General features: G+C 36.5%; 1 protein-coding gene across 4 annotated transcripts; it reads left to right on the top strand.

Annotated features, from left to right (window-relative positions):
- Window positions 1-15,183: 15,183 nt before the first annotated feature.
- Window positions 15,184-64,300, top strand: LOC111142194 (neural precursor cell expressed, developmentally down-regulated 1). 4 transcript variants are annotated; one of them, XM_022495210.1, is made up of 17 exons: window positions 15,184-15,220; window positions 15,708-15,838; window positions 16,303-16,453; window positions 17,474-17,617; window positions 20,408-20,502; window positions 25,071-25,187; window positions 28,196-28,336; window positions 42,551-42,780; window positions 44,228-44,429; window positions 44,845-45,010; window positions 49,498-49,626; window positions 51,976-52,020; window positions 53,139-53,341; window positions 54,227-54,380; window positions 55,286-55,442; window positions 62,048-62,114; window positions 62,545-64,300. In XM_022495210.1, the coding sequence occupies exons 4-17, from the start codon at window positions 17,482-17,484 to the stop codon at window positions 62,647-62,649; spliced, it is 1,947 nt and encodes a 648-aa protein (XP_022350918.1). In that variant the 5' UTR covers window positions 15,184-15,220; window positions 15,708-15,838; window positions 16,303-16,453; window positions 17,474-17,481; the 3' UTR covers window positions 62,650-64,300. The 4 variants fall into 4 exon arrangements, with proteins under 4 accessions (XP_022350918.1, XP_022350915.1, XP_022350917.1 ...); XM_022495207.1 differs by having other exon boundaries at window positions 44,815-45,010; XM_022495208.1 differs by lacking the exon at window positions 15,184-15,220 and adding an exon at window positions 15,582-15,610 and having other exon boundaries at window positions 44,815-45,010.
- Window positions 64,301-72,089: the final 7,789 nt, after the last annotated feature.

The following is a 72,089-nucleotide window of genomic DNA, read 5'->3' as shown; positions in this document are numbered from 1 at the left end:
CATTTTCAAAGCCAACAATGCTGAGTTAGGTCTTTCTCACATGGCATATCTCTGATCTCTTCCTCTGTCTTCTTCTTCCACTTCTAAAGACTCTTGTAATGACATTGGAACTACTCAGATAACTCGGGATACTCTAGTTATTATAAAGTCAGTTCATTCACAGACTTAATTCCCTTTTGCCAAGAATGGTAACATTCACAGGTTCCTGGCATTAGGATGTGGATATTTTTTAGAGAGCCAATTTTCTACTGACCGCATGATGTTTTGAAGATCTCAGCTTCATGCAAGGATCTTAGTTCTAACATGCCACTCTGCGCAGGCCCAGACATCACAGCTGTTAAACCTACACCCTATGTTAGCAAAACCCAAACCTTCATGCAATGAGTCTACAGTATCAATTCATATTCTTTCTACCTTGATCTTTCTATTTGTTATTTCACAGTCTAAGCACGAAGTTTTTCAAGATGAAGGCTAAAGAAAACAAGGACAAAATAAAACTGTACATGTTAAGTCAGGTCCCTATAATAACAATGACTATTCTTGTGACATGAATGAAGATTTTATCACATGGGGGATGGAGACAGTGCTGTGTCCCCTGCTCCAGCACTAAGCCCATCTCACCCTGCAGTACCGTAGTTGCAACACTCTTTAAAGACAATCACTAATTCGCAGAGACCTTACTCTTCCTGACTCTTACCTAGTAATACTGAGGATAAGGCTGGTTTAATTGGTCAAACATTATATTTAATATTTACCACAATTATGAGATTCGAGCTGCCTGGAGAACCTGGCCAATGTCCAAGATCATCATGGACATAATTGTCTTTTGTGATGTAGAGAATACTAATTTTCTGTATTCCTATTCTTAGTTATTAAAACCTGTTTCTAAAATCTTTACTTTGGTCATTTATTCATTCCTTTGTTCAGCATTTATCTAAGTATCTCCTATGTACTAGCTCCAAGAGGGAGTGTAAACTATGCAAGACATATACCCTACTCACAAGGAATTTAAACTCTAATAAAGAAGAATGAGAATTTATAGTCTAACAGAAAAGAGAAGGATATTTTAGGAAGATAATCCCTTTGTATGAAGAGGGAAGATATGTGTGTGTGTGTGTGTGTATGTGTGTGTGTGTGTGTGTGTGTGTGTGTTTATCCTTCAATCCTTCAGGTAGGGAAGGAATTTGCAAGGTTTTTTTTCTTTTCTTTTCTTTCTTTTTTGGTTGAAGTATAACATAAATACAGAAAGTTGCATGAATCCAAAGAATATAGCTCAATGAATTTATTAAAATTGAGCATACCCAGTAACCATGGGAGATAAAGAAATAGAATTTCACTAGCACCCAGGAAGCCCTTTTCTGGTCAATACTTCAGCAGGAGGAAGGAAATATATCAAACAACATTTCTTTTTTTTCCTATTCAACAATCTGCTTAATGCTTACCTTCCTGCGTCACAAGTCACCCTTGGACCATTGTTAGTCAGCTTTCAAAAATAGTTTCTCTGAGACAACTTCCCCATCTCCTACAAGCTGAAATCAGTGATGAAAGTCCAGGTGAAAAAGAGCAAAAAATTTCCAGCTGTCAAATTAACAGCCAGAGAGCATTTTTTCCTCACAAAAGATGCATGTAGACTCATGGAAATTAGAAGAGAGAAAAAACCCATTAGGTCATCAGGCGAAGGATTGTTCCCTCTGATATAATTCCTAGTTTTTTCACTAGTTTAAAATGAGAGCAGCTGTTTTATGCAAAGTCAAGCCATACACACAAAGCCTACCTAATGTACCCTTTATTATAGGAGTAGACAGGAAGCAAGCACCAAACCAATTAAATACTGTAACCCCATAATGTTGCATTAAAGTCTATGACATGCTATTAGAAACCAAGTGATATAGAGCATCCTTTATTTTGTGTTTAGAAGGCACAGAATAGCTATCTGACCCAAAGGTGAATCTATGTGGCCATAGGCAGACAAAACTTTCTCCATCAAGGTAGAGGAGTGCAGGGCTGTAATGTTCAAATCTCCTTGAGTGCTAATATCTATCAGTAGCTAAAAGAAATTCAGAAAGTCACTCTTTGGGATGAATCCTTCTTTAATCTTTTCTAGAAAAGCCTCATCTCAGTTCAAACAAAATGCTAAAAGTAAGAGTGTGTCTCTAATAGGCAAACAACTCGGGTTGAGGTCTCTTGGATTATGTATTTGATATTGCTTTTTCATGGCATTAGAAATGGCATGAATCACAGCATTCGTGTTACACATTTCAACCAAGTTGCTGCTGTTTAGTGACTTTTCTCCAAAACCAGCAGCTCTTTTAAGCAGAAGCCGTGTTTTTGTTTTATTTCCTGCAACTACAACAACTACTACAGATCTTGGGACATGGTGAGTGTTTAATACATGTTTGGTGACTCAAGAATGGCTATATGTACTAAGCTAAGGAGCTAGAACTTTATCCTAAAAGTGATATGGAGCCATCTCCTGAAGCATATTCAGGAGAGGAGTGAAATTGTCATATTTATTTTGTAGGAAGAACCTTCTGGTAATAAGATAGAACATATACTATAAAGGGACTGACCTAGAGGTAGGATGAGTCACTAGGGGGTTACAGTGGTATTCCAGACTAGGTAGTTTGAATTAGGGTAGGGCATGTTAAGATAAAAAGTAAGTGCTGATTTGAAGGATACTTAGAAAATAACATGTGTATGATCTAATGATTGATAAGATAGAGGGAAAGAGAAGATAGGGAGGAGACTCTAACAATGATTCTTGGGATTCTGGATTGAGCTTATGGTTGGGTGATGGGTCAATCAGTTAAGATTCAGACTAGAGTAGGTAGAAGGAGAAGGTTTGGTGTCAAAGACAGTAAGTTTACTATATAGCCCCTTGGGCTGGGTGGGTCTGTGAGGTGTCAGGTTTAAAATCAACAGAATAGAAGTGGGTTTTAGAACTATAGGTTTTGATACTGTTTCACAGGAAGGAAGACACAGCATGGAAATCCAAGGGGGAAAGTTCCAGAAGGAGACCAAGATGGAGTGGCTAGAGAGATGGGATAAAAACTAAGAAAATAGAGTAATAAAGAGAACATAGCTAATAGAGATGTGGACATCAAAAAGTTTGGATGAGCTAAAAGCTCGTAACGCAATATGACATCGTATTGGGTATATTGGAACTTATTTGTAAGTGAAGTAATTAGGTCTCTTTTTGTTGCAATTACTGAAAGCTCAAGTCAAATCAGCTGAAGGAATTTATCAGTTCCGTTGATGAGAATGAGAAGGGTGGAAGCAGATTTTAAAGGATATTACTGTTTTCTCTCCATTTCTTGCCGTAACCCCTCGTCCACACATCCCTGTCCTTCTACATTTTGGTCTCGTTCTCTTTTACTGCAGAGAGGGTCCCTGTCCATGCAGGGACATAAGACAGCTCCAGGCTTACATTTCTTTAGTCTTGTAACTCCAGAGAAAAGAGGGAACAACTCTTTCCCCACCTTGGGATATACAACTTGCTCAGAAGGACTGATTAATCAGGCCAGGGTCAAGGGTCCATTCCTAAGCCAGGGAGTAGGTACAGTGAATGGCCACACAATCAGAATCACATGGTTTGAGAGGGGAGGAATAAATCCAAAGGAAAGAAGAAGAAGAGTTGCTGTTTCCAGAATATGTGGGAGATATGGAGGGCAACCAAAAACAGCAGATGTCTACAATCTGTTGAATGATGATGGTGGAAGCCAGTTTGCAGTTGAAACCCAGTCAGCCTTTTAGACTCAGCTCTGACAGATAGATTTTTTTTTAAAGATTTTATTTATTTATTTGACAGAAAGAGAGAGAGAGATCACAAGTAGGTAGAGAGGCAGGCAGAGAGAGAGGGGGAAGCAGGCTCCCTGCCGAGCAGAGAGCCTGACGTGGGGCTCGATCCCAGGACCCTGAGATCATGACCTGAGCTGAAGGCAGAGGCTTAACCCACTGAGCCACCCAGGCACCCCTCTGACAGATAGATTTAAAAACGAAGGCAAACCCCCATAGACTAGTCCTCATTTTGAGGAAGCTTGCCTATTAACTAAACATATGAATAAGATACAAAGGAAACAGTCAACAAAACAAAGATGTATGTATTCTCAGAAAATCACATATAAGAAAGGCAGATTTTCTTCTTCTTTATGGTGGTTGAAATTTGTTTTTAGCATGAGGTAAGACTATAATGTGATTTTTTTTAAACATTAGGTAAAATCATTGGATTTTCCAAGGTTTTCACTTCGAGAAGGTGTACATTTATCCAGCAGTGAAATCACTGCACAAGATATTTCTGATACTTCTCTTCTGAATTTGTCTCAAAGCTTGAAGGGGTAAAAATCTATTTCTTTAAAGGACAGATTTGAGTTTTTAAAACAATGTAAGTTGTCATTTGGAGCAAAATTTAGTGGGAAAGGTGAGTAATAGGAATACAACATAATCATGTAGTACAGTAATGATGGATTAATCTTCCTCTCCAGGACACTAAATGACCTGCTCCTTTCCCGCCTTTCTCTCCCTCACACCTCTCACTCCCTCTCTCTCTCTCCTACACTCTTCTCTCCTCAGTAACTCTTACACACGCCAGCCAGATTAATCTTCTGAAGCAGAATTCCAATCATGTCACTCCCTTCTTCAAAACGTATCAGTGACTCCTGGCTACTCACATAAATATGTCCAAACCCTTCGTTCTCAAAGTCAAAGCTCTTTGCAGTCTCACTGAAACCTGTTATTTGTTCTCCGTTCACTCAATGAACTGAACTCTTGAACATTTTACGTTTGTTCTCTAGAACTTTTTGTCCCTCTGTTCTTTATGTCTAATCTCTGCATCTCCTTTATGACACCAATCAAATGTCATCATTCCCATGTGTTAGCCTTCCCTGATGGTTGCATTCCAGTTGATCACCCTTGGTTTCCTCCACCTGGGGAACACCTGTCATCCTTACGCCATGGGATTGTCCAGTGTTCTTATTTCTATTTATCTGAAATTTTGTGGGAATATGGTGTTAGCATTGATGTAATGTTTTAGCTATCAATAATAATGATATATTTAATACAGCACTAGGATTTAAAATAAGTGGACAGCAAGGAGACACCTAACACAGGTTACATTGATCATTACAGTGTAGTCCAAAAAGCAGCATAGTCTTTAATGTTATTAGACAAACTGGGTTTGAATCCTAGCACTTCCACTTATCAGCTGGGTGTTTTTAAGCAATGTATTTAATATTTCTCTAAGCATCTATTCTCTAATTTGTAAAATGGAAATGATGACATCAGTTTCTTAACTTTATTGTGAGGATTAGAAGAGTCATGGAAAAGATTTTTTAAATGATCTTAGAGAGACAAAAACCTCTATAAGTATAATAAAATCAAGATGCCGTAAATGACTGATATTCTGATTGCTTAAAATGTAAACATTTTTGCATGGCAAAATAATGCTATAACCAAAGCCAAAAGAGGGTAAACTAAAAAAAAAGTTTGCAACATTTATGACAGATAAAGGGAGTAGTTTCATTCTCTGATCTACCAGTGAGGAAGAAAACAAATCTAGTAAAAGAAAAAGAGGAAGAAAGAAAAAAGAAAGAAAAAAAGAATCAATCCACAGAAAAGGAAATACAAATAACTTTTCAACATATAAGATGTTCAAACTCACTTGTAATGTAGTAACTGCAAATCAAAACTCAGTGATATGCTATTTTTAACTGAACTGAGGTAACTTAAATAGGTACAGCTTCTTTGAAAGGCATTTTACCTCATACTCTTGGCAATTCCCTTCTAGGAATGTATGTATATACCTATGCCTTCCAGTATGGTAGTCATGACCGTACCTACTTGCTAAGCACTGAAAATGTGGCTTGTCTGAGTTAGGTGGTACTCCCTAAAATATACACTGGATTTCAGAGACTCAGTCCAAATAAAATGTAAAATATCTAATTGATGGTTTTTAAAAAGATTTTATTTATTTACTGTAGATAATTAGATATCATGTGCAAGAGTGGGGAGGAATAGAGGGAGAGGGACAAGCAGACTCCATGCTGAGTACAGAACCTGATGCAAGGCTCATCCCATGACCCTGAGATCATGACCTGAGCCAAAATCAAGAGTCAGATGTGGGTGCCTGGGTGGCTCAGTGGTTTAAGCCGCTGCATTCGGCTCAGGTCATGATCTCAGGGTCCTGGGATCGAGTCCCACATCAGGCTCTCTGCTCAGCAGGGAGCCTGCTTCTCTCCCTCTCTCTGCCTGCCTCTCTGTCTACTTGTGATCTCTCTCTGTCAAATAAATAAATAAAATCTTTAAAAAAAAAAAAGAGTCAGACGCTTAGCCAACTAAGCCACCCAGAAACCCCTCTTGCTGATTTTTTACTTTGATTTACAAGTTGAATATTTGGGATATAATGGGTTAAATATAATATATTTTAAAAGTTAATTTTACTTATTTTACTTTCGATTTTTTATTTATTTAAGATTTTATTTATTTACTTAGAGAGCATACAAGTTGGGGGAAAGGGCAGAGGGAGAGGGAGAAGCAGACGCACTGCTGAAGAGAAGCCTGATGTGGAGTTTGATCTTAGGACCCCAAGATCACAACCTGATCTGAAGGCAGATGCTTAACTGACTGAGCCACCCAGGCACCCCTCTTTTACTTTTTTAAATGTGACTACTAAACATTTAATTTTGCATAAGTTGTTCACATCATATCACTATTGAACAGTGCCAGCAAATACAGTTCTAATCCCATGTATGAGAAATTATGCATGAATAAATAGTATCTGGAAACATCTTTAATATTCACTAACAGAGACTTTGGTACATCCACAGAATGGAATATTATATGATGAGAGAAAAGAATGACACTAATATGTACTAAGGTGGGGAACTCTCTAAGCTAGACTGTTAAGTGAAAAAGAAGACCACAGAACGGATGTATATTAAGCTAATATTTGTGTTCAGTGACTATTGAAGGATTTTTGAGTGATGTATGTAAAAGTGTACATGTGTGTAAAATGTTATTGGAAAGGGGCATAAAAAATTATTTTTATCTATTGTCTCAGGAAGAAAAATATGGCTCAGTATCTGGAGTGGGAGAAGATTTATTTTTAAATCTTTTTGTACTGATTAAATGTGTTATAATATATATTCTTTATTCAGGAAAAAAAAGTATTTGTAGGTCTTCATTGTTTCTGAAGAATTTCCCAAAGAGAATCTCCCAAAATCAGTTATGACAGATAATGGCTCGTTAACATTTTTAATAAGTAAAGATGGGTGACAGACACATGTAAACCCTAGTGTCCTCCACATAGTAGGCTCCTAGGAAATACCCATTCCTTTCCCTTCCCCACATTTGGGCTAATAGCACAGATGTCACAATAAAATCTTTCCATGTTTTGGGGATACCTTACGCGTCACATCACGTTATGATTCCGGAGATGTCAATTATTTGTAAATGAGATAAGGCTACACGGATCTTATGGCACGCCCTGGAAGTTAGTTATTTCCCCCCACTAAATCGCAGAAGCTTGCGTGCTTACTTTTTTTATACCTCTCTGATCAAAATGGAAGGCAGCTTGTATAATGTATAACTTTGTAGTCAGTATAGCATTATTGGCTGTCTGCAAATTTTATTACCATATTTAGGACTGAAGCAAACTTTTCCAGTTATTACATCCTCTGCACTCAAATCTTCACTCTCCTTGTCAGCCTCTAGATTCTTCGGCAGTTAAAACACTCTCTTTCATTTCTGTATCAAAAACTCTTATGTGCCTTGCTAACCTCTTTGTCTACTTCAATCACCTCCTCTCACTTTCATGAAGTTTGTTGATTGATTGCTTCTCATGGGGTACGTCTGGCTTTCCAGCCCTTTGTCTAAATTTAAAACACTAGACCCATCCTTCAGAACACACACAGTGCTCAATTGCATTTGCTCATAAAATACCTTTTGTTTTTTGGAACAAAAGTCTCTTATTCTGACTCCTTATTTCCATTTCTGTTGCCTCTGCTTGAGTCCAGGCTCTCTTCATCTTGTCCGGAATATGTCAATTAGCTCTTAACTACTCTGCATGCTTTGAGACTCCCTACCAGCGATCCGCTTTCCACTTTACTGCTAGATTCTAAGAAAAGAGATTCTGAAAAACAGATTCACTCATTCATTCATTCATTCATTCTCCAAACATTTACTAGGTATCTCCTTTGTGTCAGGCATCATGCTAGGTACTGGGGACGTAAAGACCTATTTTTCATAGGCAGGCACTATGCTCCTCTGTGCTCCTGAGCTTTGGGCCAATGAATAGAAGCATGATTTACAGTCCAGTGGAGCGGGCAAAGGTTGCTGAGGCCAACGCAGCAGGGGGTCAGTTTCTCAGTCTCTGCCATCTGATCAAATTGGAGAGGGGCAGGACATGTTCTAAACAGAGGAAGCAGCAAGGACAAAGGCGAGACAAGCCGGTATGGGGTATAGCTGGCCGGTAAGGCTGAACAGGTGGCCAGAGAAAACCTGGGGATGTCAGCAGGAGGCAGTGGTGAACGGGGTCAAGCAAAGGAGTTAAATTTTATTCTAAGAACCTAGGTTTTAAGCACAGCAGTCCTGTGATCCGATTGCATTTAATGAGAAGCGGTGTGGTAGGAGTTTGGAGGGTAGTTGGAGGGATTAGAGCCGGGTACGGGGAAAACAAAAGAGGAGGAGACGCTTTCAACAATTCGGCCAAGAGTCAAGGATACTTTAAATCAAGATAATAGCAGTGGGGATGGGGAGAACTGGACAGATTTGAGAGTTATTCATGAACAGAATAAAGGGGGTTTAGTGAGGTCCTATTTGGATGTTTGTGGGAAGGAGGGAAGGAAGGGGGTAAGTCAGTATTGACTTGGCAATGTCTGGTTTGAGCCATTGGGATGCTCTGAGGAGCTACGGAAGCGGGGACGGTTTGGCAGAGAGGCAGTAGGATGATTCGGTGGAGAGAGCAGCCGTTGAGTATATACGGGTCTGCACTCAGGTGAGGGATTTAGACTGGAGATATTCAGTCTTCATCCATTAACATAATTGACAAATGAATGCTGAGCGCCTACTAGATCCCGGGCACTGGTCGAAGCACTGGGAGTACAGTAGCAAGGAAAAAGGGGCCAATATTTGTGTGGCACTTTCAATTCCAATAAAGAAACCAAACAAACCAAACAAAAGTAAATAAATGTATAGTATTGTAAAATGTTAAGTGGTTACGTGCTTTGAAGACAAATTCAGGTAAGAAGAAAGAGCATGATGAGGTGTGGGGATATTTTAGACAATGTAGTCTGGAGAAAAGAAGAGGTAAGAATTGAACACAAACCTGATTAAAGTGCCAGAAGGAGCTCCAGGAAAGTCCTAGGGAACAGTGTGCAAGGAAGTACCATGTAGGGCAGCAGGTTCCCAAAGCAATGGGTGGTGGCAGTTGTGGGGAAGGGATACAGAGGGAAGGGATGCACATTTCCATGTCATAGGACCGCATTACTCCTGGAAACTGTAAGTTGTTAAATAAATGTGTATTTATCTTGCTTCCTTTTGAAACCAATCCTGGCTCCTTAGGTGGTACTAATTCTTTCTTCCACTAAGACTCCCCAGCACTTGATAAATATAGCATTTATCAATTTAAATCCCTAGTATGTGTTACCTTGGTATAACTGGAGCTTCTCCAAGGTAGGGATATTGTTCGTCTCGGTGACTGAAATCATGTAACCTGCACAGCTTCCTGGGAAGCTGGAGGACTCACAAATGTTCATTGACATTGCAATAATAACAAACAATGTGGCTTTTTGGCATATCCCTGAAAACCACTATAAAATATATTATGTAGTTGCTCCAACCTTTCTAAATCTTGACACCTTAAACTAGGAATGGGTCAATATATAGTACTTACTTTTTTCTCTTTTTAAATTTACTTTATTTAGAAGAATCAGACATATTGGAATAACTTAAAAAGAGGAACATAAAACCATAAGGCCAAAAAAATTTTTTAAAAAGTCCCTTGTCTTTTTTTTTTTTTAAGATTTTCTTTATTTATTTGACAGATCACAAGTAGGCAGAGAGGCAGGCAGAGAGAGGAAGGGAAGCAGGCTCCCTGCTGAGCAGAGAGCCAGATGTGGGGCTTGATCCCAGGATCCTGGAATCATGACCCAAGCTGAAGGCAGAGGCTTTAACCCACTGAGCCACCCAGGCACCCTGAGTCCCTTGTCTTTATCCATCATTACCCACTTACGACTCTCCCTGAAGCAACTTTTTTGTGGAGTCTTGGATTTCATCTCCAACTCTCTGAATAATAAGCTTATTCATGATAAGATTTTTTCAATTTTAGGATTTACTATTAACTTTCCACCATAGAAGGCAGGGAATCAGTTCTCACAGAACCTAACTACATGCAAATGCATACTTCCCATCTATCAATTCAAGATAGCTGTATCATAATTTTGGTTAAATTAAAATTCCATGTTCATTTTCTATGATTATGCTAATATTACTCATCACAGAATTATATGGTATATTGTGGTTGCTATTTCCATTTTTCCTTTCTTGCCCAACTTTTTGTTTCCCTAGTGTTAGTTTCCTCTTATAGTTTGGCTGGTTGGTTGGTTTTCCAGTTTTTTATGTCTTCAATCACAAAATAAACCCTTTACATTCCCTCTCCTAGTTCTGCAAATCTCTTCATAACACAATTAAGCATGCGAGATATGTATGTGTATGTGTATGTGTATGTGTATGTGTATGTGTGTGTTTTGTGTATATTTATTTTTGACAATAGTGCTCCTGGAGACTTTTGACCTGCTGTTTGGACTGATTGTTCTTTAAGCCCAGTGTCTGGCTGTTATCCTGGAATTTTCCTTCAGTGACATCCTGGGGATTCCCTTTACCTTTCTCAAGGTGGGTACCCACGCTCCCTCTCTCTTGGTTTTCTCCTTTGTTTTGGTGGTGCACCCCCTCAAATATCTTCCTCATAGGGTGCATGGGAGGTAAATTTGTTAAGATGTTACATGACTGAAAATGGTTTTATTCCCTCACAGCTGAAGAGTAATAGGACTACATAATTTTTGCTTAATAATCTTTCTTTTTTGTTTTGCTCAAAAATATAAAGGGATTGTTCCATTGTTTTATAAATTCTAGTATTCCTGCTAGAATAGGAATGGCATGGAAGCCATTCAAATCCTTGAACCTTGTGTAGTAACTTTTTTTTTTTTTCCCCATTTGGGGAATGTTTAAAATTTCTTTAAGCCAATATTCTGAAATTTGACAGTTATGTATTTTGGTATGTCTTTTAAAGAAATAATTAATTTTGTTTTTCTCTTATAAGTCAAGGACATCACTTTATTTCTTAGCATCTGGAGCTCTTAGTTCCTGAACTTTGATAGATGTATTGAAACCACACAAAAACCAAGGTAAAGAACTTTCCATTACCACCAACTGCTTCCTTGACTTCTCCATAGTCCATCCCTCCCACTGCTCAGGCAAATACTATACTGCTTTCTGTCACTGTGGACTAATTTGTGTCAGATCTACATTGACAGCAGGTATAGTTCTTTTGAATTTGTCTTTTTTTTTTTTTAATTGATAGTCTGGCAATATTCTCCATCTCATTAGTGTGATATATATAGCTCTCTATTTAAGTCTTTAACTTCTCTCAGCAATGTTTTGTAGTTTTCAGTGCGTCGTTACTGAGTATATTTTGTTAAATTAACTAAATATTTATGCTTTTGGGTGCTATTTGGAATGGGATTGTAATTTTTATTTCATTTTCCAATTGCTTATTGCTAGTATTTAGAAATGTTACTCTATTTTTGTATGATTTTGCATAGGCCTTGCTAAATTTACTTATTGGTTCTAGGAGCTGTTTAACGTATTTCTTACGATTTTCCAGTACATAATCATAATTGTCTGCAAATAAAGAGAATTTTGCTTCTTCCTGTACATTCTGTATGCTATTCTTTCCTTTCCTTTCTTTCCTTTCCTTTCCTTTCCTTTCCTTTCCTTTCCTTTTCTTTTTTCTCTTTTCTTTTCTTTTCTTTCTGTCTCTTATTGCACCAGCAAGGGCCTCCAGAAGAATCTGAATAGTAGTTGTGAGACTGGGCATCCTTGTCTATGTTCTTGATCTTAGGAGAAAAGCATTCGTTTTTTGTTTGTTCGTTTTGTTTTTGCCATGAAGTGTGGTCTGTTCTTGACCCAGGTGAGGTATTTCATGTTTTTTTCCCTAGTTTGCTGAGACTTATTAATCATGAGTGAATACTGTTTTTTTTCAAATGCTTTTGCTTTACCTATTGACATAATTATATGGGTATTCTTTCTCTTGTTAATATGGTGAATTATATAAACTAATTTTGGGAGGTTAAACTAACCTTCTATTTCTAGAATAAACTCCACTTGGTCATGATGTATAATCCTTTTTATGTGTTATTGGAATTAATTTGCATATATAATTTGCATACATGTATAATTTTTGTATGTATGAGAGATAGGAGTCTATAGTTATTTCTTGTAATGTCTTTGGTTTTAGTATCAGACTAATACTAATACTATCTTTAAAAAAATAAGTTTAGAAGATACTCCCTCCTCCTCTTTTCAGCGGAAGTTTGTATTGGACTGGTATCATTTCTTTCTTATGTGTTTGGTAGAATTCAATGGTGAAGCCATTTGATCCTGGTATTTTCTATCCTTTATTAGGAATGCAAATTCTGTAGTATACATAGGGACTACTCATATTATTTCTCCTTGTGTCAGTTTTAATATCTATGTCTTCCTAGATATTTGTCCATTTAATTCCCAAATTTATTGTTATAACATTGTTCATATTTTTCCCTTACTATTTTTTGAAATTTCTTTTGGCTCTGTATTATTAGCCTCTCTTTCCCCTCTTCTATCCTTAACTTATGTTTTCTCTTTCTTCTTGATAAGTCTAGGTAGAGGTTTATCTACTTTATTAGTCATTACAAAGATTCACCGTCTGATTTCATCGGATTTTTTTACTGTTCATTTGTTTTTAGCTTCATTGTTTTCTTTGTGTAATTTGCTCCTCTTTTTCTAGGTTCCTTAAGAGAGTCATAGACTATTGACTTTGGGACCAACCCTTCCTTCCTTCCTACCTTCCTTCCTTCATTCCTTCCTTCTTTTTTCATATAGAATAGTTAATAGTGTTCAGATCTTCCACATCTTATTGTTTTTCTTATTTGGATATTCTATCAGTTACTGAAAGAATTCTGTTAAAGTCTCCAACAATGATTCTGGATATGCTTTTTCTTCCTTTAAGACATTTATTCTTCATATACTTTTTGTTTCTGTAGTCACATATCTATGTATAATTTATATAGCTTCTGGTTTTATTGACCTCATTTTCTCTAGAAATATTTCTTGTAATGATGTCTACTTTTGGAGAGGTATATATGTTTATATAATTCATATATTAGTGTGGTTTCCAACATTTGGCTTCTATTGCTTATATTTTATAGATCTGAGGAAAGTATGCACATAGGCAGAAGGGTAGGAACAGGAATGACAGAACTGTCTCAAGACCATGTAAGTTTTGATGAGGCCGTGGCACCAGCAAGGAGGGGCAGTGGAGGTTAACTTTTGGCTCTTCATGCTGTGTTTTACCTCTTGACCATATAGCACATTCTTTGTAGACTTATGGTTCTGGGTTTAACTCCTGTCCATACAATTTCTAAACTGTATGACCTCAGGCAAGTTAACTTAACCTCTGTTTCTTCATATGTTAAGCGGGGTACATATAATAGTGTAATGTTTTTGGAAGGATGACTTATACATATGGTATATATATACAAATTATGTCTATGCATGCATACATATATGTTTAGTGAAGTATACATTCAATAAGTAATATGTATTGTCATATATGTTATACCATACAGTATATAATATGTATTATATGACATGCATTATTATATTTTGTTGCATATATTCTAGTCTCAATTTTTTTTCTGGCTTTAACTTTTCAGAGATTTAGTTGTCTTTTCTTCCCTATTAGCCCCAATTCTCCCTGCCCCTATTCCTGTAGTCTATCTTATCATTTTCCAACCTTTTGGCCCCCATCCCTGCCAAAATTGGATTTAATAAACTCAAGAACTGTAAACTATACAAGGCAGTTGCTGCTTGCTCTCTTTCTCCTTTTGAGGCTTCCTATCAATCTTTACAACTTGGTTAGGATTTCAGTTTCTGCTCAGAAAAAATTGCATTCAGAGTTTTCAAGTTTACTTGCAACATGGGTACAAGTAATTGGGGCTTATGTACCCAGTTCAGGAACCCACTCCTAGTTCTTTGACACATTTGTGATGAAAGAATAATAATACTGATTGCAGAAAAAATGCCCCATATTTATTATAAGTATTCTCAGCAAAAATTGTCAATAGAGCTTAAAAAAAAAAAAAAAAAAGGACTTGGTATTGAAAGCTCAGTTTGGCAACTCTTTTTTCCACTCTGAGAAACTTCGCTTTCCGAATTCTCAACCAGATGATGTTTGATGTTCCTGACCCTGTAGCATGATTAAGAAGAAAGATCAATGATTAGGAAGAAAGATCCTGGGTTTTGAAGTCCTACATCTCAGACACTTACACTTTTGGTTATTTCTTGGCTTTTCTGAGCATACCTTCTGGTTTGTAAATTGCATGGGGTTTTATCTGCTCTCCATGGTTTCCTCTTCAAAGAAGGCTTTCCTAAACCCATACCCATGTTCATTTCCCTTTCATATATTTTTCATTCACCTGTTAGCTTTTCTTTGAAGCAACTGTCAGCTTCACTTTTAAATACGTAATTATTTATTAACGTCTGCCTCCTATACTGAACTGTAAGCTCCACGAGGCCAGGGACTACAACGTTCACCGTATCCCTGCACTCCCAGGCTAAGCCCATCACGGCGCACCGAGTCTAGCCTAGAACCTTGCACAATCCGGGCAGTCTGCGAACAAATGAACAACAAAGGCACATCTGCCTGTGCCCGAGACCGTCGCTGGGACCTGGAAGGAACGAGCCTCCCAGCCCTCCAGTTCCCGCCCTGGCGGTGGAATTGCGACCGCCGCAGAGGCCCTGCCCCGCCCCGGCCCAGCCAACCCGACCCCTCCTCTGTGCAGCACCTCTCCCCGTGACGCTACTTGCGGGCGGGACTTCCGGCCGCCGAAGTTTAACAGTCCGGGCGGGAGCCGGAAGCCCAGCGCCGGAGCGGGCCGCGCGGTGGCCCCCGGTGTACCGCGGCTGAGAGGTGAGGTTCCGGAGGGCCGGGGGGTTAGCTGGCCGCCGCTCGCCGCGTCTTTGCACACTCCCGAACCCTGCCCTCCTTCCGGCCACCCCGGGGGCGCGTCGGAGGTCCCCGAGCCTCGCGCCGTGGCCGGTCCGGTGCTCAGGACAGTTGTCGGGCAGGGGCGCGGCAGCGGGTTTGGCGCGGAAGTGCCCGGGAGCCGCGGGCCGGGGTCGCGCACCTCCGTCTGCGACAGTCACCTGCTCAGCCTGAGAGTGGCCAGGGCAGCTGGGGTGGGTGGGTTGGTGGCGGCTCTGCGGGGGGTGTGCTGTCCCCCGGAAAGTTTGCCGCTTCTCCACCGGCCGCCTCCCCTTTTGTAAACCCCTCCCCTACGGCTCGAATGCATTTTATAAGGTAACCCAGTTGAGCGGTGCTCCTGCAAGTAAATTAAAGTTGAAGAACTTACGTTGAAACTAAGTATTGTAGTGATTTTTTTTTTTTTCCCCTGTAGACGCTGTCCCTAAATTCGGGGTTGGCTGTGTTTTGCCGCCTTGTGTCCTGACAACTCACTTTGATGGGACCTTCTTTGAGAGACTGAGTAATGCCTCTCCCTTAAAGGTGCTCAGTTCTCAGAAGAGTGAGGTAGGTGGGCAGATGGTCTCCTTTCCCGCTGCACTTGAAAAGAAGGAAACCGACATTAAGTGACTGCCAAAGTCACTGCCACCTAACTGTGGGGCAGATCCTTTGAACTCCTGTTTTCTGAGCCCTGACTTAAGTGATCTTTCCACACTGCCCCACACAGCTCAACAGGAATGGTGTGAGATTATAGTAAAGGCATTTTTCAGTTGTTTACTGGTTTTAAGAGATTCCCCCTTTCCAGCACTTAATTGTACCCTGAGTAGGGAACCAACACATGTTACCGCATGTGGAGGCACCAAATCCAAACACTGCATGTCCACATTTCAACAGATGACTAACGGCTTTTGGTAATACTGTATCCAAAGAATGAAGCATAATGAACCACATAAATGACTTTTCTAGTTAACAAAAGTTTTAATCTTTTTATAAGCACGTTAAAAATTTTTTTTTTTTTTTTGTCTCTTGAGAATCAAAGGGCCTTGTAATTTATTATACCCTTGACTTGACCTCCGAAATAAGATACACTGGACATACATGTGATGCTTTGTTGGTGACTTGGGACTCTGTCTGTGACATCACTAGTACTGTGCTGTCCTCAACACTGAACACATCAGGAAGGTATGGAGGGTATATTTCTAGGCTCCTTTCCCTTCCTTTCCTCCATGTATTTTTGAGCATTTTTTTCTGACTGGTCATGCCATTAGTACTTAATGCTCTTAGAGTATCTGCCTAAAGCAGCTCCCTTACCTTCTGTTTCGTAGACTGCCTTGGTTTGTTAAATCACTTGTCAGAATTATGTACTTGAATTATATACTGTGAATAAACAGTACCAACGAGGTGTTGTAGAGCAAGTGTTGGTATAGGGACTTAGTGACATCTCCTTTGGATGTATTTGCTAATTTTGGAGTTACTAGGAAAAAACTGGAGTCACTGGATTCTAACCCTCAGGGATGCTACAGTTTTTTGTACATTTTTAAGAGGTTTAGGAAGTTTTCTAGCTAACAGTTATTTGTTGGGCACCTACTGTGTGCCAGGAACATATCAAGACTGATAGTAAACAAGTCAAAACCCATTTTCAGGATCTTTGTTTTGTTTTAGTCAGGAGAGGCAGACATTATTATGAGAACAAGTAAGAGTTCCAAATAGCAGAAAGTGCTGTTAGGGGGTGGAGTGAAACTGCATAATAGGCAACTGGTATGGGGCTGCTTTAGCCATGGTGGTCAGGGAAAGCTTTTCTGAGGAGACTAGCTGAAACTAGAGTGAGGTGAAGGAGATGACCTTGGGAAATCTGGGGAAAGAGCATTCCCAGCAGAGCGGGTGGCAAGTGGAAAGATCGAGGCAAAGAAAGAAGGCCTGTGAGTCTGGCGGCCATGGGGAAGAGAGGTAGGACGGTTACAAATGGGGCCAGATCATGTAAGGCATGCCAAGGAGGTTGGATTTCATTATAATTGCTGTGGAGAGCCGTTGGAAGGGTCAGCTGAGAGAATGTGATTTTAGAAGGAACGCTCCAGCTACTTTGTGGTGAACACACCTTCTGGAACAAAAGTGGACAGGTAGAGCCTCTTGATTTAGATTAGATCCTTCATTTTGGCCTATCCTTAAGTGTTTTTTAAATATATTGTTTTGAACTATTTGTAGGTACAGTCATGCAGGAAAACCTCAGATTTGCTTCATCCGGAGATGATATTAAAATATGGGATGCTGCTTCTATGACATTGGTGGATAAATTCAGCCCACACACATCACCACATGGAATCAGCTCAATGTGTTGGAGCACCAATAGTATCCTTTTTTTTTTTAATAACCACTTTTTGTTAGGTAAAATAACATTATCAATGAAACTTTTGCATGTGACCAATAATAAGAAATATATTTTGCATAGCTGTGAAAGCTAGATAGATAAAGTGAAATAGGGATTTAATGAATACATCATAGGAATGCATACATATATATGTATATAGGTATACACACACATGTGTATATATATGCATATATATATAGAAACTGCTAGATCCAGACCATGGAATTAGTTTTGTTATCAATACTTTTTGTTGTTGAACCCAAATGGAATGAGGTAGGTAATGGTGGGAAAACTTCTGGATGGTTTTGGAATGAGTTTTTGCATCAACATTTGGCTATTTATGGATCTTGTCTGCAAATTAAAGACAGAACTCAAAGACAGAAAGCAAAGTTGGGGAGGAGATAAAAATTAAAATTGTCCAACATCCTTATTTTATTGATGTACTCTCTGTATTTCTCTTTCTTTCTATGATGAAAATAGCCTGATCTCTCAGAGAAATTGTCTAGATTGAATTTTCCAAGCTTTTTGTATTTCTGATTTACGCACTCCCTGTCTTAGTAAGTTCCTAAGTGTGGATAAAATAAGTAAGGGGATAAATCTTAGAAATCAGAATTTCTCAACCTTGCACTATTGACATTTTGGACTAGATAATTCTTTGTTATGGGGGCTCTTGTGTACACTATAGGATGTTTGGAAATGTTCTTGGCCTTTACCCACCAGAAACCAGTAGCTCTTAGTAGAGCCACTGCTGTAAACAAAATACTCTGGAAATGTTCTATAAACTTGTTATTTTAGAAATTAACATTCTTTTATATAACTTACACATATAGGCTATTACTTAAAAAACAAATTAAGTTTTAACACATGTCTGATCTTATCAATATCAAACCATGAAATATTCTGTTTCCTGATGAAAGTAAAAATACCAAAGCTTTAAAATATGACTGATTAATGAACAAAAACAGAAGTTTTCATGTCCAACCGAATTATTCTTGCAAATATGTAACAGAAATGATGAATTTTCTTACTGAATTAAATTTACCTCTTTATCATTCCTTGATTTTGTGTTAAAGCAGCAAAATAAATTACTTTGGTGCTCTATTAATCAAACTCCTGGTGAAGGGAGTATATTTTTGAAGGACTCTCCAGATGGGTAGTGGGGGAAAAATGTTTTAAAGAGAGTGACAAATATGCAAGGTTGCTTCTATTTATTGTTAGCTTTTTATTATGTGTAAAGCTTAATTTCCCTATTACTTACTATATAAGAGAAAAGTAGCAATTCTGGATGGGATTTATTAGTTTGGGTTTATTTTTATTCCAAGAAGTTTTATGGGGAGTTGGCATTTGCTGATAAACCACTTAATGGTTTGTTGACAAAACTGATGTGACTATGAGGTTGTGTGAGATGACTTTTGGAAACTGGTCTTCTGTATAGTTTTATTGTACAAGTAAATATACAGTGGAAACTTTTGCATATAGTCTTACTTCTAATGAGGCTTTGATCTCTTCCATAGACATTAGTTACCAAAGAACAAGGACTTCCCAGATTGAGCTACTTGGGGTCCACTTAGCATGGATTCCAAGAACGGGATTAAGAGTGAGGTACCAAGAAATGAATTTTTGGCCATGTTAGGTAATGTTCCTCACTTTCTCACAATTCCTAAAACTACAAGAGAAATAAAAGGAGTAACTAGATTACCCTCTCATACTATCTTTGTTCAGTCCTTTTCTGTATTCTAAGGAGAAAAAGTAGTAGTAAACAGGATGAAGCCAAGGAAAGGGAAATGATTTGTTCTTCTCCATGGTATAATATCTAGGTGGGAATGATTTTGTTTGAATCATGCATTATAATAAAATCACAATCAATGGTCTATTCATGAAATATACAAATGTTACAGAAACCACCCAAAGCAAGCTAGTTAAGATTTCACTTGTTAAAAAGCAAAGATTTAAACTTCTGATGTTTTAATTCATTATGACTCTCAAAATTAGGCTATTATTCTTGATTATATTGTATTTAATCTTTTTAATTTAAAAATAATTTACAGTGCTTTGTGTTTACTGATTGTTCTGCTTATAAGTTCTGTAAAACAAGGTACTGTAATTTTAAATTAAGTTAAATTTTAAAATAATTTTAAATTAAGTTTTTAATAAATTTAGCTTAATTTAAAATAAAACTTTTCCACAGCATAAATAGTTGCTATTTAACCACATTTATTTATATTTGCTATATTTACTGTAATATTTATTCTTAATTTAAGATTGAAAGATTCTAATGTAAAAATCCTAGTTCTAAGAATATATCAGGCTTTATTTTTTTAATGGATGAACAGGAGGCTAATACGAATATTTGCTTCCTAGCTTAAATTGGTACCAAGCACTGTGTTAATAAATAACTATCTTGAGCAGTGTTCATAGATGAAAAGGCTGATTGATATTTGCTGATGTTACTTTTATCATGATCTCATTCTTGAAGGATAAAATTAGACCTTCTGGCCTGTTCTTTGAAAATGGAGTAGTATTTCACTTGGGTAAAATAGCTTTCAAGTAATAGAGCCAGAGAGGATGGTTCTTCCCTGAGGTAGTAGTCAAGAGCATTAGTCTTAGTAATTAGTAACCTGAGCCATTTTTGAAAGCAGATGTATAAGCTATATTCATTTGCTTGTCTTCTTAGGTTAGTGCACTTGCTTTTATCGTCACAATTCTTGCAATAATAGTGTAGTGCTAGAGATGCCCATGAATTGTTTGATGCTCCATAACTCTTCATTTAGATAACTTTCTTGTGACAGCGTCTTCCAGTGGCGACAAAATTGTTGTTTCACATTACAAAAATAAACCTTTTCTACTTTTCGAGCTTGGTGAAGGGGTAAGTGATAAAAAAAAACAACTTTAAAAACTCTTAATTCTACTTGGGTGGTAACTGCTTCTAGTGGTGTGTGCAACTAAATCTATAAAGGTGTTTAAAAGTCTTAGTCTTAACCGAAATTCAAAATAATACGATACACTTAAAGAGGAGATAGGCACTGAAACATCTTCAGGTAAAGTAATAGCGGATCCTAGGGGAGCAGTCAAGGACTTAGATTCTGTCAGCTGGTCACTTGCTTCCTCCATCTCCTCTGGAAGATTTCCTGGTGTTGCTGCCTTTTTAAAACCCAAGTCCTAACCTTGGTCACCCGGTTGATTTGACCATTAGGGTCCTAATGATGTAGTCCTGTCCTTACTGATGTTGAGCTTAGGACCATCAACTAAGGACCCCTGTGTGATGGTAGCTTCTGCTTTAGCTTCTGTCCTTCCGGTTACTGAGGGCCCTGTCTGAGTCTCCCCAAGCTCTCCTGGAACAGGGTGGCTTTGTCAACCTGAGCCTTGGTCCCTGAGCATTTAAGTGAAGTTCTCACTGCATGTTGTTTTCTCATCTTTTTGTTTTATATGTTAATCCCTTTGATTCAGGATAATGATTGTGTCCCCATTTTTAGTCACACTCCTTGAAAGCTTTTTTTTTTAAAGTAAGGTTTAACTAAAAAGGTACAAGTAGTTGATAGCTTGTTCTTAACTTAAGGTCCAAAGTTTTCATAGCACAATTTCACAACCATTGTGAATTGTCATAATTTTACACACTGGAATGGGTAAGATAGCTCAATTAGAAGGAACACAGAAGGGCAATGGAGTATGAGCTCATCTACTTTAAAAGGACTTATGATTTCTATCCGTCCTTTCCTAAAGGTAGGTGGGATTGACACAAGCATCACATCCAGCCCACAAATGCTAGAGTCTGGGGCAGAGAATGTCTGCTGAGGGCAGATACGGAATTTGAGACACACTGCCTGTTCAAACTCAGTTAAGTGAAATTGAGGCAGAGAGCATCCCTGTTTGATAAGAGGTAAACAGTGCTCTTCAAGAATAGGCAGAACATCTTAGTCATTTTTAGATCTTGAGGTACTATGAGAGGTGTCAACAAACATTTGTTGAATTGAATATCAATATCAAAACAATCTCGATTTCTACTTCTACTACAATATATATTGTGCTTCTTCTATACATTGTGCCTTAGAACAGTTTGGGAACTTTGCAATTGTTGTTATTGTTGAATTGGGAAAATAGTAGACGGTATTTAAAAATGTGACACAATTCTAAGGATTTTGTGAATATTCCACATCAATTGCTGTAGCTAGTTCTCTTTCCTACAGTTAAGAAATCACATCAGAATACAGGTGGATGGGGGGCGACTAGGTGGTTCAGTTGATTAAGTGTCTGCCCTCAGCTCAGGTCATGATCTCAGGGTCCTGGGATGCAGCACCTTGTTGAGCCCCAGACCCAGCAGGGTGTCTGCTTCTCCCTCTCCGTCTGTCCCTCCCCTCACTTGTACTCTCTCCCAAATAAATAAAATGTTTAATTAAAAGAAAGTATACAGGTAGATGAAAGTAAGGTCATTACTTATAATTTGAATCTGCTTTAATTTAATTTGCTTAAAGGAATATTTTGCAAACATTGGTTCTTTAGCCGTTGTTAGTAATTTCTTGTAACATATTAGTTTGTTGATCACTTTTGCTATATAGGATCCAAGTCCTATTATTTATGTGCCATTTGATACATGAGACCATTACTGCTTGGGCAGGTGAGATTCTATCTTATTTTAACACCGTTTTTAGAGTAGAACTTTAATTTTATATTTTTCCTTTGATTTTGCATTTTAGCTCTTTAGAGTAGGTAAGTTGATATTAACAGTAAAATAATGAATATCTTAGGCTACTCTATAACCTAGATGGTTGGCCAGCTTTTATTTTTCGATTTTAAAAACTTGACCCATTGCTTGTGTTTTAGGGTACGGGATTTCTATAATCACACAATTTTCATTAATTATTTAAGTTCATTAGTTACATTAATAATACATCAACATAAAAAAAAAAAGATCTTCTAACATCAGGGTAGGCCAGTTGAAAACATAGGTTTTGTTTTGAGTCCTTAATAATTTGAGGGTTTTTTTTTGATAATTGGTGTACTAATATATTGATCTTTGATGGACACCATTCTTACTTCCCTTAAAGGTTATTTTGATAGCTCTTAGCAAACTCCTGATTTGTGATGATAACTAGATTCATTTTTTTAAAATATTTATTTATTTGAGAGAGAGAGAGCACGGGTAAGAGAGAAAGGGGAAGGCGGTGAGGGGGGAATGGGTGGAGTTGGAGGGGCACAGGGAGAACCAGACCCTACTGAGCAGGGAGCCTGATGTGGGGCTCAGTCCCAGGACCCTGAGATCATGACCTGAGCCAAAGGCAGATGCTCAACCAACTGAGCCACCCAGGTGCCCCCAGATTCTAAATCATACTAGTCTGTGTAGACCAAAGTCAGTTCCTAGAATGGTGTCTATAAGGGAATTGTAGCAACTATATTGAAACATTGATGTAATGTGTTCCTGATATTTTTATATGTTAGTAATTTTGACTCCTGGTCAAAATTTCAGACCTGGAAGAAACCTTGGGGTAGGGAAAGGTTTCTTATAAGAATCTAGTGTTCTCCTAGGGTATTGAGAGTACACTTAATCGTGATGAGCATGAAATGGTCACTATACTGTACATCTGGAACTAATATAGCACTGTATGTTAATTATACTGGAATTAAATTTTTTCCAAAAAAGCGCCCTTTTGAGCACAGGGTGTTTTTCAGATGTATGGACTCTCAAGTTAAGAACAATAGATCTAGTCCTGATTTTTCACTTCTCAGATGAAGAAATGTAGATGAGATGACTTGCCCAAACCTCTGTAGCTTACATTTTAACTTTTAGCTAAGTCATAAAAGGTACCCTTTGGCATGCACTACCCCCCACCCCCCGTTCTATTCAACTAGAGGTGAGAACAATTTATGTAACTACAGAGTGTATCTGAGGGTTAAATAGGAGAAAAAACATGGAACATTGTGTTTTACTATGTAGCATAGTTACTCATGATGCCTCCAGATAGAGATGCTCACAGATACTCATTGTGAGAAAAACTTGAAAACCTCTGTATTTTTAGCCCTTTATTCCATTAATATTTATCGAGCATGGATATGGCCTTTGCACTAATGAAACTGATGTTGTGGTGGAAGACAGTGAACTACTAAACAGAATACCCAGATAGTGATTAAGTTGCTACATAGAGAACTAAAATAAGATACAAAGTTAGCAAGTTACATTAGGTGGCCAAGGGAGGGCCCCAGAAAGAGTGGCTTTGAAGTTGCTGTCTTGTCGACCAGAAATCATTTAGCCAGGGTTCAGGGAATTTAGGTTTCCAGGGAGGTATAGAAGCATTGGGGCAAATACAGGGCTGATAATGTTTAAGGAATGGAAGAAGGCCAGAGGGGCTGGAGAATTAGTGGGTGAGGAGGAGAATGGTGAGAGATGAAGTAGGGTTTGAAAGCCAGGTTAATGAGTTTGGAATTTATTCTAGGGCTGATTGGCATTTTTTAAATGGGAGAGTCATGATCTGATTTGCATTTTTTAAAGGTCATCCTGCTTGTGAAACCTAGAATGTAGGGGAGTCAGGTCAGAAGTGGGACAACCAGTTAGGAGGCTGCTGTTCTTGTGGTTCTGTGGGGTTCGGATTAGTGTGTTGGTAGCAGCAGCATGTTATGTTAGTGTGGGAGTTTAAAGAACTTACAGTAGATGGCAGGTAAGGAGAAGTGGAATGAAGGGTAATTCTGGACTGTTATCTTGAGAAACTGAGTGGATGGTCCCTTTTCAGACGTGAGGAAGAGTGTAGAGGTGGGTTCAGATGATCTCATGTTTGAGTCTTGGGCTCCTTTGGGGGAGACTCTGTTGTGAGATTTTTGGGCAAGTATCTTGTCCTCTTTACAAACTTTCCCAAGCCTCTTCCTTCAGCTCAGGTCATGGTCTCAGGGTCCTGGGATCGAGCCCCATATTGGGCTCTCTGCTTCTCGGGGAGCCTGCTTCCCTCTCCCTGCCTACTTGTGATCTCTGCCTCTGTCAAATAAATAAAATCTTAAAAAGAAAGAAAGAAAGAAAGAGGGAGGAAGGAAGGAAGGAAGAAAGAAAGTCTCTTTTATGTTTAGTGTTTCCTGAGCTGTGGGCTGATTCTAGATTCAAGAATCAAGATACTCTGTGAAAGTGCAAGAGTAGGTTTTACTGAGGGGCAATATAAGGGCAAGCAAGCAATGATGGGAGGCCAAGACTTGCTGGTGTTCCCTAAGCTTCCTCTGTCAGCTCTGTTCTATGGAGGAGAACACCGCTCTCGTTGAGTTCCTTTTGAAGCCTTTTTGAACTCCTTTCAAGCTGTTGGATGCATGTGGAAGATGATGAGAGGTGAATCTGAGTCTTAGCGTGTTTATAGCATTTAATTCAACAAATGTTTACAGAGTGCTCACTAAGTGTTGGATGGGATTTGAAAGTCAGCTCTGGGCTCTGTTAAATTAAGGTAACTTTTTTTCTTTCTTTAATAGCAAAAGCAAACATGTGTCAGTTTAAATTCCACATCTATGTATTTGGTAAGTGGAGGCCTAAATCACACTGTTAACATTTGGGATTTAAAATCAAAAAGAGTTCATCGATCTCTTAAGGTAAGCAACTTACTGTTTTTTAAAAAAAATCCTTGCAGTAATGAGTATCTTATGATGTTTACAGTATTTGCCAAACTTTTAATTTTGAGCTTTTATGATAAAATAAGATGCTTCAGAATTGAAGTGAGATTTGTTAGGGAAAATAAAGATGATATTTAAGTCAGAATTTTTTTTTTTTTTTTGGTATATTTTTACCTCCATGTATGTCACTAATGCATATTGTTGGTGTTTAAAACTTTTCCTTTATTCTTTTCACTTAGTTCCGCTCTTTTTTCAGTGAACCACTTCCTTAATTTTTTCTAAAGTATGAGTTGTCATCAGAAATCTTTTTTTAAGTCTCTTTGAAAAAATGAGGGTGGTTCTGGGATGGCTGTAATCAACCTACTAATCAAAGTTAGGGATTTGACTTCTTAGTTCTCTAATGGATATGGTTGCGGTTATTTGTGTTATTTTGTGTGTGTTTTCATCTCAGTAATGAACTATTTTACAAAATTATTATTTACAGTTAGTGTTTCTTTAAATAATTAGCTCTCTGTAGTTTTAGAAAATAAAAATATTTATCCCATGAAAGCTTCTGGGTTATGATGATTTTTTTTGGAATTCTCCTTTTCACTATAATGTACTTCAAATATTTGGAAATTCACCTTTAAACTTATTTTTCATTTTCATATGTCTTTAAAAAACTTTTAATACGAAAAATTCTAGCCATATGAGTACACACATTCATCTGACTTTGATGATCAACTCATGGCCAATATTATTTTATATGTTTTATATCTACTCTATAATAAGATTACTATATAATCTCACCCTCAGATTATTTTGAAGCAAATGCTAGACACATTATCATTATGTTAATGTCAGATGTCATTGGGTTAATTCTTACTGAGGAAATTATATGTAGAAGAATGATTTTGTTTTAAACAGAAATATAATCCTGTAATTGTTGCATAAAATATTACCTTTGGAAGTTCATTATTTTAGATATTAGCTAAACTTTGGAAAGCCTTATGGAAAATTGAAGAGTTGCCAGTAATAAGAATAGTTAACTTTTATTGAGTTATTTGACATGCCAGCCACTGTGCTTAACGTACGTTTATTCTTTGTGTCACAAGAATTCTGCAAAGCAGGTAGTACTATTTCTGTGAACCCATGGAAAACTCCGGCTCAAAAATATTAAAGAACTTGTTCAGTATCAAACAGCTAGTAATGACAAAGATGAGTTACAAACTCAGATATTATCCATCGTTTAATTTTTTAAATTATGAAATTGGATTAAAGCTATTCAGAGGGATATACCTACTATAAAAGAGATTATTTTATAGAATTGAGAAGAGATTTGAAGGCTGTGGCCACTTCTGTCACATATTCTCATTTATTTTAGGAGCATCACTTACCCTACCTCTATGGCGTGGCATAATCCCACTTATTTTTCTATCCTCAGTTTTCCCAGTTACTCCAGATAGTTTTGTCTCTTCTCATTGTTTGCAACTCTTAGAGTACTTCATTTCTTTATTCATTCAGTTACCAAGTATTTGACTGAGTAATTGCGATAGTGGGAATTCTAATCTTTCACCTTTGGGTCTCTTCTCTGTGGTGCTCTCCCTGGACACACAATTTCTGGCACTTGGTAGGTACTTACTGAATATTTACTGAATGACTTGTTTTCCACAGTTAAAATAAGGAAGATCCCTGCTTCGTTATAAAGTCATAGAAATTGTATTGGAACTCATGTTCATAATTTTCCAAATGGGACCGATGCACTAAATATCTGCTTTTTTCCTTCTCATCAGACATTTTTTCCTCAGGATAGCAATTGTTTTTTTTTATTTAAGAGAGTATAATAAAGTGTAAAGATGCCTGTAGACATGCTCAAAGGACCACTTGAAAACATTGGATTATAAGTAGAATATTATAGCTACTTTTCTTGATATTAATTAATCTAATTATTAGATACAAAAGTTAGTTTATTTATATTATTAAGATACAACAGCAAACTGTTAAAAATTATACTTCTAACCCTGATCACTTTTCTGTGCTCCTGATAGATATCTCTAATTTGATGTTGGAAAATACAGTGCTTGTGAACCCCATTTGTTTAAAACCAGTTTTGTTTCCTCAAAGTGGATTCCCCTTTGGATTGGGAGACAGACTTGTATAGAGAGGAAAATAGGCTTTGGGCTTTGACCTGGAATTGAATCTTGGATCTGCCACTTAGTAGTTATGTGAGCTTGCTCAGATTTCTTAACCTTTCTGTGCCTCATGTAGTGAACTTGTCCATGAAATGAGAAAAGTGAGCTTGCCTCCCAGGATTCTTCTAAGGTTGAATAAGAATTCATAATGTTCCCAGCAAATGAAAACAACTGCTGTTGTGTCTCAGCTATGCCTTGCTTATTCTGGCTTGGGAGCTTTTGTTTTTGCTCTCTTCCATTTCGTGCGTTGGTTTCTTTCCCCCTCCCCTGCTTATCATTTATTTTTTCTTTACTGTCGAACTAGAGTTTTATGTCTTCCCCACAGCTGCTTCTGTCAGTTCAGGTCATAGTCATGCCTCTTTCTCTTTCCTAAGACACTTTGCCTCTACCACTCATCTAGCATTCCTTCTGCCATTTTCAGGTTAATTTAAATGTCCTGTCTTTTCACTGAACTGTGATTCTCTCAAGGCCAGGGATTCTCATAATAGTCAACTTGGAATAAATGTTACTTGTCAGTGGAAGGTAGACATAATGCGGTCTAGAAAATTACCTTTCCCTTTTGTCTTTTGTTTCAAAGTGCCTGCTCATTATTACAGTTATGAAAACTAAATCTCTGTTCCCCGAGAAGACTTGGTGTTGATCAGATAGTTTTCTACTCATTTGAGTAATTTTTTTTAGGTTATTTGAGGAAGATGTTAAAGTAGATATTAAATTTACAAATACATAATATTTACAAAAAATGTAACTTAGAAAAACATGAAAATGTGCAGTGCGGGGTTATGTGGCAGTGTACTTAATTTCATTTCTTTCTTTCAGGATCATAAAGATGAAGTAACTTGTGTCACATATAATTGGAATGATTGCTACATTGCTTCTGGATCTCTCAGTGGTGAAATTATTTTGCACAGTGTAACCACTAATTTATCTGGTACTCCTTTTGGCCATGGCAGTAACCAGGTAGAGTTTATAATTATTCAAATCAGAGTTGATGAGGTAGATTTTGAATTATCTCACATAAGATAGTGATTTTAAGTTTTCAAAATTAAGTATTTTAAATTTGCATTTAGCTTGCTTAAAAAACTTAGAGCTAGCTGTTTTTTAATGGTATTGTTTAAAAATGTTCAAATAACAAGGTAATTCATACTAGATTATGTTGCCTACATGAGTTCAGTTATGCCATTGAATATGCTCCTAGAATATAACTGTATATGACAAAATATAAACAGCTTTTGGGTAGGTTAAATCTGAAATATGGATATTAATCTTTATAACATCACAGTTATCGTAGCTCAGATTATGTCAGCTACAAGACATATACTTCTGTTCATAAATGCTTTTTGGTGGATGTGGATGGTTGAGTGTATTTAGGCACATGGTTAATTGAGCTTTGATTTTTGTGTAAATATGTGATAGCGAAAGTCCCAAAGCTTATTTATGGACTTTTGGGTTAATACAGGAGTAGTGAGGGAAACTTTATGAAGGAAAATTAGTCAAGTAATTTTTTTTCCTTATGTAATATTCGTCTGTAAAATTTGTAAAAGAATTAATTCAGTTAATTGAAATCTAAGAAATCTAAGTCTTGGCTAGCTTTCTCTGATATTCTCCACGGAAATTTCCAATGAGGTGCAATCTCTTTTAATTCTTACTTTTTATTATAATCGTTCTGGCCTTACCTATTATTGGATAAAATATGGGAGCTCTTCACTTTTGAAAAGCAGTTTTTGAAATCATGATTTGAATAGTATGTATTTAGTGTTTGAGGAAAATTTAATGGATATTAAAAACAGAAAAAAGCTTAACAATAACCCACAACCTTCGGACCAACAACAGACGAATGGATAAAGAAGATGTGGTATATATACACAATGGAATACTATGCAGCCATCAAAAGAAATGAAATCTTGCCATTTGCGACGATGTGGATGGAACTAGAGGGTATCATGCTTAGCGAAATAAGTCAATCGGAGAAAGACAACTATCATATGATCTCCCTGATATGAGGGAGAGGAGATGTAACATGGGGGGTTAAGGGGGTAGGAGAAGAGTAAATGAAACAAGATGGGATTGGGAGGGAGACAAACCATAAGTGACTCTTAATCTCACAAAACAAACTGAGGGTTAATGGGGGGGGGGGGGGGGGGGGGGGTGGGATTATGGACATTGGGGAGGGTATGTGCTATGATGAGTGCTGTGAAGTGTGTAAACCTGGCGATTCACAGACCTGTACCCCTGGGGATAAAAATATATGTTTATAAAAAATAAAATTTAATAATAAAAAAAAAAGTACAAAGAAAAAAAAACAGAAAAAAGTCTTTTCAAGTTTCTTATATATTGGATAAACATAAAAATGGTATTATAGATGATTGATATGAAACAATGTTACAGTGATTCAGAGCAGTTAGAGAGAACTACTTGGGAGTACAATAGGGAAGAGTGAAGGAGGGAGGATTTCATCTGGGTCTAATACTTAAAAAAATTTTATTTTGTTTTACTACAGTATAAATTGGCTTCTTTGCTAATTACTTGATCCTAATTAATATTTAATAAGTATAGCTCTTTACATTCCCACTTTATAGGTGGAATCATGTCTTGTTTCTTGGTCCTCAACCATTATCCAGCTTTGTACTTTATATGGAAAAGAGCCTTAATAAATATATGAGTGGATTCAGAGATAACAGAGATCTTAATAGGCTAATACAGAACTTTGGGAGATGGATATTTTGTATGTAGGAAATCTAAAGAACTAAGGAAGGCACATAGGTTTCTATATAGAGACAATGTGAAAAAAGATTGGAAAGAGAAGTATGAGCCTAGTGTTAATGTGGAACTTTGAATGCCGGACCAAAGATTCAGCTTATATTTTGGAAGGCATTTGAGGAGCTAATCAGAGTTTTTGATTATTTGAATGTCAGAATCCTAGAAACCTGAACTGAAAGAAAGTCTTTACAGGTAATTCCACTTTCTGCATTTTATGCATGTGGATAATTGATTTGCCACAGAGAACATATTAATATTGTCATAAAAGCAAGAAGTAATATTTTGTTTTTGTCATTCCTTTTTTGGTTATTTGCTTTTTGATAATGAGACATAAAGCCTAAGCATTGGAACTATAGTGAAAAAAATCTAATCTAGTGTTCACATGTCTTGCATTTTAAGGAAATTAATTTTCTTTCTTCCTTTCCAATTTTTTTTTAAGATTTTTGATATATTAAAAGCATGACACATTTAGATTAAAAGTTCTGGGCTGACTTTTTAGTAACATAAAAGTTAGGTCAGATACCTACCATGTGTACTCTTATATTTCAGTTTTTATTGTATCTTGCTAGAGAGGTTTTTTTGTTTGTTTTGTTTTTTTGTTTTTTGATTAAAACCAGACATGAAGCAGGGCGCCTGGGTGGCTTAAAGGGTTAAAGCCTCTGCCTTCAGCTCAAGTCATGATCCCAGAATCCTGGGATCAAGCCCCGAGGCTCTCTGCTCAGCGGGGAGCCTGCTTCCTCCCCCCCACCTACTTGTGATCTCTGTCTGTCAAATAAATAAACAAATAAATCTTAAAAAAAAAAAAAACAGACTTGAAGGAATAGTTCTGAAAACATTAAGTTTAGTTATTGCTCTTGGCTTTATTATGTGCAGAGTATTTAAATTTCTAAAATTGAGATATGATTTAAATAATAAGGTGCCTACATCTTAAGTATATAGCTTGATGAATTTTTATATATGCATACACCTGTGTAACTACCAGAAGGTATAGAACATTTCTGGTATAGGTATAGAAGGTATAGAACAAGATATAGAACATTTCTGGCACACCAGGGGACTCCATCTTAACCCTTCCCAGGCACTGCCTCCTATTTCTTAAAGGAATTGGGTATGTCTGGTTTCTTCTAGTCTTCACAATTTGCCTTGTTGCATGGAATAGTAACTCATACTGTTTTACTACTGTGTTGTTTTCCATAATATGAATATGTCACAGTTTGTCGATGGACATTTGCATTGTTTCTAGTTTTAGCTGTTACAATACAGCTTCTGTGAATATTATTTGTGTATGTCTTTTTGTGGAGATATGTTTTCATTTGTCTTGAGTAAATACTCAGGAATGAACTTGCTTAGGCAGCGCCTAAGACCTGGCGTGGGTCTTAGCATAGGCTTTGTGCTTTACTTTACTGGAAAGTGCCAAAAAGCTTTCTAAAGTGCTTGTGACATTTTACACTTCTACCAGCAATGTTGGTGAGATTCAGTTGCTCCACATTTTTTCTAACACCAACTATTGTTTATCTTATTAGTTATAACAATTTTGATGGTTGTGTTGGTATCTCATTGTGGTGTTAATTCACATTTCTGCATGTTGGATGTGTTGGGTGTATTTTCATTTGCCTTCTTTTGTGAAATGACTGTTCAAATCTGTTCTTCCTTGTGTTTTGTTACATGTGTTTTTTTCTGATAGATTTATAGTTTTATATTCCAGATGGAGTAATCTTTTGGATATGCATGCTGCATATATCTTCTTTTAGTCTAGAGCTGGCCTTTTAACTCTAATGTCTCTTTAAAAAATGAACAGAAGTTCTTAAATTTAATGAAATCTAGTCTAGTATATCACTTTCACTTACAGATGCTGCTTTTTGTGTTCTCTTGAAAGAATGTTGCTCGCCCCAAGGTCTTAAAAATAGTGTCCTTTGTTTTCTTTTAGATAAAGCTTTATTGTTTTCCTTTTTTTGTTTTACCTTTAGATGAAGCTTTATTGTTTTACCTTTCCCATTTATGTCTATTATCATCCATTTAAAATAATTTTTGTGAAATGGTGGGATATGTAGGATTCACCTTTCCATACAGGTGTATATTTACATCAGCATTATTCATTGCAAAGAGCATCCTGTTGCCACTGGGGTGACTGTAGGTGGTGAGAGGGTTTGGAGAGCATTCTGGGCAGAGGTTATCACCTCTGTAGAATCCTTACTACCATTTCCTGTGTTTCAAGCACTGTGATTACTGCTTTATATTACATTTTCTTGTTTAATCTTTGCTACTCACTTGTGAGATGTATGTTACAAACTTTTTTTCATTTTTCATTTTCTCATTTTTCATTTTACAAGTAAGGACTTTTAGATTGCAGGAATTCTAACTGTTTTGAAGATCTGTTCTTTGAGAGTGGTAGCTCTGTTTTCTTTGGGATCTCTTTCTAGCTTAGAAGCAGCTGAATGTATAAAGATTTGAGAATCCAAAGCTTCTGGAAACTTTGCAGTATTCTCTTGTCACTTTAAAGATATTTTAAAATTCTAGGTGATAGGTCACTGTATTGTTGATTTTCAAAGGATTTTCATTGATTATTTGCATAGCAAAACTGAATTTACATTATCTTCTAGTTGAGGAAAACAGTAATGCTGTAGGCGTATCTCTTATGTTAGGTCACCTGAGATTTTCGTGTGTCTTCTGCCTCCTGCTACCACAAGTCAGCATCTCCATAGAATCTTCAGTATAGTTCTGTATTGCAGGTACACATTTATTTGGAGAGCTAGCTGTGTGAACCTGGGCAAGTTATTTGACTCTCAGGCCTCCTTTTCTTTATCTGCTGAGTGAGAATGAGCATATACTTTCAGTAGAATCTTATATTTTGTTTGTTTTGAGGCTAAATGAGATGCTGAGTGTGTTTAGCATCGTTCCTAACATTTGGTAAGGGATCAGCGAACGTCAGTGAGCTTTTAATGAATAATCATATTAAATCATTAAAATAACTTTTATGATTTACTTTTCCAAACTGGTTTGAGTATCTTTAGGTTTAACGTATTCCTTCCAAACCCCTGCTGATTTGCGTGTTGTAACTTGACCTCACTAATCATGTTTTGTGTGTTTGACTTAGAAAAAGGAAAGCATTAAAGAAAGTGAGGAAATTGAACTGGAGTATTTTAATTTTTCCCCCTTCCCATGAACAAATGTTTGTATATGTTATATGTATTATATTATTTCATTTCCTTCTGTACTTTTAACACAGAGTGCCGGGGCTAGGAAATAGCATTTGGTCACTGTGTAACTATGCAGTTTCAGATATTTTAGTGAAGAAAGTCAGGTTTTCATGATTCTGCATACTTATCTTTACCTTTTACAAGCATTGTAACTGAAATCTTTGGAGTGTTCTTTTTTCCCTACAAATGATTTTGATATGTGTATTTTACCTGTTGGTGACTAGATGCATAGAATTGTTACTTGAGCATTCATTTAGATCTCTTAAAATTAATTTAAGATTTCAAATGTGTTAAATATTCATTTCTTAAATTTAGACAATGTTCATAAAAATTTTAAGTCTGTCGGAAGATTGACATAATTCAAGTCAAATATACCATTAGTCAGCCCAGTTTTTATGATGATCAGTTACTATAGGTAGGGTCTGGGTATTGAGAAAAATAGTAGATAGGACACATCTAATGATTAAAATAAAAATTTTATTTTTTTTAAAGATTTTAAAATTTATTTCGGTGAGAGAGCAAGAGAGAGCGCGAGCGCGCACATGTGTGTGCACAAGCTGGGGGTGGGGGCAGCAGAGGGAGAAGCAGGCTCCCCCCCTGAGCTGAGCAGGGAGCCTGATTTTGAGTGGGGGAGGATGACTGGATCCCATGGTCTGGGATCATGACCTGAGCCAAACAGATGCTTAACTGACTGAGCCACCCAGGCACCCTAAAATAAAAATTTTAATTTTTGTTTCTATGAACAATCAAGAATTTGAAATATTTAAAAATCATTAAGTTGATTTCTTAGCAAAAGTGACAAAAACCAGGAGTGTCATTGAATCTGTATTATACCGGATCTCATATTGGAAATGAGATGCCTGAATATATTTAGATCTTAACTTTGAAGTGTCTGAGCTGAAATGAAGCTATTAGTTTTATGTGGGTCTTAGTGTCTTTCTGCCCTGGGGGAGGGAGTGTAGAACTGCCAGGGCTGACAGACTTCCTAGATTACAACTGCGTGTTGCTGTTCGGCAGGTTCAGCATCAGTGGGCTCACAAATAGGTTAACCTGTGTTGCCTTTCCCAAACCGCAGCCTTTTTCAAAGTAGTTACAAAGTAGATCTATTTAATGATTCCTTAGACTTAAAAATTATCTTTAAATGCAGCAGGCTATTTGTAAGATTTTAAGTATAATGTATTGCTTTTTTTTTTTTTTTTAAGATTTTGTTTATTTATTTGACAGAGAGAGATCACAAGTAGGCAGAGAGGCAGTCAGAGAGAGAGAGAGAGGAGGAAGCAGGCTCCCTGCTAAGCAGAGAGCCTGATGTGGGGCTCGATCCCAGGACCCTGGGACCAGGACCTGAGCTGAAGGCAGAGGCTTTAACCCACTGAGCCACCCAGGCGCCCCAGTATAATGTATTTCAAAAATAAATAAATATAATGTATTTCAGTATATGTTAAATAAGTTAATTTTATTCAATGTAATTTTTGACATTTTAGGTATAGATTAGGTATAGATTTTTTTTAAGTATTAGTAACCCTGTTTGGGTACAGAATCCGGTAAATGTAAATAATTGCTAGTTACACTTAATAATAATTATTTATCAAGAATGAGTATAATTGGGCGCCTGGGTGGCTCAGTGGGTTAAGCCGCTGCCTTTGGCTCAGGTCATGATCTCAGGGTCCTGGGATCGAGCCCCGCATCGGGCTCTCTGCTCAGCAGGGAGCCTGCTTCCTCCTCTCTCTCTGCCTGCCTCTCTGCCTGCTTGTGATCTCTCTGTCAAATAAATAAATAAAATCTTTAAAAAAAAAAAAAAAGAATGAGTATAATTTTAATTAGGTTAACTTGTTTGTCCAGTTATATTTATACCTGAATTTTACCACTCAGAGTTTGACTGACTACAAAGCTTTATTTTTAGAATAGTGGCCTCCTTGATGTTATATAGGAACATTGATATACAATGTTTGCATGATAATATGTCCTCCATGTATTTTCTTAATATATGTGTATATTTGTCTCGCCTATATAGTATATTCTTTAAGCAGTTTTATAATTGACATGTTGGCATAAAATAAACTTCTAATCTGTATCTTTAATGTAGATACTTTTTAAAGGCTATTTTTTTTCCTTCTATATCGCTCTTCCAAATTTTCTGTAATGGGAAGAATGTTTTCTTGCAATGTTTCTGTGTATAGCTCTATCTTCCTTCCATATAATTATAATCATTCTTTTGGTCCCATCTTGTTTTCTGCCTTTTTCACTGTAGTGTTCCATCCCAGGTATTCTCATTTTACTAGTCTTCATAACCATAACTTTTTTTTTTTTTAAACATCTCTTTATTTTAAGGAGAGAAAGTGCACATGAGTGGTAGAGAGGGCTAGAGGGAGAGGGAGAATCTCAAGCAGATCCCTGCTGGTGTGGAGACCGACACACAGAGCTGGATCCCATGACCGTGAGATCATGACCTGAGCCAAAATCAAGAGTCGGATGCTCTGTCTACTGAGCCACCCAGGCGCCCTCATGACCATAATTTTTTAATGGCTCCATAATATCCCATTGTCCAAATGCCACAGTTTAAACATTCCTATATTTTAGGTACTTTCCAAAGTTTTATAATCACAATGAGCACCTATATTAATATTGTTTCCATAGTGTAAATTTTCTGCTTTTTGACTTTTTCTCTGACATAAATTCTCTTTTGGGGTAATTCAGTAGGAGGCTCACATTTTTTTTCCCTTGAGGAACTTCAGTGTGTTACTGCTATCATTTTTGGTCTCAAACGTTGATAATAATTTAAGTACTTTTTTCCTTAGAGGTCACTTGTTTCTTTTTTCTTAGATGTCCATGTCCAAAGGAGACGGATAGATAGATATTTGTTTAAAGTCCAGTAATTTTGTTAGACTGTGTCTGGGTGTTGGTCACTCTGTCTTCTATTCATAGGGACATGGTGTACTCATTTACTATGTAGTTTCAGATCTTTTCTTTCAGGGAAGTTTTCTTGAATTACTGCTTTTAGTATTTGTTATTTTCCGTATGTTTTTTTTTTTTTCTTTATTAGATCATCTTATCTTCACTGATTTATTACTTTCCAATCATTTTAACCTTTTCCTTATTTTTAATTTTCAAAAATTCCTTCCTTTTTTCCTATCTCTAAGGTGTTATCTGTTGTGTTTATTCATTCTTATATTCCTTTTAAATTAGCCTTTATTTTTGAAGAGACTTTTGAAATTTCTAATTCTTTGCTAAGTTCTAACACCTCATTTCTAGGTTCTTTAATTCTGATTTATATTTTTAATGTCTTGTATCATTTTATTTTCTTGCTGGTCATTTCCTGAAAGTGCCTTTCTTCTTGTTCTCATAATAACTTCATGTGGGCTTTATCTATGGAGTTAGTCTCCCTGAACTTCTACACAGCGATGGGGTTTAGGGTGTCTTTTTTAGCTTTATAAACTCCCTCTTGTTTTTGGTTAGTTTTGTTTGTTTTAATGATGACGTGTTTTCTGAGGTTGCCTAGCTTTATTCCGCTGACTGACTTGTATGTCTCCTTCAGCTCTTTTGACTCCATCCGGTTCAGGTTTGCGTCCACTCCTATTATGACACTCCTGATAGTGTCTCCTTAGTATGGTGCCCTGACCTAGGAGGAAGGCATCTCAGCTGATCAGTTTGGGGAGTTCATTGCAGATAAACTTCTCTAGCAGTTCAGACTTTTCTGTAGGCCTTTGGATAGTCCCATCAGTCCAGCAGATATTCCTGGTTTCAGCTGAGCTTGTCAAATTGTTCACTATGCTTTTTTTTTTTTTAAATACCTATTGGCTATTTGGGGCTTTCCTATTCTCAGAGCTGTCTCATATTCCCTGTTATTGCCTTCTGTCTCCTTTTGCATAGATACTAATACTAGGAAGGGCCTGTGGCTGCTAAATGGTTGACCTATTAGCATGTATTTTGAGGTTTGTGGGGATCCCTGATTGTTTAGTTTTGTTGTAAATGCTCATGGGATTTTACTTTTGCTGTCTGTCTGTAAAACACACACACACACACACACATACGCACACACACACACACATATATACACCCTCAGTTATTTAAACTCACTGTACCAGGGATCCCCAAGGACAGGCTTAATGATTCATTAGGCGTACTCACAGAACTCAACATATAATCATACATATGTCCATGATTTGTTACAGTGAAAGGGTACAAAGTAGGATCAGTACAGAGAAGAGGTGCATGGGGTGAAGTCCTGAGGAAACAAGGTGTAAGCTTCGAAGCAACCTCTCTCAGTGGAGAGTATGTATTTAATTTCCCCAGCATCAAATTGTGACACGTATGTAGTGCTGTCCACCAGGGAAGCTCATTAGACATTCATTGCCCAGAGTTTTTAATGGAGGCTAGTTACCTAGGCACCCTCTATGGAGCATATATTGAAATTTCTAACTCCCAGAAGGAAAGCAGCTGTTCAGCCATGGTCCAGTCATAAACCATATCTTACATGCTAATAGTTTCGGCACAGTGAGCCACTTTTATCAGTCAGTGAGTCACTCTTATCAGTTAGGGTAGTGAAAAACCTCCCCAAATCCCAGACACCAGCCAAGGGCCAGCCTTGAGATATAGGACTTTCTAAGGATAGGCAGTCCAGGCCTACTTGTTAAGTCTTTTCTGCATGTGTGTGCACGCGTGTGTGCACGCGTGTGTGCACGCGCGCACACACACACATACATGGGGGAATTCAGAGAGATGCAGAAACCTGCCACTTGTAACAACTAACTTCTCAGAGTCTTTGCGTTAAAAGGATTTTAAGCAAGACAAATATGTTCAGATTTCTAGTTTTGAAGAGGTTATTGTTGCAGCAGGGTGAAGGAAGGATAGTAAGCCACTGAGAATGAAGTGGCAGTACCTCCAGTGATAGTTGATCAGTGCTTGAGACAAGACACTGGGACTTAAGAAGAGGGAGGGGATGCAGTTGAAGGAATACTGTGTATATTTATATGTGTGTATGTGTTTATACACATATGTATAGTATCTATTGTATACATATATTTGTATATATAGTATCTAGTATATATGTATATCTACATATATATGTATTTAGGTACACACATTACAGATTATAAAGCTATAATATATATTAGAGATTATAAAGCTATAATAATATATGAATATATATTCTTATCTCCGTGAAGGTAAGGCTTTTCTAAGTATAAGAACAAAGTTATAAGTTAGGGGTACATATTTGATAAACTTACATGCATAAAAACTTAAAAGCTGAAAAAAAGGCACTATTTTATTTTATTTTATTTTATTTATTTTTTTTTTTTTAAAGATTTTATTTATTGATTTGACAGACAGATATCACAGATGGGCAGAGAGGCAGGCAGAGAGAGAGGAAGGGAAGCAGGCTCCCCACTGAGCAGAGAGCCAGATGCGGGACTCGATCCCAGGACCCTGGGATCATGACCTGAGCTGAAGGCAGCGGCTTAACCCACTGAGCCACCCAGGCGCCCAAAAAAAAGGCACTATTTTAAAAAAATTAACAAAATTGAAAGAAAAATGGGAAAATATTTATACTTATGAGAGCTTTAATGTCCTTATTATAGTAAGATCGATTGCAAATTGGGATTTTAAAAAATCTTAATAGCCCAATAGAAAATAAGCAAAGTAGATTAATGTGCAATTCACAAAAGAAGGAAGACAGATGGTCACTTAGCATTTTTCAACCAAGAACCTTTAAAGCATGAACAAGGGGCGCCTGGGTGGCTCAGTGGGTTAAAGCCTCTGCCTTCGGCTCAGGTCGTGATCCCAGGGTCTTGGGATCGAGCCCGCGTCGGGCTCTCTGCTCTGCAGGAAGCCTGCTTCCTCCCCCCTCTCTCTCTGCCTGCCTCTCTGCCTACTTGTGATGTCTCTCTCTCTCTCTCTGTCAAATAAATAAAAATCTTAAAAAAAAAAAATTTAAAGCATGAACAATAGTGAAATACAAATTCTCTCATAAATTAGCAGTTTTTAAAAGTGATAGTAGTTAGAGCACTTAGAAATTGGAAATAACCTAAATGTACATCATCGGATTATTTAGATAAATTGATATATATTCATATATTATCCAGGTGTTAAAATCATGTAGTAGAAAATATTAATGACATTGTGGACTTTATAATAATAAAGTGTGATCCCAGATTTTCTGTTTATACTTAATACACACAAACATACATTCACACAGAAAAACATTTAAACAATAAAACTAAGACTTATTTACAACAAAACTTATGTTAACCAGTTTTTTTGTAGGTGGTAGGATTATGGATGGTTTTTTCCTCTTCGTGTGTGTATGTGTGTGTGTGTGTGTGTAAGATTTTATTTATTTGTTTGAGAGAGAAAGAGACAGTGACAGAGATAGCAAGAGAGAGCATGAGTGGAAAGGAGAGGAAGAAGCAGGCTCCCTGATAAACAGGGAGCCCTCTGTGGGCCTGGATCCCAGGACTCTGGGATCATGTCCTAAGCGGAAGGCAGGCAGACACTTAACTAAGCTACCTAGATACCCCATGTTTTGTTTTGTTTTGTTTGCAAACATTTATGAAAACTGTGGGGCCAACAAACTATGACCCAATATCTGGTCATGATGATTTAAATAAAGACATGATGATTTAATAGCTGTGAAAGGTCAGAAATGTATCCGAGGGATAGAGGGGAGACGTTTAAAGAAATTAGTTTGGCTGATTAAAGGTCTTTTACAAAAATATGTGTAGAAGATGGTCAAATGGATATATAAACAATGAAGAATGAGTCACGAGCCTGTGAGGGTAGTGGCAACTACTGCTGTGCACATGGCTCTGTGCAGAGAGTCTGTTTAATCCTTAGAACAACTTTGGGAAATAAGAGCATTTTATGTTTTGTAGATGAGAACACTGAGACTTGGAGAGTTTAAGTAATTTACCCAAGACCCTACAGAGTTTGGCTGAGACCCTGCTTGAACCCAGGTTATCTGAGAGGAAGATTTATGGTTATTGTTAGCCTTTTTTCTTTTCTTAAAGGATTGTTATATAGGGCCACAGAATATGAAGCAATATATAGAATTTAGGTTTTGACTTAATCAAGAAATACATTTTTAATTATTTATAAAGTCTCATTATATGAAGTAGTAAGCTCCTTGTTCCTTGCTATATTCAAATAGATTCTGGATGACCACCTTCCAGTAGGAATCCTGTGGCTAAGAGATTGAATTCTGTGTACTTCGTGGATCTGTGAGATCTATGGTTTTTTTTTGTTGTTGTTGTTGTTTTTTAATTTTTGTAATTTATTTTCAGCATAACAGTATTCATTGTTTTTGCACCACACCCAGTGCTCCATGCAATACGTGACCTCTCCAATACCCACCACCTGGTTCCCCCAACCTCCCACCCCCTCCCCTTCAGACCCCTCAGATTGTTTGACTATGGACTCTGAAAAACAATATGAGATCTATGTTTTATGGTGTTAGGTTTTTTTTTTTTTTTAAGGTTCTGCTTGTGTATCTAATCTAAATTTAGATTATATGAAGGACCATAAGTATATAAACTCTTAACATGCTACAGAATTTTTTTTAAATTAATGTTTTGCTAGGTTGATATGTGACTCTATAAACGATCGCAATTCACTAAGGATCTCTGTGTCTTTTTTTTTTTTTTTTAAGAGAGTGCGCTTGAGGGTGGAGGGAGGGTCAGAGGGAGAGAGAGAACCTCAGGCAGACTCCACAGTCATCATGGAGCCTGACACAGGACTTGATCTCATGATTATGATCTGAGCTGAAATTAAGAGTTGGACACTTAACCAGCTAAGCCCTCTATGTTTTTTATATAGTCAAGGTCCCAGTAGTTTATATTTCCTTGAGTGTAGACCAGAGGAAAGATTTGTCTGTTGGAGTTAATATACTTTTTCTCAACAAAAATGCAAAATATAAGCCAATATTTTCTCTTTGTACTCTAACTGTATCAAAATGAAGAGCCATATTTAATGCATGACCATAGTAATTATCTTAACATTAAGGTGTCTGGTAACAAATACTCCTTTTGTTTCCTTAGACAGAATTTATTTTGTATTATTCATAAATATTTTTGTTATTAAGGGCTGATACATGTTATTTTGAAAATCTTAGAAATAGGTAGTATATGAGTTTTTAAGATATAGAAGCTGTGATTTCTGTGTGGTTTCTAGTGGTATATAGAAGCTTTTGGAGTATGATAGATTAGACAGAAAAAAACAAAAAAACCCCTTCAGATTTGACTTTTGTTTTGTGCCAGATTTATCTGGAACCTATATATATAGCTACTGTCTGCTTACTGGAGCCTGATTCACTGCTTTATTTGAAACTATAAACTTAACTCTTTGAAAACCAGTTTCCCACTGCTAGGGATTCTACTATTAATTTCTATACTTATATTGCTGTTTCTGTGCAGGGAGAAATTAGCTTAAATGTAAGATATTTAATCCTCAGCTCAGTAAGTGATAATATCAACCCATGTTTGAAAGCAACATTTTAGTAAAAGTAGATAAAATTCATCTAGGTGTAATTCAAGATCTGTTTACTCAAACTGGATCTTTGTTTATTCTGATCCAGCAGAAACTAGAAAGAGAGAATGTTTCTACTACCCCCAGGGATGCGTGTTTAGAGAAAGGCCAGTATTGCCCTCAGGCTGATTCTTTTGAAAGGATACAGTCCATTCCTACTCTAGAGTGTTGTCAATTCTTTCTTTGTGGTTTAGTTAATTTTTTATAATACTTCAGGTGCTAAATTGCCAGTACATCAAGTGCTCAGATTCAAAAAATATATCCAAATATCTAAAATATGTAGAGAAAATAAATTTGAAATATTGCTTATTCTCTGTCAGTGTTCTCTTATTTGTGATTTGGCTGTGATTAGCTACTGGGCCTTTTATTATGGTAGGTGTTCCTAACCCTGATGAATTACTGTAGTTAATCTCAACTTGTTATATTTTTCCTCTATAAAAGGGGAGGTTGAGGTAACTCTATTCCAAGATAATAAAATAATGACAAATATTTAATTACTAGAATATTGGTATGTATTAGGATCATCTTTTAGTCCACTAAGTGATTTTTATGGTTGTCATAGTTGAAACCTGTTACTCTATAAACCTGAAAGTCCTAAATCCCCTGTGACTAGTGTGGTTGACTGTTGCCGTTATTTATATTATATAAAATGTTCTTATGAATGCTTACAATTGCATACAGTTTATTCTTATCTTTACAGTCTGTTCGGCACCTGAAGTACTCCTTGTTTAAGAAATCACTACTGGGCAGTGTTTCAGATAATGGAATAGTAACTCTCTGGGATGTGAATAGTCAGAGTCCATACCATAACTTTGACAGTACGCATAAAGCTCCAGCTTCAGGCATCTGTTTTTCTCCTGTCAATGAATTGCTATTTGTGACTATAGGCTTGGATAAAAGAATCATTCTCTACGACACTTCAAGTAAGAAGTAAGTGTGATGTGATCATTTCTTAATTTAGTAACAAATAACTATTATCTCATTAGCAGACATTTGTGATTTGCATAGACCTCTGATTAATGTTTGGGAGATCTTAAGTTTGTGTACTTGTTATCTAAAAGGATAGAATTTTCTCTTTTTCTTCCCAAGCAGGAAAAAAATACATGAAATGTGGATATTCTATAGAGTACATCTGGATGACGAATGTTGAGGATAGCATGTTAATGATTGCATATCTTTATTTTAGCATGAAGGCACAGTATTCTTTTTCAGAAATACAACTAGATATGTGCATTTTAAAAGCAATGTGATTAATTTGCCTTAAAATTAATTCATTTTCAAGAGCAGGGTTTCTAAACTATTAATATTTTGGGCTGGATAATTCTTGCTTGTGGGGGCTATCCTGGGCATTGGAGAATATTCAGCAGCATCCCTGGCCTCTATCCAACAGAGGCCAGTAGCACTCCCAATATTAGAAAAAGTAGCAAAATTGCCCTCAGTTGAGAACCACTGATCTAGAGCTAAAGGGTACACAATCTTCTAAGTATCTGGGTCCATTGTGCCTTCTGGCTTTCTTACAGTTATAGGTGTGCTTGGTTAGCTATTAAAAAAAAAAAAAATGGGACAAGAGTGCTATGGGTGTATTCAAGACACCTGACAATATCTGAAGATTGCATGGAAGAAAATGGTAATGTTTTGACTAGGGAAGGACCTTCTGTCAGTCCTTGTTAACGTTTACTGTTACTTGTTTCATTTTCTTCTTTTAAAAATTTTCCTTTTTATTCTTTCTTCTTGAACTTTACCAAGAACCTTAAGAGTCAGTAAGCATTTCTCTCTCAGACCGGATAGCTATGGCAAAGAGCCCAGCTTCAGCAGTTCAGTGTCCATATCTCAGTATCAGCAGTTCAGTGTCCCTGTATAAGCTTCATGAGGATCAAGCTGCAGGTTAGCTTTTTCTCAAGAAATGTGCAGCTGGAAGGGCAGAGTAGCAGCTGCTCCCCTGCGAAAGGTCATAGTCCTCTTGAGACCTGAGCAGGTCAATGAATGGAAGGGGGATAGTTAGGGCCTCCTTAACCCTGAGGCTAGAGCCCTTGTTTGTGGAGTAACACCCAGGAAGTCTGTCATACTCACTGTGGAAGTAGTAATTACTCAAAGAAATAGTTGCTGCTTCTAGACAATGTGGAATATACCAATTGGAAGTGAATAGAAGAAAGAGGATGGAGTGTTCAGCAGTTCCTTTAGATGCTGTCATATTAGAAACGTCTTAAGTCTAGTTCTGAATTTATGCTTTACACAAATATTTGGGATGCATATTTCAAGTAACTTTGCCAAATGCTCAGTAACTTTGGTTTTGGCACATAGCTGTCTATATGTCACATACGCTTATATACCTGTATAGGCTCACATATCTAGGTATACTTTGTTACCCTTTTCAAAGGCTAGTGAAAACTTTAGTGGCCGACACCCCTCTAACTGCAGTAGACTTCATGCCTGATGGAGCCACTTTGGCTATTGGATCTTCCCGGGGGAAGATATATCAATATGATTTAAGGATGTTGAAATCACCAGTTAAAACCATCAGTGCTCACAAGACATCTGTGCGATGTATAGCATTTCAGTACTCCACTGCTCTTTCTAAGGTAAGGTATTTTCTTTCTTTTTATTGTTTTTGATTTTACTAAATAAGTCCAGTTCAGAATATGGAAATCATATTTTGTCTATTAAATGCAGTGTAGTTTTACTTTATAATCATTTTTATATGAAAGCATTTTAAATGACTTTGGTACAAAGCCATTTGATACTTGGTTTTAAAACTAATTTTTTGTACTTAATTCTGATATTTCTCTCTTTAAAAAATATTTTAAAAGGCTTTTTCGTTCAGCAGAAAACTCAGATCCACCAGCAGGCTTAAGATTTGTAAGGGAAATTATATATATTTTTAACCTAACAGGGAATTGATAAAATATTAATGTATAGTATGGAGCATTAGAAACCTGAGCTTTTAAATATTCCATTACATTTCAGTCAAGTTTAAATAAAGGCTGTTCAAATAAGCCCACAGCTGTGAACAAACGAGCCATTAATGTGAATGCTACCAGTGGAGGAGTTCAGAATTCTGGAATCGTCAGGGAAGCAGCCACCACTCCCATTGGCACGGCTCTACCACAGCCCATGACAACAGCCGGGGGGAAAGGAGCAGTTGCTGTTCAAGACAAAGCAGGTAAATGCTGCTTGTGTAGAGTTTGTGGAGTTTCCACCCACCACAACACCCCAAATAGATCATTAGCGTTTTCTTCGAGAACCTAGAACTCAAATTCACTTGTGTATTTAGGTAAAATTATTAGTAGATAGTGCACATGGAAGAAGTGACCATTTTAACTTGAGCTATAAATTTTTTAAAAATTAATGAAAGGCACTTATTCTATTTAGCTGAATTTTTGTTGTAAGAAATATTGATTATCTTAAAAACAGAATAATGCCAATTCAGAAATTATCCTGAATGCCACTCCAGATTGGATGACTTTGTGTTGTGTCTTCAGATTCAGTCAGTAGAGAATATGATTCTGTGGTGCTGTCATTTGGTTTGATCTCTGAGTCACAAAAACTGTTAATGGCTTCTTTTATTTCATATTTCAGAATGTAAAGTAAGTTGATGAAATGAGTGTATTTAAGTGCAGAATAGTGCCTGGCACATATTAAGCAGTATATTAGTAGTTTATTAAAGAAAAATAAACCAAAGTGTTACAATTTTTAAGTAATTTCTTCTACTCTGATAATCATATTGATGAAATGGTTCTTAAAGAATTCATTTAGACTTTGAAGGTGTAATGTGATGATAAACTTTCCTGTATTTACTGTAGAGAATACTCTTTTTCTCTAAATTACTGAAAACATTTTTTCTTTTAATTTTAAGAAGTTATGCTATACTGTCAACTTGCAACATATTTTTAAGTCTGTATGGTAGCGGCACCTCGGTGGCTCAGTTGGTTGAGTATCAGACTCTTGGTTTCGACTCAGGCAGTGATCTTGGGGTTGTGAGATCAAGTCCCATTCGTTGGGCTGTGCTCTCAGTAAGGAGTCGACTTGCAATTCTCTCTCTCTCTCCCTCTGCTCCTACCCCCACTTGAATGCAGTCTCTCTCTCAAATAAATAATCTTTAAAAAAATTTTAAAAATTTTAAGAAGTCTGTATGATATACCACTGTGTTTCCAAACTAGTCTCATTAGGAATGCACATATCCGTGTCTTTTTAAGGTTTTAAGACAAGTACTTAACATGGACAAAAATATTCGTTGTACCTTCTCAGCGTGAGTTTACGATTTTCAGGTAGAAGCAAAACTTTAATTTGTTAGCCTTGATAGTATGGAATGGTTTTAAAAAATATGTAATAAGTATATATCTTCATTATAAATTTGTTAGTATCTACACATCCTTACATAAAAGTCATTGCATATTATATAGAAAAATAATTAATTCCTAATTTAAGAACTCCCAGAAACACATATTATTCCTATATACTTAGAAGAAGAAATTCATTTTGAAATATAACTTGAGTAATGTTCACCAAGATATTGAATTAACTGTATTATAAAAATTGTCATTATTTTTAAAGATTATTTTATTATTGTTGCTTCTACTCATAATTTCCAAAATTAGACAAAATTTTCTCTCATTTACTCTGAGCTTTCTGAAGTCTCCTGTTATTCATTTACTTTTTAATAAGGAAACGTGTGTAACAGTGACAGCATTAATTAGGAAATGCAAGAGTTGGGTCTGCAGGGTCACTGATTAATGATAACTGTTGGCTGATTAACAAAGTTTCTAACAAAATGAATGTTTGCTCTGTACCCACAGAGTTAGAAATTTTGTTTATTAATTTTATTTTGAAATAATTGCAAACTTACAGAAAAATTTCAAATACAGTACAAAGAATTCCTGAGCTCTAGTATTCCATTTAGCTGACTTCACTGTTTTATAAATTTTGCCATATTTGCTTAATCATTTGCTTTCTCTCTCTCTCTCTCACACACACACACACACACACATACATACATTTAATCCCTTCTGAAACATTGAGAGTATGTTAAGTGTATGTCTTGGGTCTGTGACTTCCTACCAGCATAACTCTGGAGAGTTTTCTTAACTACTCTGATTCTTACTTTCTCTTCCATAGATAATATTTAACTTTTAGGGTTATTGTGAAAACCAGAGAAATTGTATCAAAGTGGCTGGCACATGATAGGCAGTCAGGAAATTATGGTTTTGCTAATTTTGTCATCACGGTTATCATCATTACTCTTACTGTTATTTTAAACTTCCTGTAAAAGGAATCTGAAATTTGAAAAAAGTTCACGTTACTTCTATTAAAGGTGTCAACCACTGCATCCCCACCAACAGGGCACAGTTGTTTCTTGTGTTGTTGATTTTAGCCATTCTGACAGGTGTGAGGTAATATCTCATTATGGTTTTGACTTGTATTTCCCTGATGGTGAGTGATGCTGATCATCTTTGTGTGTGTCTGTTGGCCATCTGGATCTCTTGTTTGGAGAAATGTCTCTTCATGTCTTCTGCCCATTTTCAAATTAGATTATTTACTTTTTGGGTGTTGAGTTTTATAATTTCTTTATGTATTTTGAATACTAACCCTTTATCAGATATGTCACTTGTAAAATATCTTCTCCCATTCTGTAGGCTGCCTTTTAGTTCTGTTGTTTCCTTTGATGTGCAGGAGCTTTTTATTTTGATGCAGTCCCAGTAGTTTATTTTTGCTTTTGTTTCCATTGCCTCAGGAGACCTTCCTAGAAAGAAGTTGCTGTGGCTGATGTCAGAGAGACTGCTGCATATGTCCTCCTTTAACACTTTAATGGTTTCAAGATTTTAATGGTTTCATGTCTCACATTTAGGTCTTTAATCCATTTTGTGTATGGTGTAAGAAAGTGTTCTAGTTTCATTCTTTTGCATGTTCTTGTCTACTTTTGTTGAAGAAACTTTTTCCCACTGGATATTCTTTCCTTCTTTGTCAAAGATCAGCTGATCATATGGTTGTGGGTTCTGTTCCGGGTTTTCTGTTCCACTGATCTCTCTGTGTCTGTTTTTGTGCCATCACCATACTGTCTTGATGAGTACAGCTTTGTACTTGAAGTCCGGAATTGTGATACGTTCTTTGCTTTTTCTTAACTATAGAGAACAAACTGATGGTTACCAGAGGGGAAATAGTGGGGGGGGGTGGGGTGAAACAGGTGATAGGGATAAAGGAGTGCACTTGTTGTGATGAGCACCTGGTGTTTCATGGAAATGTTGAATCACTATATTGTACCCCTGAAATTATTACATGGTATGTTAACCAACTGGAATTTAAATAAAAACTTAAAATAGAGAACCTCTGCAGACTTATTGCTAATGCTCATTTTTGGTAGGAAAACACTCGTTTAAGAAGTAAAAAATGTCTTTAGCGCTACTTTCAAATGATACCAAACTTCTTTCCTACAGTTCCAGAGGCTAAAGTTACATATTCATACATGTTTAAAGACCTAGAAGGAGAGAAAATTTCTCCTTTATAACAGCTTAGCTCTTGATGTAAACACTTCAATGACAATGATGTACAAATGTTCAGTAATATTTTAACGTTTTATCAGGTGTTACTAGAAAAGTTTATTTTATTTGTCAGTTTTGGACATTTTGGGATATGCTGGCTGTTCTTTGTTTTTATCCCAGCTTTTCAGTTTTCATGTGGGGCCACGAAGGCAAATAAAGAGCTATTTTAAATGTAGTACAGGGGACACCTAGGTGGTTCAGTCAGTTGAGCATCTGACAGCTCAGGTTGTGATCTCAGGGTTGTGCATTCCTGAATTCAAGCTCTAGCTCAGTGGGGGGTCAGCTTAAGACACTCTCCCTCTCTTTCTGCCCCCCCCCAAAATAAGCCTTTTTAAAAAATGTAACACAGTAACATGTTACCAGTTAAAGTACCAGACTTTCATTACAGCTCTTGAATCAGTAGAACTCATTCTTCAACCCAAAAATGACCAAGAAGCTACTGAGCCCACAGAGTTCCTCTTACAAATTCCTTGCACTGTATACTGGCAAGGAAAATAAACTGCTGCACACTTCTTCAGTGTTGTCTACTATGCTATTTATGAGTTTAGTGTTCTGGTTTCTTTTGAAACTCTTAGTAAACTATCCTGAGGCTAGTAAAGTCATCTGAGGTCAATAATACTGAGAGCAGGGTTAAGCTTCCCCAGTTAGTGAAGGAAAAGGCAAAAGAGGGAGAAAGGAGATCCATTTACTGCAGTTGTGGAAAGGAACTAACATTACTTGAATCTTGCTCTATGGTAGGCATCATGCTCTATGCCTTACAGACTTTTTTAATCATTTGTAGATGCTCATAAAAGGAGCCCGTTACAACAGAAGTTGGTTGTGTTCAGTATTTAAGAGGGTAGCAAAGTATATAAATCGTTTTGGGAGAATTTCACCAAAATGGCTAAAATAAGGTGTTATCACTTAAATAAGTAGGTTATTTGCTTTTGAGAAGCCCTTCATTCCATGCAAATCATGGTTAACTGAGCTGTTGTTACGTTGTTTTCTTTTCCTGGTGCTCACAATTGTAATATTACCAATATATGCATAATACATTAATTTTTAGAATCTAGCTTCTATGGTACATTCATTCAGATGTAGTAACAGTTATTTTTATATCTCATTTTCCTATAAGGTTTGCCTCGAAGCATAAACACTGATATTATATCTAAGGAAACGGACAGTGGGAAAAATCAGGATTTCTTCAGCCTTGATGATACCAGAAAAAGTAGTTTAGGTGACATGTTCTCACCTATCAGAGATGGTAAGTCTGTTCAGATCAGAGGATCATGTTCTTTTGCTGGCAGTCATTACATTTTTATCCTAGCTAAAAGATGTGGGTAATAGCTTCAGTCTGACTGTGTTCATGACAGTTGCTAATTTTCTCAGTCCCTGGGGTGGTATCTTTTCCTTTGCCCTGATATTTCAGATGTTACCATTCTGAAGTATATGCTTGTTGTTTTCACATGGGAACTATGCAAATAGCTCTCAAGTTAGCATTTTAATTTCCACAGAAGTTTCTTAAAGGAAGTTTTGCTTCCATAGGCAGTTTTTTCATTATATCTACTTCTAAATAAATCTTCTCAAAATCTTGGATATTTTTGATAGGCAAAAAAATATCTTTCTAACCTAAAAAATTTTAGATTATTAATATCTAATTGGTATATTTATTCATTGTTTTCATGGAGAAATATGGCTGGGTGATAGATTGCCTCATCTTTTACACTATGTGAAAATAACACACACACACACACACACACACACACACACACACACACACACGCACCCCATTGCTGGGAGATGTTGCTACTAAAAAGAAAATAAAAACTTAAAAACTTTACCATTTTGATAAATAGAAACATTATATATCATTGTTCATAATATATGAGCTAGGCATATTGGTTGGCTGTGTTTTTTTGATACTGATATTCATACTGTTTCATTAATTGGGTAGTCACTGCTAATAGCAGTATTATTAACAATATGGGTAAATTTCTAGAGCATCATTTGGCAGGTTAAACATTCACACTCTTTGGCCTGTTAATTCCATTTCTATAAATTTACCTAATAACTTGTTTAGAGAATCTCACAAAGATTTGTATGTACTGTTTTGTTTTTTTTTTTTTTTTAATAATAGTGGAACTCTGGAGCATATTTAAGTGTCAATAGTAGCAGAATGTTTAAATTGTTACATCATGATCTTATAAAATTTCATTTTTTACTTCAAATTGTCTGTTTTTCCAAACTTTCTACAATTAATTTCATAATCAGAAAGAAAACGTACATATGTGATGGCACAGAATTATTTAGTGTATTCTGCCGTACGTGGCCTGAAAATGACTACTCTAATTGCCAGGTCAGATTTTCCTATCTTCCACCTAATGAAAGAGGAAGGATTCCTTTCTTTCAGGATTAAGAGGGGTCAGACTACATAGTTAAAGAATAAAGAGAGGAAAGATGTGAGCAAAAGAGGGAAAAGTGGCTTGAGCTGGAGTTGAGAAAGGTTTTGGAGGTTAGTAACCTTCTGGAAGCTTTGGCTTATGAGAACCCCTGGGGTAACTTTTGAATTGAAGAATGTAGAGAAGGGGTTTTTTGAAAGGGTTTTGAGTTATAAATGAAATTCTCTTTAATGGTTTTTAAAAGAAATGAATAAAGGATAGAAATTCCTCTTTACTTTTTTTTAAAAATACGATTAGAATTTGAGCTATATGCCCTTCATTTATTAGCATTTCATAGTATTAATGAAAGAACATGTGTACTAAATACAGCACTGGTTTTCATTGTCAAGAGATTTATGTTTTGATTTCAAGAATGTGACTCTCCTTAGGTAAAAGGCTGAATCTGTGCTTCAGTTTCATCTTTTAAATAATACTTCTGCTAGAAAACTAATAACTTCTTAAAGTGTATGCGTGTTGTGTAGTTACTAGGTATATATACACACATGCAGATAGATGGATGGGTGATACTCCTACTACTATGATAATCATGTATGGTAATTTATTGGCCATTTGACTTTTTTTTATGACTTGTGCCCATTTTTCTGTTAATTTGCTAAAATGGAGTTAGGCCATTTTTGGTTGTTAATTGCAAATGAAAAGTATTATAATATTGGAATGTTCTTATACATATTCTGCCATTAAAATGAATGCTAATAAAATCTTATTTTTTAAATATCATTGTGATGCTCACAAACTATTTTGACATTGTTTCAGTTGATCCTCAAAACAATCTTGTGAGATGGTCAGGACATTTTTCCCATTATATAGATGCAGAAGCTGAAGCTTAATTGTATTAAAAACTTGTTGTCTAAGGTCATAGAGCTATTAAGTGGTATAGGCAGAATTGGATTATAGATTTCTGGAGCCTACTGCAATGCTTTTCTAGTATACCTTGCTGTCTCATTAAATGACCCTATACCATAGAATTACTCTTCATATTTGTTGCTATGCATGAAGTGAAAAGAATAAAAAGGGAAGTTTATAGAGTCCCAGCTGTTACTTCACTCAGATTTTCCTTCTTAAAATCTAACTCTTTGGGGAATGAATAGGAAGCTTAAGTTGCTATGGCTTATTTTTCACAATTTTAAGAATTTGACTTTCTAATTTTATTACAGATGCTGTGGTTAACAAGGGAGGTGATGAATCCATAGGCAAAGATGGTAAGACCTGTTGAGAAGTATTTTTATTAAAATGAAAAGGGATATTGTGTTATCTATTGATATGTAACAAATTACCCCAACATCTTTTTAAAAGATTTATTTGTTAATTTGAGAGAGAAAGAGGGAAAGAGAATCTCAAGCAGACTCCGCACTGAGCACAGAGCTGGACACAGGGCTTGAGCTTATGACTCTGAAATCATGACCTGAGCCAAAACCAAGGGTTAGATGATTAATGGAATGTACCTCCCAGGCACCCCCAAAGTACCCCAACATTTCAAAACTTAGAAGAACATTTATCATCTCATAACTGTGGGTTAAGAATCTGAGCATGGTTTAGCTGGGTGCCCTTGGCTTCAGGTCTCTCTTGATGCTTTAATCAGGATGTAACAAGGCTGCAGTCATATTAAGGCTGACTGGACGGGAATCTACTTCAAGCCATTCATGTGGCTCTTGGTAGAAGATACCATTCCCTTGTCCTGTGGGCCTCTCTGCAGGGCAGCTAACAACATGGCAGCTGGCTTCCCTCAGAGTTGGTGAGCAAGATAGTCAGAGATGGCATCAGAATGGAAGCCACTGCATGTTTGTAACCTAATCTTGGAAGTGACATCCCACCACTTTTGCTGTATTCTCTTTGTTGGAAGCAAGTGACTAGGTCCTGCCCGCATTCAAAGGGAGAGAATTACCCGAGGGCATGGATCCATGACAGAAGGCAGGGATCATTCAGAGCCATCTTAGAGGCTGACTACCAAGATATATTACAGATACATACCAAATTTATGATTTTCAGTTATCAAAAACTATTAATATTGACTAAAACATTCATTGGGCTTTGCAATTTTCAAAGTAGTTTTACATATAATATCACTTTTTAGTCTCACCTCTCAGGGAGATGGATATCATTATTCGCATTTACTGATCGGGAAACAGAGTTTTGCAATTTTTGCCCAAGATTTTGTATACATCAAGTAAGGGGTAGAGCTGACAAAAGAACCTGCCTTCTGAATCCGAATCGCATGTCTTTCTACCATATTAACCTGTCTGTCATGTTAAGTGCTTTTCTTAAATATCCAAGATTAAGGAAAATCATATGCAAATAGTGTTTTTCTCCTCTTTTTCAGGCCTTGAGTTTCTACCACAATTGAATTCAGTCCTTCCTCCAAGAAAAAATCCAGTAGCTTCAAGCACTTCAGTATTACATTCTAGTCCTCTTAATGTCTTTATGGGATCTCCAGGGAAAGAAGAAAATGAAAATCATGATCTGACAGCTGAATCTAAGAAAATATATCTGGGAAAACAGGAACCTAAGGACTCCCTCAAACAGGTATCTGCCTAAAAATGATACTGAGCTCAGTGTGCGTTTGTCAGTAGCAGGCACATAATGAAGCTCATCACGAGGTAGAAAGCAGGCGGATGCCAGGGGATATGTCCTAATTATCAACAGTGCTGTGCACTTACCAGGTAGAAAATATTCTTAATCTTGATGTCACATGTTAAAAACTAAAGGATATTTTTGAAATCTGTCTTTGGAAATGTTGGAGGTAACAGCAGATGTAAACTTATGCTGTTTTTTCTAGGACAAAGATACTTGACTAGTTTATACCTGAGTTTTTTAGAATTTATTTTTATTGCAGCAGAAATCACCAAGTTGGTGGTCAAGTCATTTACGCTAAGTCTTAGAGCTAATTGATGGTGCTAAGAATGTAACGCATCCTCATTACCTTCTGCTATTAATACAGTATCCAAAATAGAAGTTAATTTGCTATATAAAGGCTTAAAGTGATCAGATATTACCAACAAGGTCGAGTGTGTCACATTTTCATATTGATTTTTTAGAATGATACTGAAAAGATATGTAGGAAGTACAAAAATGTCTTCTGACATATTTTTCCAATATTTTTGGCTAGTTACCACCTGAGAGTTTGGGGATTTTTTATTTTTTTTTTTTGGCCTGTGATTACCATTTTCAGTGACACTTAATAGCAGATGCTTATTAGTAAATGAGCTTTTCCTCACTATGTTATCATTGAAATTACTTTTTGATTAGTAAAATTGATTTATTTTGCCACTAGTTCTAGCAATTTTTTTTTCTCTCTATATCCCTTCTTATTCTTCAATTTTCTGATCCTAACTACTGGAAAAAAGAAAGGTAGGTACAAATTATATATATAAAACCAGAATTGATGTATTGTTTATTTTAAATGTGAAGTTTGCAAAGTTGATTTCTGGTGCTGAAACTGGAAATCTGAATACCTCTCCGTCATCTAACCAAACAAGAAGTCCTGAGAAGTTTGAAAAGCCAGAGAAAGAAATTGAAGCTCAGTTCATATACGAACCCCCCCTCATTGGATCCTCAACTCCAAGTAAGTACATAAAACTTTCTGGTGTTTGAAAGTGTTAAGTCGAAAACTCCCACTATTTAACTTGAAAAAGATAAATAAATAGAGTAACCATAGGCTAAGAAAATTAAGAGTTGAAACTTTACAATGCTTGTCTACTATGACTCTCTTACTAGAGGACAATGAGATGAATGTGAATGGTTAAACTCAGTGACAATGATTTGATATTCTTTTGGTGTGAATTTTATTTTCAATCCAATGTGTAAGGGTCTTGATCTGATATGCACAAATAGGAATATAATGTAGGACCTTTTGAAAATGCGTCATTAACTACCTGAAATTGTTTTTTTTCCTCCTCCATACAAAAGTCCTATGTAGAGTTCATGCCACAGATCCTAAAAACTTGAGATGACATTTAATGGGATATTGGGTTCAGTTTTACAAGTTATCTATAGAAAACAACTCTTTGTATAGAACCAACTCCTTTATATAGATATTTATATCTTTAAGGTTTCTGTGGATATATTGTATTAGTGTAAACTCTGGGGCTTTGCTTATAACGGTATTGTACTCCTATATTCTTTCTGTTTATTTGTTGTAGTCTTGGCTTATCTAGTTTGTGGGATAGCACGTCACATTCATCTTTTATAAGAGGAAATAGTTCCAAGATTCTTCAAGACTAATCCCTCTCTCATATGTTATTATATTAGACAGTTGTTAGTTTATGTTTATAGATAAATGATTATTAGAAACAATGTCATAGAAAGTTTTTAAGATTTGTATTCCAGACAGTGAGTTTTTCCTAAATGTCACAGGAACCCTGTTCTTTACCAGTTTTTCAAGTCTCCTCATGCCAAATCTCATTTACAAATGTTTGATGTCTCTTAGTCTAAGCTGACTATTAATATTTTCTCCGTTTTTTATTTTAGATCCAAAGATAGCATCCTCTGTCACGGCTGGAGTTGCCAGTTCACTATCAGAAAAAATAGCTGATACCATCGGAAATAATCGGCCAAATGCACCACTGACATCCGTTCAAATCCGTTTTATTCAGAACATGATACAGGAGACATTGGATGACTTTAGGTAGTAATTGAGAAATTGCTCTTCCTATCTAGACATTAACTGGCATTTTTATTGGGTGTGAAACCGGAACTGTAAGTAATATTGGAGATTACTACTTTTGTCTAGGTTTTGAGGTCCATAAAAACAATAGAAAACATGATGAGTTTTGTTGATCTTGCTGTATTGAATTTATTGAATACCAGCCAGGAAAACGTACATTTACCTAGGGCAATTATTAGATAACTTGGCAGGCAGTCTAGTAGGCAGGCTACCATCATGGTTTTTTTTTTTTTAATCATCAAAATTTGGACAGATTCTGGTAAAGGTCCAATGGTATTCTTATATGAAATATTTGTAGATCACCTGTTAAGTATGCTATGCATAATAATGTAATAGAGAAATAATTTTTTAAAGGAATTCTGAATATTTTCAAATATTCAGAACAGACTGCATCAGAATGTAATAGTGAATTAAAAGCTTTTTTTTTTTTTGCCTGGGTCTATCCTTGTCTCCTCATCCTTTGCATTTAGAACACCGTAAAAATGTGTTTGACATTGTTGCTTCATTTTACCTATCATCTCAATATATATTGGAAACTATTTTCAATTATTAGAATCTTTTGTGGATTTTTTTTCCCTTTCTGACCTGTAGTTACTTAATATTCTAGCTATGATTTAGAATATCATGAGCAAGAATGCTGGAGAAGATGTACAAGTTTTTGTTGGTCCAGGTCTTATATATTTCTAAAGATTTATTTAGAGAGAGAGAGAGCATGAATGGGAGGGATAGAGGGAGAGAGAATCTCAAGCAGAGTCCCCGCTAAGTGCGGAGCCCGACATAGGGCTCAATTTCATGACCCTGAGATGAAGACTTGAACCAAGATCAAAAGTCAGACAGTGACCAACTGTGCCACCAGGTGCCCCAGTGCATGTTTCTTTTTAATGTTAAAAGTGCACTGAGGGGCACCTGGGTGGTGCAGTCATTTGGGCATCTGTCTTCTGGTAGGTCATGATTCCAGGGTCCTGGGATCAAGCCCTGTCTACCTCTACCTGCCACTCCCCCTGCTTATTTACGTACTTTCTCTCTTTCTCAAATAAGTAAATGAAATCTTAAAAAAAAAACAAAACTGTTTTGGGGGCACCTGGGTGGTGTAGTTGGTTGGGTGCTCAACCAACTACTACTCAATCAACTACTTGATCTCAGTTCAGTTCTTGATCTCAGAGTCATGAGTTCAAGCCCCACATTGGGCTGCATCCTGGAAGTGGAGCATACTTTAAAAAAAAAAAAAAGTGTTTTGAAAAAATATTTGTAAATGTTAGCAAATATATATTTTTTAAAAATTATCATTTTTGGTCACTTTTTACATTTACAACATGCCCAGTATATGTGCTGGTTACTAAGGATACAAATATGAATGATCTGTCCACAAAGGCCTTCTAGTTTAATTGGGGTAGGTACGATGTGTCCTGTTATGATGTATGTTTCTTTAATGTGGATTAGTTCTTTGTGATTGATAAATAGGACAGTGATGACAACATGATGAGGGAATTTTGTTAGTTCCTGTAACAGCTGGCAAGACAAAATATGTGAACATAGCTGAAGGCAGCAAACCACCTATCAGTACCCATTTCTTTCTCTTTCCTTCCTCTTCACCTGGTTTGGCTTTGTGCTCAGTGTTTGGAAGGACTTATTTTGTGATTATTCCCCATCTTTGGGTATTTTATCCTTGCCTCCATCCTTCACACCCCCAATCCTTTCTTCTCTTTTCTTACCCCTTTTATCAAGTGACCATCATGTTTTAAAGGTAAAAATCATTGATTATTCACTATTTAACTATGCTAGTATTTTTTTTTACTAGGGTTTAATTGTTTTGCTGTGGTTACAAAATTGCATACATTTTGAGTAGTCTGCCCTAATCCTTTTTCTTTAAGTCCTGTTATCTTCTTTCTTTTTTTTCTGTTCTTTTTTTTATTGTTTTAGTTTTATTGTGGTGAGAACACTTACAATGAGATCTAGCCTCTTAATAAATATTAACTGTACAATACAGTATTGCTAACCATAGGCACAGTGTTGTTGTACAGCAAATCTCTGTTATTCATTTTGTTTAACTGAAATTTTATATTTGTCACTTGGCAACTCCCTATTAACCGTACTCCCCAACCCGATACCTACTATTCTGTTCTTTGCTTCCATGAGTTTGACTGTTTTAGATATCTCATATAAGTGGAATCATGCAGTATTTGTCCTTCCGTAACTGGCTTATTTCACTTAGCATAACGTCTTCCAGGTTCATCCATGTGGTTGCATAGTGCGAGATTTCCTTTTTTATGACTGAATAATATTCCATCACACACACACACACACACACACACACACACACACACACACACACTGCGTTTTAAAAAAATCCGGTCATGTTATTTTCAAGAATATGAGGTTTTTCAGGAATGTATATATGTGGCAAAACAGCAGAATTGTCTGGGGACAGCTGACTTCAATATAATGTGAGTAAAGCAGTGGTGGAAAGGGAGAAAGCTCTTATGCTGGGCAGATTGAGAAAGATAGCACTGCTCTACCTTCAGCTTTCAGCACACCTTGCATGCCTGCACCTGGGGAGGGGCGGTGAGTAGGGGCCTCTCAACTCTTCTGCCCCTCTAGTAACCACTGGCAGCCTCTGCTTGGGACTCAGTGAGGACCCAGAATGGCTCAGAGGATTTCTATAAATTTACCTGCTCTGACGTCAGCCTTCAGTAAGTCATGAAAAGCTATACCTTACAGTGGAGGGACAGAGGGTTGTTGAGGGGCTCCATCAGCTATGGAGGCTGCCTTCTCCACCAGAGTCTGGAGTGCTTCAGACGGGGTACTCTTAGTTGTCACGTGCTCTATCTTCACATGCCCTGTGCCTCTCTGCCTTAGGGCGTCTCTCAGTCCTCTTTCCCTGCCCCTAGTGATTTCCATAAGCACTCAGTGAAGGCCTGTGGCAAATAGTTGGTGAGTGAATGGAGACTTTCTTTGTGGCTAGGGCTCCTTGGGTCCAGTCCAACTTGGCCTTCAAAAATCTATAAAAATTTCAGTTAGTTCTCCTTACCTATCAACAGCAGCTGTGTTATCCCCCACCCCCGCCCGCTTTCTACCCTCCCATCCCCCCTCCGCTCTGTTGAGGATGAAAACAATCATGGGTCTCTTCTCCTAGGAGGGACTCATCATTTTCTGAATTTTCATTCATTTAGGTTTCTTTGCGCTCTCAAGTTAAATATAAAAATGTATGATTTTGTAGGGTATCTGGCTTGTCCTCACTGTTAGAGTTGGAGAGATTATATACTAACCAGAAGTTTGTGAGTCCGTTTTTATTGTCTTTCAAGAAGATTTAAGTTTCTTCTGGCAAGCAGATCACTTTGTTCCTGTACTTGCTGGCTTTCAGGTTTTCTTATGGCTAGTTTATTTCTAGCTAGAATAAAGATTCCTAGGGTTTATTTAGTTTCTGCCCTTCTAGGATATCAGCTGAATGTCTGGAGTATTCACCAGGCCTTTTTACCTTGGTGGGTCCTGAACTTTAACCTCCATTTCCCCAGCATCACAAGGCTGCCAGAATCTTTCTGGCATCTAGCTACAACTTCATGTTTAATTTTCTGCCATCTAACCCAGTACAGGCATTGCTTAGGAGTCAACAGATAATCCGGGGGGGAAATTGTACAGTTTAGGTTTACTTTTCTGCAGGTACCTTGTTGGCACTTTGAAGCCTTGAATGCTTTAGCTGTCCAAACCCTAGCACTCCCCCAACCTGGTGAGACTCTCTCGAGCTCCAGGCCACTTTCAGCCCAGCCTCTGTTCCCCACACTGTCTAATCAGCACATCCCCCAGAGGGAAAAGCAGAGGTAAATGTGGGGCTTACCTAGTAGATTTCTCTTCTTTGCAAGACCATAGCCCCTCAAATCCTGACCACCTTAGTGGTTCTCTGATGCTTTCAGTTTGTTTTGTTTTATTTCTGTTTTTTAAGATTTATTTATTAGAGAGAGAGAGAGCATGAGTGGTAGGGAGAGGCAGAAGGAGAGGGAGAAGCAGACTCCCAATCAGTGGGGAGCCTGACTTGTGGCTCCATTCCAGGACCCTGAGATCGTGACCCGAGCTGAAGGCAGCTCCTTAACTGACTGAGCCACCCAGGCACCCCCCAGTTTGTTTGTTTTAAGTACAGATTTTGTCATAATTGAAAGCAGAAGAGAATTTAAAAACAAAACAAAACAAAAAAACACCTCTTATAGTTGTAACAGAAAATGTACTTAGGAATAAATCTGACCAAAGATGGTAAAGATCTTTGTGGAAAAACACTTAAAAATTTATTGGAAAGCATTAACACTTAAATGGGAAGATAAGAAGATGTCAGTTCTTTTAAATTGGTCTATAGATTGAGTGCAATTTCAATCAAATTCCAGCTGTGTTTTTTGGAAGATGGTGATAGGATAACTTCAAAATTTATGTGGAAGAAGAAAAGACCCAGCAATAACCACGACACTCTAGAGAAGAACAAAGTTGAAGCTGACTTATTTGTCAGATGGGTAAGCTTAATTATTAAGCTATAATATAAATGCTACAAAATAGTGTAGCATTAGCACAGGATGGACAGATTGCCCAAAGGAATCCAATAGACCAGAGAAAAACCTGGGCATATATAGAAATGTGATATATGACAGAGGAAAAGTATAGATCCCTATTCCCTGCTATTAAAAAAAATCAATTCTACCCAGCATAAAAGTTTAAAGGGTAAAATTTTAGGCATTATAGGAGAATTATGACTTCAGGGTAGGGAAGTTATCAAAACATAAGAGAATACACTACCTATAAAAATAGATTGGCAAATTTGATTGTAATATTAGATCAGTAATTAGAGAATGTTGACAAGGACTGCTCATCATAAGACACCATTAACAAAGTGAAAGGACAAAAATCTATCTGTAGTACTCCAACAAAGGATCCAACAAAGAATCAGATGATGTAAAGAACTCTTAGAAATAAATAAGAAAAAAAGACAGTCAAGGTCTTTAGTTTAGTCAAGGTGTGCCTGGGGGGCTCAGTCACTTAAGTGTCTGCCTTCAGCTCAGGTCATGATTCCAGGATCCTGGGGTTGGGTCCTGCATCAGGCTCCCTGCTCAGTGGGGAGTCTGCTTGTCCCTCTATGCCTCCCCCTGCTTGTGCTCTCTCTCTCTCTCTCTCTCTCTCTCTCAAATAAAGTCTTAAAGACATTCAATAGAAAAACAAGGTTAAAAAGCATGGACAAGGATTTCACAGAAGAGGAATTGTCTAAAAACATAAGGAAAGATGTTCAGTCCTGTGGTTAATCAGAGAACTGAAAATGCAACAGGATACTATATCATACTCATTAGATGGGAAAGTGTGAGAATTCTGGCAAGACCCAAGTCTTGGTGTGGTTACAGAACGAACAGCAGGTATTGTTACTCTGATGGCAAGCACGCCTACTGATACTACCACTTCAGCAAATAATTTTTGTATTATTTTGTAAAACTAAACAAGTATACATCTGGATCATACCTTTAACTCAGCATATCTACTCTTGCTATCTTCTATAGTTATGGGCACATGTGGGTTGGGAAATATATATGTGATTGTTTATAACAACGTTGTAATAGTAAAATCTTGAAAACAATCTGTCAGTTGGAAGGAGAATTTGTACACGGATACAAATCAGTGACTTACAGATATATAGAATATGAATGTTGAAAACAGGATATTGGGTTATTTTTTTAAGTGTACACTACTCAGTACTACATAGAATGTGGTATTTTTATAATGCTCAAAACCAAGCATAGCAGAAATAGATTGACTACAACTTAAGTGTTAGACAGGTTTTTTTTAAAAACATTTCTTTGCTTAAACAAAATTCAACAGAGTAGTGACTTCTTTCTTGGGCTTCTCCTAAGTTAAGTGATGGAATCAGAGAGGAACACATAGGAAGCTTCTATGATTTTGGTAGTGTTCTAGCTCGTAAGTTGTGTGGTAGGTGACTGCATGATCCTTTTTATTTCCTAATTTTCATGTATTTTGTAGGCATGAATGAATTGCATTTATTACTTTATTATAAGCATCCAAATAACCCTTTCCATTCTCCTAGAAGTATTTTTTTAATAGCTAAAACATTGATAATAGTCAAAACATTGTAACCTAGTAAATTATATGTATTTCACTGTAATATGAACCTGTGTCTTGTCTTAATGATAATTTCTATATTAAGGGATGTGTAGTATGAGAGTTCTAGAGGTATGTGTACAGCCAGGGTTCATATACTAGCTCTACCATTTACTGGTTGTCTGATTGGATAAGTTTTAACTGCTCTGTGGCTCAGTTCCTTCATTGGTAAAATGGTGGTAATAATTGCACCTGATGGTAAAAATTAAATGAGTTCTACCATTCAAAGTACAAGAAACAGTGCCTACAACATAGTAAATAAATTCTAAGTGCATTGGTATTTTTATTATTATTATTATTATTATTATTACTATTATTATTACTAACATCCAATAATTTGAAACAATGGGAAGTTTAGCAGTTTCTTGAATGGTCTAGAATTGGCAAAACCATTATAATTCTAACAAGTATTTTATATTCTTCCCTAGAGAAGCATGCCATAGGGACATTGTGAATTTGCAAGTGGAGATGATTAAGCAGTTTCACATGCAGTTGGTAGGTATGACATATTTTATTTTAAATGAGTGTTGAATTGTGGATCTAAAAATAAAGAGTGATATATTTTTACTTTATTATATCTAGTTGCTAGAATAAATAAACAAGAGTTTTAGAAATTCAGTAAGTAAAATAGTCACCCTTCTTTTTAACCTATAGTTAAGGCTACTTTTACACAGCTTTTATTTGTTTATTTAAATAAGTAAGCTAAAAGCTTCCCACATGTGCAAATCTAAACCTTCCAAATATATAACTTTCACCAGTGATTTTTCATTTATATTAACAAAGTAGTGAGGATGGTTAAATACAAGAAATACCATTCAGCTAGTTAATTGGACAAGACAGAGATGATAGCTGAAAGTATGTAAAACAGCTTGCCAAATAAATGTGAAATACCAGTGATTTAAAAAGCATTTTTTTTCTTTTCTAGAATGAAATGCACTCTTTGCTGGAAAGATACTCAGTGAATGAAGGTTTAGTGGCTGAAATTGAAAGACTACGAGAAGAAAACAAAAGACTGCGGGCCCACTTTTGAAATTTCAGTGAATACTTTAATGTTTTATAATTTGGGAAGCTTCTGGTGACAGAACTGCATGGAATCAGTATTGTTTTCATGATCTCTGGGAAAAAAGCTTTTTTTAAGTAAAATGGTGATGGGATTTTATACCAACCACTATTTCATCTTCTCTGTCAAAGATATTTATATTTTTATATTAAAAACTGTACAACATGTCATCTGCCTAACAGGAAAGTCAACAGGATCTTTAATTTCTGAAAGCTTTAGCTATACACTAAGTGCCCTTTTCCGTAAGAAATGAAAATTGTGCGAAAAAAATAGGTTATGTATGTTTTTTAATCACCTTTTTTAGCAGATAATATTTTTGATTGACAATTGCCTTCCAAATTTTTTTGGATGTTTGAGGATTAAAGAGTTTGATACACCTTCTATTTTTATGGTGAAAGCAATTTTTAAATGGCAGTTGGTGTTTCTAAGCAATTGATTAGTAAAACACAAGTTTGGTTAGTAATTATTTTGTTAACTTGATAAAGTCAAGTGTGACTATTATTTATTACTTGTACATTTCATAAGGGAATTTTGGGAATTTTGGATTGCACAGATTATTATATATCTATTGCATTTATATGTTTTGTACTTCTCACAAATCTCTACTCCTGTTTGGTGTTTTTTAGCTAATTTCACTTTACCTATGAAAACGTTTAGAAGTTTATAAAACTTGACTAGAACTGCATATCTGCTGATTATCTTATGAATTAATAACATGCAAAGTTATTCTGTAAAGTTTTAATCAACATGATTCAACTTATAATCAGTGAAAATGTTATATTAGATGCTAAGTATTCAGTATTAGTCCCATTTTTCCCCTTCCAAATGAGAAGTGTGAATTATTTTGTTTTGTGGTTTATATCATTAACTTTCTCTAATTCTTTGTGTGCTGTGTGTAATGTTTTTATGTTACTGACCTTACTATGAAATTTAGAAAGGTTAACTGTCAAAAGAATTCATAGCTCTCTGGTATGGGTGGATGTATCTATACATCTACCCGCTATGATATACAGTCTTGGTGATACAAGATTAGGAGGGCTTCTGGCTTCTTTACTTTCTTGTAGTCTCTTGTCCCAAAGATTTAAACTATATACCCTGTATACAGCACTCCTACCCAGTTTGACTTCTGAAGTAAAAATATTTACTAAAATAAAAAGGAAATCTAGCTAGCTTACTAACTTTATGATTTTCCAAAGTGGTGGAAGTTTTAAGGATATATTTAATAAGTGTAAACGTACTAATAATTACTTCAGGAAATAAAAACAGAAATATTACTTTTTCCCAGTGTGGCTCAGAGAATATGTTTGTGTTGAAGTGTAAATGAGTGCTGATGTGATCTTTTTTCCTGACACATTATTGGAAGCATTATGATTTGTAACAAGTTCCCTTATATATCATTATCAAACAGGTTTAGAAAACGTAAAAGTGTGTTCTGCCTACAGGCTGTATTTAAGTCCCTTAATATTTCCTATTGCCTTTTTCTGTAAATGCACATGATGTGTATTAAAAGAGGTAGGATAAATAAAACAATTTTAGTAATCGTATGCATATGGATGAAACATTTTGTCATGGAATTTAAAAGTTAAGTACAAAAAATAAAATTTTTATATGGTAAAAATGAGATGCCTAAATTGAACTTTTGCCTATGGCCAAAATGGAATAAGAGAGATTGGATTTACCTATTTGAAAGTCTAAAAATGCAAAATATGAGACAGTTTTCAAATATGGTATTAAGCAAAACAGGACAGTGTTCCCTGAGAGAGGGAAACAAATGAGACCCAAGAAACCCAATGAACCTCTAAGTACAGGAAATAAAACTATACCAAAATACGTAATAATCAAATTTGTTAAAACTGGTTTCAGAGGAAAACTCTTAAAAGCAGCTAAATTTAAAAGACACAGAAGAACAAAGACAAGACTGTCAGAGACAGTGGAGTAACATCTTTAAAGTACTGGAAGAAAAATACTCAACTTTGAATTCTATATCCAGCGAAGATATCTTTCAAAAATGAAAATGAAGTAAAAACTTTTCAGACCTTGAAAGACTGAAAGAATTCATCACAAGCAGACTTGCTGTATAGGAAATGTTAAAGAATGCCTTTAGTTTGAAGGAAAATGTACCAGATAGAAATATATTTCTATAGAAAGTAACCAGGATATGAAAATGGTAAATATATGAACAAATGTAAGGCTTTTTTTTTCCATTTTAAATTGTCCTTAAAGGATAATTAATGTTTAAAGCAAAAATGATGATAAGGTGTTTTGTGGTTAACATAAGTAAAGTGGAAGTTCTGACAACAGTATCAAGGATGGGCAGAGGGAACCTACATATACTACTCTAAGGTTCTAACACTAACTGTGAGATAGTGTAATATTACTTGAAAGTAAACTGTGATAAGTTAAGAATATGTACTGTCAGCCCTAAAGCAAAAATAAAAAGCCATAACTAATAAACCAACAAAGATCATAAAATGTAGCCACAAAAAATAATCCAAAAGAAAGAAGAAAAATAAGAAAGGGAGACAAAGAATAAATGGGACAAAGAGAAAGTATATTTAAAAAAATATGGTAGATTTAAACAGTAATATCAATAATTACATTAACTGTTAATTTTCAGTTACCCTGATCAGATTGAGTTTTTTTTAATCCAGGTAGATATTGAATCCATGAAACCTATCTAAACAAAGACAAATGGCTTAAATATGAAAATAAATGTCCATATTAGAAAAGAAAATTCAAATCAAGGACTGAAGCTTCCACCTTAAGCTAGAAAAATAATAGCCAGTGAAACTCAAACAAATGAAAGGAAAAAGGACTAGAAAAAAAATCAATGCAATAGAAAACAAAATCCATTGAGAAAGTCAGTGGAACTGAAAGCTAACGCTTTGAGAGCAATACAATCAATAAATCTTTAGTCAGACTTTGAAAAAAAGAAGACAAATTACCAATATTAGGAATGAGAGAAATGACTACAGATTCTACATTTTTTTTTTTTTTAAGAGAGAGCACATGCAAGTGGAGGGAGGGTCAGAGGGGGAGAGAGAATCTCAAGCCAACTCTGTACTGAGCTCAATCTCAGCTCCCTGAGATCACGACCTGAGCTGAAATCAAGTCAGATGCTTAACTGACTGAGCCACTCAGGCATCCCTACATGTATTTCTGATGGAAAATGCCAAACCTAACCACACTGGTGAAATCTTTCAAATATTTAAGGAGGAAAATCCAATTCTCAACAAATATATGCATGAAATAGAAGAGGAGATAATTCCCAACTCCTCCTTTGAGGCCAGCATTACTCTGATACCAAAATCAGAAGATAAATGACAAGCCAATATTTATCACAAACACAGATGCAAAAGTTCTAAACAAAGTTTAGCAATTTGAATTTAATGATGGGTAAGAAGGATGATATATGAACTAGTGAGGTATATGTTAATGCAAATTTGGGCTAACATTAGAAAATAATATAATTATTGACAGACTAACATAGGAAAACCATATCATCATCTCAATAAATACAAAAAGGGCATTTGACAAAACCCAACATTCATTTCTGATAAAAACTCAGTAAAGAAAAATAAAAGAACTTTCTTGATAAAGGGCATCTTAAGAAAAACCTGCAGCTAACCTCATACTTAAGGTTGAAAGACACGATGTTTTCCCCCTAAGATCAGAGACAAAGCAAGGAAGTCCAGTATCTTCTATTAAACATATATTGGAGTTTCTACCAAGATAATTTGGCAAGAAAAAGAAAAACCATTCAAATTATAAAGGAAGAGGTAAAAATCTCCTCACACATGACATACTGAACTCTACAGAAAACCTATGGAATATATAAAAATTCTAAAATTAGTGAGTAACAAGGTTGCTGTATACATGGTCAGTGTACTGATCAGTTGTCCCCCAACTCCAAACTATATAATCAGCCATTCTTCACAACCCCAGTGCAGCTCTTTCTGCCCAAGGGTCCTGTCCCCATGCTTTAATAAAACCATCTTTTTGTGCACACACACAATCAGTTGCATTTATATATACTAAAAAAAAAATCAACATGAAAAGTCAATATTTTTCATTTATACTATTTATACTAGCATCAAAAATATTACATTTTCATTTATATATTACATAATATATATTTCATTTATACATGAATATAATATATATGAACATATATATTCATTTATACTATTTATACTAGCATCAAAAATATTACATACTTAAGTATAAATTTGATAAAAGTTATCCAAGACTTGTACACTGAATTCTACAAAACATTCCTAGAGAAAGTAAACCTAAATAAATGGAGAGATGACATGTTAATAAATTGGGGGGCAAGTGTCAGTTCTTCCCACATTGATTTACAGATTTGGTATAATACCAAAAAAATTTTTAGCAGAAACTATTTTTCTCTTCAACTATGTCTAATTCACTGTTTACCTAATCTGGTTAAGTATTTAATATCACCTGTTTCGTTTTGCAGCTTAGAGTTTTCACTTGGTTCTTTTTTAAATAGTTTCCAATTCTCTGTTGAACTCTTATAATTTAATTCCTTAAATGTATTCTTCTTAGTTATTTTATTTAGATTTTTATTTATTTATTTATTTGATAGAGATCACAAGTAGGCAGAGAGGCAGGCAGAGAGAGAGGAGGAAGCAGGCTCCCCGCTGAGCAGAGAGCCCGATGCGGGGCTCGATCCCAGGACCCTGGGATCATGACACGAGCCGAAGGCAGAGGCTTTAACCTACTGAGCCACCCAGGCGCCCCATCATCTTAGTTATTTTAAAGTCTGTGTCTGATAACCCTAATATCAGAATATTCTATGGATTTGTTTCCATTTTACATTATTTCTCTCAGGTTTTGGTCACATTGTGCCTTCTCGTCTTCTTGAATATTTCTTTACTGAGGGATTGACATTGTTAAGAAAAATTGTAGAAATACTCTTTTTTTTTTTTTTTAAAGATTTTATTTATTTATTTGAGAGAGAAAGAGAGAGAGAACGTGAGAGTGGAGAGGTCAGAGGGAGAGCAGACTCCCTGCAAGCAGGGAGCCCGATGCCAGATTAGATCCTGGGACTTCAAGATCATGACCTGAACTGAAGGCAGTCACTCAACCAACTGAGCCACCCAGGCACCCCTGTAGAAATACTCCTGAGTCTTTGAATGCTGTTATCTTTTCCCAGAGATTTACTTTTCACTGTTGTAGGCAGCTAGAGATGAGCTAATTGTGAGTTGAGTTTATGTCCCTGGTTTATTCTTATTTTTGTTGTTTAATTTTTGAGGGTTTTTTTTTTAATATTTATTTATTTGAGGGAGAGCCCATGTGCCAATGGGGGGCAGGGCAGAGGGAGAAAACTCAAACAGACCCTGTGCTGAGCGCAGAGCCTGACATGGGACTCAATCCCAAAACCCTGAGATTATGACCTGAGTCAAAATTAATCAAGAGTCAGACAACCGACTGAGCCACCCAGGCACCCCAGTCCTTCAGAGTTTAATCAAAACTATTAGGATTCTGTCAGGTCCTGTCTTAGTGTGTCATGAACTCTTAATTTTTTGTCTCTCCAACTCTGTAGAGATTTTCAAAGTTCTGCTTCTTATTGATGTTTAGACAGACTGTTTCACAGTTGGAGTTAACAAAATGCCAGGAAAGAGTGCTGTGGATAGTCACTTTTTCTTATCTAAAATATTTCTAGTGAGGAATTATTTTAGGTATCAGATTATCAAGTTCCTCATTCTTAAAATAGAGCTCTTATAGACTATAGTGATACAAAGATAAATAATATGTGTACATTGATGTTATTTGTGGGAAAATCAAGGGTGTGGCTATAGAAATAGTCCTGAATCTCTGAGAAGAAAAAGAGTATCTAGACCAAGAATTCTCAAAATGGAGTTTGGTGATCCCTGGGTATTTCCAAGATCATTTTGGGTTCTGGTGAGATCAGATTATTTTCATAATAATACTAAGACAGTGTCTTTCTTGCTCTTATTTTTTCATGGGCACAGTGGAATTTTCCAGAGGCTACATGACAAGTGAGTACTATTGCCCTGATATTTAATGGAACAGGTACTTGTGTATTCTTTTTTTTTTTTTAAGATTTTATTTATTTATTTGACAAAGAGAGACAGAGAGAGAGGGAACACAAGTGGGTCGAGTGGGAGAGAGAGAAGCAAGCTCCCTGCTGAGCAAGGAGCCCGATGCGGGGCTTGATACCAGGACCCCAGATCTTGAGCTGAGCCGAAGGCAGATGCTTAACAACTGAGCCACCCAGGCACCCCGGTACTTGTGTATTCTTGTTCCTTCTAGAATTTTCTAAGATGAACTCTTTGAAGTCCTCAATTTTTAATGGTATAAAAAAGACTGATACTGAGAAAATTGAGAGCCTGGAGTGTATCTTTTCAGCTGAAAAAAGGACACTTAGGAAGCTTAAGGGCATGGTTCCCCTATTAGTCAAATGTGCTTAGTCATAGTAATTAAGTCAAGAGTGAGAGAAAAGCATGTCTAGAAAAGAATTGTGGGTGTGACTTCTGGCTTTAGGCACACGGAGTAGACTATGGAATCAAATGCATAGAAATTCACAAATTGTTTTAGACAGTTGAATTAGCAAAAGCACTGCCATCTGGGACTAAAAGAAATGAAAGCTCTTCGAAAATACTTTTTTAACTCCTGAGAAAGTTGCTCCATTGTTAAAATGGCCTATCTTCCAAAGCCCTTTCAGGAGTGGTTGAAGAGGAGGATGAAATCTCAAAGAGCAGGGTCAAAACCTAGAAAACAAGGGATGGTGGGAGGCTTTCCCAGGAAACAAAACCCAGGCCTAACCAGAAACATTCCCCATCCACAGAGCAACATTTGTCCTATGTGATTTCAGAATTGCTGTGGGCCAGTGACTGCTAGGAGGCCCTCGTTCTTAAATGGGGGTGTGTATTGCTGGTATCTTCCCCCAAATTCACTGCTGTTTGTAAGCTTTGTGTGTGTGTGTGATCAGGTCGGGGCAGGTAGCTCATTCTTTGGTTTGGTATTCTCTGAACAATGAGCAATCATTGTTCTTTTCAAAATGAGACTCATCTGGATCTAATGTAACGTAGATTACAAGATCCTAAACTTGGAATGTGATGCAGCAATTGGATGTGGCTTTTGAGAATCCATTGATGGGGGTGAGCATATATTGATTTGGGAGGGACACTGTGGCCCAGAGGGCAGAGTGTGATGTATTGTCAACACCAGTCCTTCTCCCCTACCTGTTTTCCTGCCCTTTGGCATTTGACTTTGCAGTTCCCACTAGTAAAAACGTAGTGTGTTTTTCCCCATCTTCTGTCTTTGGGTTTGGTCATGTGGCTGATAAGTGCAGAAGTGATGGTGCACCAGTTTTAAGCCTAAGATTTAAGAGGTGTGACATGTTATCACCTTGAACTTCTTGAAGTACAACCCTTGCACTTCCAGTGTGGACATTAAACACACACACATGCACACACACACGCAGATGAGCTGCCTGGGCTAGCCACTGGTCCCAAAAGAAAGATGAGACATGTGAAGGAGAGTTGTCTCAGCCAGACTCCTCGCTAGGCTTTCTGTCTTCCTCTATACATTCTTGTCTGCCATATTGACCTCTATTCCATTTGTTTCTACCCAAAAGGCAAATCTAATTGTCCACGGGAAAAAAAACTGTGCTCTTTGGTGTGGCATCGTGAGTCCTTCTTTGAAGACTTGTCTTTCAGTTCTCCACACATCCTGCCCCTGATATTCCAGTCTCAGGATCCAGAGAGTGCCAGACCATTTCACAGCTCTGAGCCGTTACCTTCATGGTTCCTTCCACCTGGCAAGCTCCTACAGATCCTGTAGGACATGTCCTTCAGGACATGTCACCTCTTTTGTGATACTTCTCTGTCACTTAAAGGCAATCATATCCTCTTCTGTGCCCCTGAAAATTCATTTCCTACTAAGGTAAATCTTACAGAGAATGGGGATGATTTTGTCTGCAGGTTTCTCTTCCCGGTGGGCAGAGACTATTTTTATTCCTCTATGAATAAAGGAATAGTATGATGCTTTGCCCTCTGTAGAGGTTCAATATCATTTCTGATTTTATTGTTGAACAATGGAATCCATATAGGGATTGTTATAAATTATTAGTTTCTGTGTGGTATTTGTTATGTTTGCAATAAACTAGGAATATGATTAACCGTAACTCTTCCTTCGTCACACATGTCAAATAATAGCATTTACAGTAGTAGGATAAATTTATAAACACAGAAAAATCACAGTAATGGCTGGAGATAGTCGACATGATGTAGATATTGATATGGGTCCTTTTCAAGTGAAATCTGACAACCAGCTCATTTAAAATTAAAATGTCAAAAATCAATTATGCTTCATTTTCCATTCAGATAAATTGAACTTCTCAAAATTATTTGAAGCACATCTTATGTCAAAAGACACCTACTCTATTATTTGAATCCTAGCGAAATGAGAAAACATTTTATTTCTCATTTTTATAATGATTACTGCACTAAATCTTTATCTGCCAAAATGAAACTGAAAAATATCTGGATGTCTAAATATTGCCATAGTTATTGAACTCTCTTTAAATAACAAACTTATCGACTTTGGCAAGGAAAAACGTTGTCCAATAGGAGGAACTGCTGGAACTTGAGCCACACCAAGGAGACTGTACAAAGCAAAGACTGGAGAGGGTAGGTGGGGGCAGATGAGGAAAGGTTGTAAGATGTCTTAAGAGTTTAGAGCTCCTCCAAGAAACAGAGAGACACTTGTCTATAAATTACAGAATTAGGGGAGTGACTTTCTCTGTTCGTACTCTTCTTGTTAGACTGTGTGCAGACACTTAAATGTGGCCACCATCTTTAGCTTTCTTAGCATTTTGCTTTGTACATAAGGCTTGGTGTGTTTTGTTTGTTTGTTTTTAGTTTAAAAGGGGCATTCCTCTTTTAAACACACATCCTCTAAGTATGGATATAAGATGATATTAGGTAGGATTATAAGATATTTCAGATCTGGAATGTTGACATTGTGGCGGTTTCTTTTAGGATTGGTGGGAGATAATACTTTCAGTCATTTTCATCTTGTCTGGGCAACTAACTCCCACAGATGATTCCATTCCAGCCTGTGTTTCCATAGAGGTGTTCCAACCAACATAGCTCACTTTTGCCCTTTGTTCCAGTTTTTTCATCATTCTTTCTTTCAGGGAGCTGTAGTGACTTTCTGTGTGCTAAGCACCCAGCATCATATCGAGAAGCACATCTACTTCATCAAGTAGAACAGACACATCTAATTTGCATAATCCCGTGGTAGGAGTGGGGAACAGATATATGCACACAGCATTGTGGAGGCAACAGACAGGGGCACTAGCTGGAACCTAGGAGGTAGTGTGGTATCTGAGAAGGCTGAGAAGGCTTCCTAGAGGT

Source organism: Enhydra lutris, unplaced genomic scaffold, assembly GCF_002288905.1.
Source record: "Enhydra lutris kenyoni isolate GAN:26980312 unplaced genomic scaffold, ASM228890v2 scaffoldscaffold7, whole genome shotgun sequence".
Taxonomy (NCBI): Eukaryota; Metazoa; Chordata; class Mammalia; order Carnivora; family Mustelidae; genus Enhydra; species Enhydra lutris.
The sequence above is the reverse complement of the archived record's forward strand: the minus strand, read 5'-3'. Positions and strand labels throughout refer to the sequence as shown.

What these genes read in the sequence shown, in the direction of transcription:
- LOC111142194 (XM_022495207.1), top strand. Translation starts at nt 17,482, where the DNA reads ATGCAGGAAAACCTCAGATTTGCTTCATCCGGAGATGATATTAAAATA. An exon ending in TTTTCGAGCTTGGTGAAGGG is followed by an intron (nt 20,503 to 25,070) that starts GTAAGTGATAAA and finishes TTTCTTTAATAG; the next exon opens with CAAAAGCAAACATGTGTCAG. An exon ending in TGAATCCATAGGCAAAGATG is followed by an intron (nt 52,021 to 53,138) that starts GTAAGACCTGTT and finishes CCTCTTTTTCAG; the next exon opens with GCCTTGAGTTTCTACCACAA.